The sequence below is a fragment of the Gopherus evgoodei genome, unplaced genomic scaffold (genome assembly GCF_007399415.2).
Source record: "Gopherus evgoodei ecotype Sinaloan lineage unplaced genomic scaffold, rGopEvg1_v1.p scaffold_200_arrow_ctg1, whole genome shotgun sequence".
In the NCBI taxonomy this organism is placed as follows: Eukaryota; Metazoa; Chordata; order Testudines; family Testudinidae; genus Gopherus; species Gopherus evgoodei.
The window spans coordinates 1-57,846 of record NW_022059863.1 but is presented as its reverse complement, the minus strand read 5'-3'; the positions used below and the strand labels follow the sequence as shown (position 1 = coordinate 57,846).

Genomic DNA, 57,846 nt, shown 5'->3' with positions numbered 1-57,846 from the left:
TGAACCGCCCTGGGTGTCACCGACACGGTGCCGCTGCCAGAGTCTGCAGAGAGCCTGAGCCGGTCGCTCGGAGAGGTGTGAACCGCCCTGGGTGTCACCAGCGCGGTGCCACTGCCAGAGTCTGCAGAGAGCCTGAGCCGGTCGCTCGGAGAGGTGTGAACCGCCCTGGGTGTCACCGACACGGCACCGCTGCCAGGGTCTGCAGAGAGCCTGAGCCGGTCGCTCTGAGAGGTGTGAACCGCCCTGGGTGTCACCGACACGGTGCCGCTGCCAGAGTCTGCAGAGAGCCTGTGCCGGTCGCTCGGAGATGTGTGAACCGCCCTGGGTGTCACCAGCGCGGTGCCGCTGCCAGAGTCTGCAGAGAGCCTGTGCCGGTCGCTCGGAGAGGTGTGAACCGCCCTGGGTGTCACTGGCGCGGTGCCGCTGCCAGGGTCTGCAGAGAGCCTGAGCCGGTCGCTCGGAGAGGCGTGAACTGCCCTGGGTGTCACCGACACGGCGCTGCTGCCAGGGTCTGCAGAGAGCCTGAGCCGGTCGCTCGGAGAGGTGTGAACTGCCCTGGGTGTCACCGGCGCGGTGCCGCTGCCAGGGTCTGCAGAGAGCCTGTGCCGGTCGCTCAGAGAGGTGTGAACTGCCCTGGGTGTCACCGACACGGTGCCGCTGCCAGAGTCTGCAGAGAGCCTGTGCCGGTCGCTCGGAGAGGTGTGAACTGCCCTGGGTGTCACCGACATGGTGCCGCTGCCAGGGTCTGCAGAGAGCCTGAGCTGGTCGCTCGGAGAGGTGTGAACTGCCCTGGGTGTCACCGACATGGTGCCGCTGCCAGAGTCTGCAGAGAGCCTGAGCCGGTCGCTCAGAGAGGTGTGACTGCCCTGGGTTGTCACCGGCGCGGTGCCGCTGCCAGAGTCTGCAGAGAGCCTGAGCCGGTCGCTCAGAGAGGTGTGAACTGCCCTGGGTGTCACCGACACGGTGCCGCTGCCAGAGTCTGCAGAGAACCTGAGCCGGTCGCTCGGAGAGGTGTGAACCGCCCTGGGTGTCACCGACACGGCGCCGCTGCCAGAGTCTGCAGAGAGCCTGAGCCCGTCGCTCGGAGAGGTGTGAACGCCCTGGGTGTCACAGACACGGTGCCGCTGCCAGGTCCTGCAGAGAGCCTGTGCCGGTCGCTCGGAGAGTGTGTGAACTGCACCTGGGTGTCACCGACACTGGTGCCAGCTGCCGAGAGTCTGCAGAGAGCCTGAGCCTGGTCGCTCGGAGAGGTGTGAACCTGCCCTGGGTGTCACCGACATCGGTGCCGCTGCCAGAGTCTGCAGAGAGCCTGAGCCGGTCCGCTCGGAGAGGTGTGAACTGCCCTGGGTGTCACCAGGCGCGGTGACGCTGCCAGAGTCTGCAGAGAGCCTGAGCCGGTCGCTCAGGAGAGGTGTGAACCGCCCTGGTGTCACCGGACGCGGTGCCAGCTGCCAGAGTCTGCAGAGAGCCTGAAGCCGGTCGCATCAGGAGAGGCGTGAACCGCCCTGGGTGTCACCGACACGGTGCCGCTGCCAGAGTCTGCAGAGGAGCCTGAGCCGGTTCCGCTGATCGGAAAGAGGTGTGAACCGCCCTGGGTGTCACCGACAACGGCTGCCGCTGCCAGAGTCTGCAGAGAGCCTGAGCCGGTCGCTCGGAGAGGTGTGAACTGCCCTGGGTGTCACCGACACGGTGCCGCTGCCAGAGTCTGCAGAGAGCCTGAGCCGGTCGCTCGGAGAGGTGTGAAACGCCCTGGGTGTCACCAGCGCGGTGACACTGCCAGAGTCTGCAGAGAGCCTGAGCCAGTCGCTCGGAGAGGTGTGAACCGCTCTGGGTGTCACCGACACGGTGCCACTGATAGAGTCTGTAGAGAGCCTGTGCCGGTCGCTCGGAGAGGTGTGAACCGCCCTGGGTGTCACCAGCGCGGTGACACTGCCAGAGGTCTGCCAGAGAGCCTGAGCCGGTCGCTCGGAAAAGGTGTTGAACCGCCTGGGTTGGTCACCAAGCTCGGTGACACTGCCAGAGTCTGCAGAGAGCCTGAGCCAGTCGCTCGGAGAGGTGTGAACCGCCCTGGGTGTCACCGACACGGTGCCGCTGCCAGGGTCTGCAGAGAGCCTGAGCCGGTCGCTCGGAGAGGTGTGAACCGCCCTGGGTGTCACCGACACGGTGCCACTGATAGAGTCTGCAGAGAGCCTGAGCCGGTCGCTCGGAAAGGTGTGAACCGCCCTGGGTGTCACCGACACGGTGCCACTGATAGAGTCTGCAGAGAGCCTGAGCCGGTCGCTCGGAGAGGTGTGAACCGCCCTAAGTGTCACCGACACGGTGCCGCTGCCAGGGTCTGCAGAGAGCCTGAGCCGGTCGCTCGGAGAGGTGTGAACCGCCCTGGGTGTCACCGACACGGTGCCGCTGCCAGGGTCTGCAGAGAGCCTGAGCCAGTCGCTCGGAGAGGTGTGAACCGCCCTGGGTGTCACCGGCACGGTGACACTGCCAGGGTCTGCAGAGAGCCTGTGCCGGTCGCTCGGAGAGGTGTGAACCGCTCTGGGTGTCACCAGCGCGGTGACACTGCCAGAGTCTGCAGAGAACCTGAGCTGGTCACTCACTGAATAGCTGACATCCAGCACCATGGCTTGGGGGGCTACTCCGGGGGAGAGAGGCTGTGTGTGGGTCAGGGAGCAAGCAGCCCAACCCCCATTCCCCAGCTCAGAGGGTCTCCCATGGGGCGGGGGCAGGGGAGATGAATCCCCAGGCAGGGGCAGGCAGGTGAATTACCCCCCGCTGGGGTGGGGCAGGCGAATGCCTCAGCTCTGAAGGGTTAATGTCCAGGGAACCCCCAGAAGGAGATAAGGCAGGTGGGGACGGGGGGCGAACCCGCCCCACTCAGCCCCAAAGGTCAGAGCCGCCCGTGGGGCAGGAAATACAAAGAACCCAGCCTGACGTTGTGAGTCTAATACAATGAAAGGTGGGACGGGGTGGGAAAGAGTCGACGGAGCGGCCCGGCGGAGGACGGGTGGGAAGATCTGGAGATGACCAGGGCTCTAAACTCCAATTTTGGCAGACGGAGAAGGGGAGCTGTGCGCTCCGGGCGTGGGACGGCGGCCAACAAGGCTTGTCTGTCGCTAGAGCGTGGACTGGAAGATCGGAAAGGGAAGATTCACATTTCCGAGGATCCGTCCGTGAAACCGGCTTACGCTCTGCGTGTCTTGTGGTCACCTGGATCAGAACGGTTGGCCGGATACATTCCCCCGGGGAGTTCAGCCGATTGTTTTCCCAGGCCGAAAGGCTGCCGGAAACGTACCAAAACCCTGGGCCACGAGCCTGCCTCATCTCCCAGCTGCTTTGGGTTTCAAGAGGGGGAAACCTTAAAGCACGAGAATCGAGACCCCCCCGTCACCGGCTGGAGCCGCCCCGGAGATGGACATTGAATCTCGGGCCTGTTTCGGACAGGACTTTTGGCCACTACGAGCCCCTCTCTGCCGTGCCTGGACCTCAGGAGTTGAATTCGAGTCTGTCCGGAGATGGATCGTTTCTCCAACTCTCTCTCCGATCCCTTTAGGCTGGGTTGACACGAAGCGGCCGTCGCGGGGATTTGTTGGCCCCGGGGGTGCGGCTGGTCCTTTGGGGGGGGGAAGAACTTTGCTTAGATCCGACGGGAGGAGATGGTCAGGACGCAGCATCGCACCCGGCGGGTGTGTGGCCGGAGGCCTGGGGCCGGGCGCTTCGGGGGGAACCGCGGGGTGGGAACTGGGGTGACCAGGGAGCTGCGACAGGGGCTGTCCTGGGCCGGCTGGTAAATCGAAGTGTTGGAACAACCACCCGCGGTGGGGGGGTTCGTCTGCCCTCATTGAGTGACCTCAGCTGGCCCCCCCCGGGCAGCCCCGTCACACCTAGCGCCTAGCAACCCCCCCTGCCCCCATCGGGGCCGCTGCCCCTAAGAGGGGAAAACACCGTTATTCAGTCCCCACCCCCAAGCAAGCCAGACCCCCACCCTGGGGCCCGAATGGATGCTATCCAGAGCTCTGGGACTGGGGGGCTGGGAGCCAGGACTCCTGGGTTCCCTCCCCAGCTCTGGGAGGGGAGTAGGGGCTGGTGGTTAGAGCAGGGGGGGCTGGGAGCCAGGACTCCTGGGTTCTCTCCCCGGCTCTGGGAGGGGAGTGGGGGCTGGTGGTTAGAGCAGGGGGGGCTGGGAGCCAGGACTCCTGGGTTCTCCCCCTGGCTCTGGGAGGGGAATGGGGGCTGGTGGTTAGAGCAGGGGGGGCTGGGAGCCAGGACTCCTGGGTTCTTTCCCTGGCTCTGGGAGGGGAGTGGGGTCTAGTGCTTAGAGCAGGGGGCTGGAGCCAGGACTCCTGTGTTCGCTCCTGGCTCTGGGTGAGGAGTGGGGTCTAGTGGTTAGAGCACAGGGGGGCTGGGAGCCAGGACTCCTGGGTTCTCCCCCCGGCTCTGGGAGGGGAGTGGGGGCTGGTGGGTCAGAGCAGGGGGCTGGGAGCCCGGACTCCTGGGTTCTCCCCCCGGCTCGGGGGGGGGAGTGGGGGCTGGTGGGTCAGAGCAGGGGGGCTGGGAGCCAGGACTCCTGGGTTCTCCCCGGCTCTGGGAGGGGAGTGGGAGCTGGTGGGTTAGAGCAGGGGGGCTGGGAGCCAGGACTCCTGGGTTCCCTCCTCAGCTCTGGGAGGGGAGTGGGGGCTGGTGGGTCAGAGCAGGGGGCTGGGAGCCAGGACTCCTGGGTTCTCTCCCCGGCTCTGGGAGGGGCGTGGGGGCTGGTGGTCAGAGCAGGGGGCTGGGAGCCCGGACTCCTGGGTTCCGTTCACGGCTAGGCAGCCTTACGCAGACACCACTGGACGGTTTTTTCCTTCTCGGACATTTATTACGGGCCAATGTCCAGACGCCACATTCGCACCCCTGAAAATGAACGGACCCAGTTAACGAACCACGGAACGAGCTAGCGAGGGACACCGGGGGGAGGGGAACGGCACAATCCATGGGGGGCTGGGACGGGGGGGTCAGACCCTCTCCCCCCGCCAAAGGTGTTGTGAGCACAATGGTTGGAAACAGCGCGGGGTGGGGAGGGGGACCCCCAGGAAAGATCTCCATGGGGCCCCCAGCCCCGCCGCCAGGGGGCGCCGGCTGCATCAGGGGCACTTCCGCTCCACGCACTGCTTCCCGCCCTCCTCGTACTCCTGCTTGGAGATCCACATCTGCTGGAAGGTGCCCTGGGGAGAAGAGACCAGGATAGGACCCAGGAGTCCTGGCTCCCAGCCCCCACCCCCCTGCTCCAACCCACCAGCCCCCACTCCCCTCCCAGCACTGGGGAGAGAACCCAGGAGTCCTGGCTCCCAGCCCCCCCTGCTCTAACCACCAGCCCCCACTCCCCTCCCAGAGCCGGGGAGAGAACCCAGGAGTCCTGGCTCCCACCCCCCCTGCTCTGACCACCAGCCCCCACTCCCCTCCCAGAGCCGGGGAGAGAACCCAGGAGTCCTGGCTCCCAGCCCCACCCCCCACGCTGGGGAGAACCCAGGTGTCCTGCCCCCCGGGGGCACTCACCAGCGAGGCGAGGATGGACCCCCCAATCCAGGGGCTGAATCTCCGCTCCATGGTGCTGTTGGTGGCGATGAGTTTGAGGCGCATGCTCTGGGGGGGCACAGGGGGGGTGGGGAGAGGCCCCCGGCTGGCCAGTGCCCAGCGCACCCACAGGACTGGCCAGCAGGGGGCAGCACTGCACACACACAGATACACAAACCCCACAGCCCCCTCACAACCCTCTACACACACCCCACCAAACCCAACAGCAACCCCTCTAGACACACCCCACAGCCCCCGGCAACCCTCTACACACACCCCACCAAACCCAACAGCAACCCCTCTAGACACACCCCACAGCCCCTCACAACCCTCTACACACATCCCCAAACCCAACAGCAACCCCTCTAGACACACCCCACAACCCTCTACACACATCCCACCAAACCTCACAGCAACCCCTCTAGACACACCCCACAGCCCCCTGCAACCCTCTACACACCCCACCAAACCCCACAGCAACCCCTCTACACACCCCACCAAACCCCACAGCAACCCCTCTAGACACACCCCACAGCCCCTCACAACCCTCTACACACATCCCCAAACCCCACAGCAACCCCTCTAGACACACCCCACATCCCCTCACAACCCTCTACACACCCCACCAAACCCCACAGCAACCCCTCTAGACACACCCCACATCCCCTCACAACCCTCTACACACCCCACCAAACCCCACAGCAACCCCTCTAGACACACCCCACAGCCCCTCACAACCCTCTACACACTCCACCAAACCCCACAGCAACCCCTCTAGACACACCCCACATCCCCTCACAACCCTCTACACACACCCCACCAAACCCAACAGCGACCCCTCTAGACACACCCCACAGCCCCCTGCAACCCTCTACACACCCCACCAAACCCAACAGCAACCCCTCTACACACCCCACCAAACCCCACAGCAACCCCTCTAGACACACCCCACAGCCCCTCACAACCCTCTACACACACCCTCCACAGCCCTCTCCACACATAGACACAACCCCCACAGCCCCCGGCAACCCCTCTCCACACACACACACACACACACACACACACACACACCAACCCCAACAACTCCTCGACACACACACACCCCACAGCAACCCCTCCACACCCCACCACCACCCCCCAGCAACCCCTCGACACACACACAGCATAACCGCCAACAACCTTCTACACCCACAACCCCTCTACAGACACACACACCCCAACAACCCCTTGATACACCCCACCAGCAACCCCTCCACACACACACACACGCGCACACACCAACCCCCCTACACACACACCAACCCCCAGCAACTCCTTGACACACACACACCCCACAGCAACCCCTCAACACCCCCCCACAACCCCTACACACACACACACACACACACACACTCACGGGCGGTGTTTTCTGCGACAGCTCCCGGTTCAGCCGGTCGGTGAAGCCCTGGAGCAGGGTGTTGCCCCCGGTCACAATGACGCTGCCGTAGAGACCCTGGGAGTCCCGGGGAGAGGGTTAGTCCCGGGCCCCCCTGCCCTGGTGTCTCCCCCCACAGGCCCCCCTCCCCTGGTGTCCCACCCCCCTTGCCCCCCCGGCGTCTCCCCACGGGCCCATCTCCCCCAGTGTCTCCCCCACGGGCCCATCTCCCCCGGCGTCCCGCCTGCTGACCACGTGCCCCTCCCCACAGGCCCAGCCACGTGACTCCAGTTGCAGGGGGTCCCAGCCCCACACCCCACAGGGCAGGGGGAACCGAGGGGGGGCACGCACCGGCCTGATGTCGATATCACACATGCCGATGCTGGTGGTCACCACGTGGCCGACGCCCAGCATGGTGTTCCCGGAAAGGCCCTGGAGTCGGGGAGACAATGGGGGGGACGTTAATGGGGGGCTCTTCTGCCCTCTGCCTTGCTCAATATCCACCACCATCTCCCCCCAACTCCCTGACCCACCCTGGACAAGAAGCCCCCCTGGGGAAACTGAGGCAGGGGGTGATTAAAAAAGGCAGGTGTTCTGGGAATGGGGGGCTGGTGGTTAGAGCAGGGGGGCTGGGGGCCAGGACTCCTGGGTTCTCTCCCCGGCTCTGGGAGGGGAGTGGGGGCTGGTGGGTTAGAGCAGGGGGGCTGGGAGCCAGGACTCCTGGGTTCTCTCCCCAGCTCTGGGAGGGGAGTGGGGGCTGGTGGGTTAGAGCAGGGGGGCTGGGAGCCAGGACTCCTGGGTTCTCTCCCCGGCTCTGGGAGGGGAGTGGGGGCTGGTGGGTTAGAGTAGGGGGGCTGGGAGCCAGGACTCCTGGGTTCTCTCCCCGGCTCTGGGAGGGGAGTGGGGGCTGGTGGGTCAGAGCAGGGGGGCTGGGAGCCAGGACTCCTGGGTTCTCTCCCCGGCTCTGGGAGGAGGGGACTCACCTTGACGTTGGAGGGGTCGAACAGCCCCTCGGGGATGCGCAGCCGCTCAGCCCCATAGTCCGTGTTGTAGCCGTTGGGCATCTCGTAGTGCACGGTGGGCATCTGGGCGGCCACCCTGCGGGGGGGGGCAGAGAGGGGATAGTGACCCCACTGCTTCCCCTACGGCCCCACCCTGACAGACCCCCCCCAAGCTGAGAGCCCAGTCCCCCTCCTGGCAAAGCGCAGCCCCCGCCCTCCTCCCACCACAGAGCCAGGGGCTGCCCCCGCCCGGGTCCTGCCCCCACCCAGCACTCACTGCTCGTCATACGGCGAGTCGGAGACCTGTAGCACCGAGGCCTGGAAATCCTGGATCACCTCCTGGGGGAACGGGAGGATATATGGGTCACTGATTGGAGGAGAGAACCCAGGAGTCCTGGCTCCCAGCCCACCCTGCTCTAACCCATCAGCCCCCACTGCCCTCCCAGAGCCGGGGGGGAGAACCAAGGAGTCCTGGCTCCCAGCCCCCCTGCTCTAACCACCAGGCCCCACTCCCCTCCCAGAGCCGGGGAGAGAACCCAGGAGTCCTGGCTCCCAGCCCCCCCTGCTCTGACCCACCAGCCCCCATTCCCCTCCCGGAGCCAGGGAGAGAACCCAGGAGTCCTGGCTCCCAGCCCCTCCTGCTCTAACCACCAGCCCCCACTCCCCTCCCAGAGCCGGGGGGAGAACCCAGGCGTCCAGCCCCCTCCCAGCTCACATTGCAGGTGTAGTTGTGCCAGGATTTGGAGACCTGGGGCAGCTTCTCCTTCTTCTTCCAGTTGGGGGGGGCCCCCTCACGCACGGGGTCCTGCGCGGAGGCAGAAAGATGGGACAGGGGGGAGCTGTGAATCTTTCCCCTCCCGGAGCCTCCCACCTCCCACTGATCCCCCCAACCCCTCCGCCCATCAACCCCCCCCCGGATTCCTGTTTTCCCCCCAGCCCGGCTGCCCCCATGAGAGACCCCCCCACACCGCACCTTGGCAGCGATCATGTAGGGGGGCACGATCTCGATGTTCATCTCTTGGAAGAGCTCCCGGCACTGCATGGAGATGAAATCCCCGGCCAGCGGCGACTTCACGATCCCTGGAACCCCCCCAGAGCGGGGCATGAACCCAGGAGTCCTGGCTCCCAGCCCCCCCTGCTCTAACCCACCAGCCCCCACTCCCCTCCCAGAGCCGGGGAGAGAACCCAGGAGTCCTGGCTCCCAGCCCCCCTGCTCTAACCAACAGCCCCCACTCCCCTCCCAGAGCCGGGGAGAGAACCCAGGAGTCCTGGCTCCCAGCCCCCCCTGCTCTGACCCACCAGCCCCCACTCCCCTCCCAGAGACAGGGAGAGAACCCAGGAGTCCTGGCTCCCAGCCCCCTCTGCTCTAACCCACCAGCCTCCACTCCCCTCCCAGAGCCGGGGAGAGAACCCAGGAGTCCCGGCTCCCAGCCCCCTCTGCTCTAACCCCCCAGCCCCCACTCCCCTCCCAGAGCCGGGGAGAGAACCCAGGAGTCCAGGCTCCCAGCCCCCCTGCTCTAACCCACCAGCCCCCACTCCCCTCCCAGAGCCGGGGAGAGAACCCAGGAGTCCTGGCTCCCAGCCCCCCCTGCTCTAACCACCAGTCCCCACTGCCCTCCCAGAGCTGGGGAGAGAACCCAGGAGTCCTGGCTCCCAGCCCCCCCTGCTCTGACCCACCAGCCCCCACTCCCCTCCCAGAGCCGGGGAAGGACCCAGGCGTCCGGGCGGTGCCCACCTTGCTGCAGGATGTAGCCGTCGTGCACGGGGATGGCCGTGGTGTGGGTGGCCCCGCTGTCGAGCACCAGCCCCGTGCTGCGGCCGTTGGCAAAGCTGGGGGGCGTGGGGGGGTCAAGGGGAAGACGGTCCCTGGGGTCAGTGGAACTCCCTGCCACTGGAGCGGGCGCCCGCCTCGTAGCCGCTGTCGGCCCCGCTCTCTGCGCCCCTCTCTGTGCCCTACATGTGCCCCCCACAGCGCCCATGGTGCCTGCTGCCAAACCCCGTGCCAGAATCCCCCCATCTTCCTCCCAGCCCCTCAGATCTCCCCTATAGCCCCCCCAGTCCCTGCCCAGCTCCCCGCATTGCAGCCCCCCACATGTCTTCTCCAGCCTGCCAGCCCCATCCCAGCCCCCCACATTGCCGGCACTCCCACCTCCAGCCCCCCAGATCCTTCCCAGCCCCCCCACGTCCTCGCCAGTCCTCCAGCCCCCCGGATCCCGCCGCCAGCCCCCCACTCGCCCCCCGGATACGCGGTGAGGACGGCGGTCTTGCAGAGGAAGAAGGCCGGAATGGCGTAATGCTCGAACATCAGCTCGGTCAGCTTCTCCCGCTTGGCCCGGGTGTTCCACTGCGGGGAGAGAGCGGCAGTGGGGCGCTGGGGGGCAGGCCGGGGGGTCGGGGGGCAGGGGGTGGATCGCGGAGATTTGACAGCACGGGGGGGGGCGATGTGATGTTGGGGTGCAGGGGCTGGATCAGGGGTGATGTTGGGGTGCAGGTGGTGGATTGGGGTGATTTTACAGCGGAGGGGTGATGATCAATGATGTTGGGGTGCAGGGGCTGGATCAGGGGTGATGTTAGGGCACAGGGGGTGGATTGGGGTGATTTTACAGCGGAGGGGTGATGATCAATGGTGTTGGGGTGCAGGGGCTGGATCAGGGGTGATGTTGGGGCGCTGGGGGTGGATTGGGGTGATTTTACAGCGGAGGGGTGATGTGATGTTGGGGTGCAGGGGCTGGATCAGGGGTGATGTTGGGGTGCAGGGGGTGGATTGGGGTGATTTTACAGTGGAGGGTTGATGTGATGTTGGGGTGCAGGAGGTGGATCAGGGGTGATATTGGGGTGCAGGGGGTGGATTGGGGTGATTTTACAGCGGAGGGGTGATGATCAATGATGTTGGGGTGCAGGGGCTGGATCAGGGGTGATATTGGGGTGCAGGGGGTGGATTGGGGTGATTTTACAGTGGAGGGGTGATGTGATGTTGGGGTGCAGGGGTGGATCGGGGTGATGTTGGGGCGCTGGGGGTGGATTGGGGTGATTTTACAGCGGAGGGGTGATGTGATGTTGGGGTGCAGGGGGTGGATCAGGGGTGATGTTGGGGTGCAGGGGGTGGATTGGGGTGATTTTACAGTGGAGGGGTGATGTGATGTTGGGGTGCAGGGGGTGGATCACGGGTGATGTTGGGGTTCAGGGGGTGGACTGGGGTGATTTTACAGCGGAGGGGTGATGTGATGTTGGGGTGCAGGGGCTGGATCAGGGGTGATGTGGGAGTGCAGGGGGTGGATTGGGGTGATTTTTACAGCAGAGGGGTGATGTGATGTTGGGGTGCAGGGGGTGGATCAGGGGTGATGTCGGGGCGCAGGGGGTGGATCGCGGTGATTTGACAGCGTGAGGGGGTGATGTGATGTTGGGGTGCAGGGGTGGATCAGGGGTGATATTGGGGTGCAGGGGGTGGATTGGGGTGATTTTACAGCAGAGGTGTGATGTGATGTTGGGGTGCAGGGGGTGGATCACGAGTGATGTCGGGGCACAGGGGGTGGATTGGGGTGATTTTACAGCGGAGGGGTGATGTGATGTTGGGGTGCAGGGGGTGGATCAGGGGTGATGTTGGGGTGCAGGGGGTGGATTGGGGTGATTTTACAGTGGAGGGGTGATGTGATGTTGGGGTGCAGGGGGTGGATCACGGGTGATGTTGGGGTTCAGGGGGTGGACTGGGGTGATTTTACAGCGGAGGGGTGATGTGATGTTGGGGTGCAGGGGCTGGATCAGGGGTGATGTGGGAGTGCAGGGGGTGGATTGGGGTGATTTTTACAGCAGAGGGGTGATGTGATGTTGGGGTGCAGGGGGTGGATCAGGGGTGATGTCGGGGCGCAGGGGGTGGATCGCGGTGATTTGACAGCGTGAGGGGGTGATGTGATGTTGGGGTGCAGGGGTGGATCAGGGGTGATGTTAGGGCACAGGGGGTGGATTGCGGTGATTTGACAGCCTGTGGGGGTGATGTGATGTTGGGGTGCAGGGGTGGATCAGGGGTGATGTTAGGGCACAGGGGGTGGATTGCGGTGATTTGACAGCCTGTGGGGGTGATGTGATGTTGGGGTGCAGGGGTGGATCAGGGGTGATGGGGCGCAGGGGGTGGATCGCGGAGATTTGACAGCGTGAGGGGGGTGACGCGATGTCAGGGGGTACGGGGGGGACCTACCGGCGCCTCGGACATGAGCACGGGGTGCAGGCCGGGCTCCGACTTGACGTGTTTCCCGTAGGTGTGGTCCAGGATGGCCTGGAAACAGTCCCAGTCCTCGACTGGGGGGACAGCGGCGTGGGGGGGTGAGGGAATGACACGGGGGGAGGGAGAGATATGGGGGGGGCTCAGTTAAGGTGGCACCAACCCGCTTCCCTCCAGCCCCCCTGCACCACGTGGGGTCGCCCATGGGGGTGGGGAAGCCACTGGGGGATGCCCTTGGCAGGGGGTACAAAAGCCGCAGAGGGGCAGGGTGAGGCAGGGGAGGAAGCGAGGAGCTGTGGCAGAGGGGTAACGAGGGGCCTGTGGTGGGGGGGGTGCAGGGACCGTGGCGGGGGGGCCGTGGCAGGGGCATAGTGGGGGCCCATGGCAGGGGGGACCACGGCAGGGTCAGGAGGGCAGCGGGGTCCCGTGGCAGGGGGGACCACGGCAGGGGGATAGCGAGGGCCTGTGGCGGGGGGCCATGGCAGGGGGGTAGTGGGAGCCCGTGGCAGGGAGGTAGCATGGTCCTGTGGCGGGGGGGGCATTTTGGGGGGGGCGTGGCAGGAAGACCCGTGGCAGTGGGGACCGTGGTGGGGGGTAGCAGGGTCCCATGGCAGGAGGGTCCATGACGGGGGGGTCCATGGCAGGGTGGGTAGCAGGGTCCCGTGGCGGGGGGGCTCGTGGCAGGAAGACTCATCGTGGGGGGGTAGCGAGGGCCTGTGGCAGTAAGACTCATGGTGGGGGTCCCCGTGGCAGGAACACCCATGGTGGGGGAGGTAGCGAGGGCCTGTGGCAGTAAGACTCATGGTGGGGGTCCCCGTGGCAGGAAGACCCATGGTGGGGGAGGTACGAGGGCCTGTGGCAGGAAGACTCATGGTGGGGGTCCCCGTGGCAGGAAGACCCATGGTGGGGGAGGTAGCGAGGGCCTGTGGCAGGAAGACTCATGGTGGGGGTCCCCGTGGCAGGAAGCCCCATGGCGGGGGCAGGCCATGGCAGGGACAGGCCATGGCAGGGGATAGCGAGGGCCTGTGGCAGGGCGTGCCCATGGCAGGAAGCCCCATGGCAGGAAGCCCTGTGGTGAGGGCGTAGCAAGGACCCGTGGCAGGAAGCCCCGTGGCAGGAAGCCCTGTGCCGGGGGGGGGGTAGAAAGGGCCCATGGCAGGGGGGCCCATGGCAGGGAGCCCCGTGGCAGGAAGCCCCGTGGCAGGGGCAGGCCGTGGCAGGGGTGGGCCGTGGCAGGGGGTAGCGAGGGTCCGTGGCAGGGGGGGCCTGTGGCAGGAAGCCCCATGGCAGGAAGCCCTGTGGTGAGGGCGTAGCAAGGACCCGTGGCAGGAAGCCCCGTGGCAGGAGGGCCATGGCGTAGGGGTAGTGAGGGCCCGTGGCAGTGGGGCTTGTGGCAGGAAGCCCCGTGGTGAGGGGGTAGCGAGGGCCTGTGGCAGGAAGCTCCGTGGCAGGAAGCCCCATGGCAGGGGGGTAGTGAGGGCCCGTGGCAGGAAGCCCTGTGGCAGGAAACCCCGTGGTGGGGGGAAAGCGAGGGCCCGTGGAAGGGGGGCCCGTGGCAGGAAACCCCATGGTGGGGGGAAAGCGAGGGCCCGTGGAAGGGGGGCCCGTGGCAGGAAACCCCATGGTGGGGGGAAAGCGAGGGCCCGTGGAAGGGGGGCCATGGCAGGAAGCCCCGTGGCAGGAAACCCCGTGGTGGGGGGAAAGTGAGGGCCCGTGGCAGGAAGCCCCGTGGCAGGAAACCCCATGGTGGGGGGGTAGCCAAGGGCCCATGGCAGGGGGGCCCATGGCAGGAAGCCCCGAGGAGGGGGGGTAGCGAGGGCCCGTGGCACGAAGCCCCGTGGCAGGAAGTCCCCTTGGGGGGGGTAACGAGGGCCCATGGCAGCAAGGCCCATGGCAGCAAGGCCCGTGGTGGGTGGTAGCGAGGGCCCGTGGCAGGGGGGCCCGTGGCAGGAAACCCCGTGGTGGGGGGGGTAGCAAGGGCCCATGGCAGGGGGGCCCGTGGCAGGGGGGCCCGTGGCAGGAAACCCCGTGGTGGGGGGGTAGCAAGGGCCCATGGCAGGGGGGCCCATGGCAGGGGGGCCCGTGGCAGGAAGCCCCGTGGCAGGGCCCTGGGGGCAGCCCCTCACTCATGCCGTTCTTGAGGGGCGACAGGACGTCCGTGTTCTCCCGTGGGACGTGCAGCGAGTTGGTGTCGATGTAATAAACCTTCCCCGGCTTCTTCTCCTTGTCCCCGTCCAGCTCCAGCGCCGCCTCCTCGGGGGCCAGCAGCCCCACCGTGGTGGGGAAATCCGCCTGCGGGGGGGGGCAGGGTGAGCCACAGGCTTGGCCCCTCGGGGGGCGTCGCCTCCCACCCGGCCCCAGGGCAGGGACTGGCTGGCTCAGGGGGGCAGGGAATGGGGCAGGGGCCTGTCCCCTCTAGGGCGAGCCAGCTTCCATCCAGCCTCAAGGCCGGTTGGGGGGGTGTTTCCAGGGCCCCAACGGGGAGGCTGAGGACGTACCTTGGGGCAGTCTTCTCCGGCGTAGCCAGCTCGGACTGAGAACGAGCCGATGTCAAAGACGAGCGCCCCCACCTCATCTGGGATAGACAGAGAGAGAGACACTCAGCACCCGCCACTGATGCGCCCACCTCTGGGGCGGGGCGGCCGGTTACCCAGGGACCCCTCGCCTGGCGCTGAGGTGCGGCCACCTCTAGGGCAGGGCAGCCAGTTACCCAGGGACAACTCGCCAGGCGCTGAGATGCAGCCACCTCTGGGGCGGGGCAGCCAGTTACCCAGGAACCCCTCGCCTGGCGCTGAGATGTGCCCACCTCTGGGGCGGGGCGGCCGGTTACCCAGGGACCCCTTGCCCGGCGCTGAGATGCAGCCACCTCTGGGGCGGGATGGCTGGTTACCCAGGGACCCCTCACCCGGCGCTGAGACGCGCCCACCTCTGGGGCGGGGTGGCCGGTTACCCAGGGACCCCTCGCCCGGCGCTGAGATGCGGCCACCTCTGGGGCGGGGCGGCCGGTTACCCAGGGACCCCTCGCCTGGTGCTGAGATGCGGCCACCTCTGGGGCGGGGCGGCCGGTTACCCAGGGACCCCTCGCCCGGTGCTGTGATGCGCCCACCTCTGGGGTGGGGTGGCCGGTTACCCAGGGACCCCTCGCCTGGCGCTGAGATGCAGCCACCTCTGGGGTGGGGTGGCCGGTTACCCAGGGACCCCTCGCCTGGCGCTGAGATGCAGCCACCTCTGGGGCAGGGCGGCCGGTTACCGAGGGACCCGTCGCCCGGTGCTGTGATGCGCCCACCTCTGGGGCGGGGGGGCTGGAAAGAGAATCCCAGCTCAAGCGGACAAGATCTGGGGCCGGGGGGGGGGGAACCGGCCCGGACGCCTGGGTTCACGCTCCGAGAACCGGGGTAGGGCGCCCCCTTGCTGACCCCCCCTCCCTGCAGCAGGGCGCCCCCTGGGGGCTGCGGGCCGCCACTGTGATCCCTGCGCAGACATAAAAGGGGGGGGACATTAAAGGGGGCCCCTTACCTCCTCCATAGACCCCCCCACTCATCCTGGCTCCGCTGCGCCCCCTGCCCCAGCGGCGGGAGGGTCCCGGTGTAGGGGCGGCTGGGGGTGGGGGAGGGGCGATTCAGCACCCAGGCGGCTGGACAGCGACCGTGGATGGGGGGGGGGATCTGCAGAGAGAGGGGTGGGGCGGGGCGCTTACATCCCAGCCAATGAGGAGCTGCCCCCCTTCCCCAGGTAGCCCCTGATTGGTCAATCGCCCAGACAATAAGTGACAATCTGAGGCTTCCTTAAAGGGGCAGGGAAGGACAGGGCGGCGGGGGGAGGTGATTAGTCTCGGGGGTTGGATTTTGGTAGGGCGGGGGTCGGTTCTCCGGCAACAATCGCCCCCTACCCATAGGTTCACCCCTTCCCTCCCAGAGCCAGAGGGAGAACCCAGGAGTCCTGGCTCCCAGCCCCCCCTGCTCTAACCACCAGCCCCCACTCCCCTCCCAGACCCGGGGAGAGAACCCAGGAGTCCTGGCTCCCAGCCCCCCCTGCTCTGACCCACCAGCCCCACTCCCCTCCCAGAGCCGGGGAGAGAACCCAGGAGTCCTGGCTCCTGGCTCCCAGCCCCCCTGCTCTGACCCACCAGCACCCACTCCCCTCCCCGAGCCAGGGGGAGAACCCAGGAGTCCTGGCTCCCAGCCCCCGCTGCTCTGACCCACCAGCTCCCACTCCCCTCCCAGAGCCGGGGAGAGAACCCAGGAGTCCTGGCTCCCAGCCCCCCTGCTCTAACCCCCCAGCCCCCACTCCCCTCCCCGAGCCGGGGAGAGAACCCAGGAGTCCTGGCTCCCAGCCCCCCTGCTCTAACCCCCCAGCCCCCACTCCCCTCCCAGAGCCGGGGAGAGAACCCAGGAGTCCTGGCTCCTGGCTCCCAGCCCCCCTGCTCTGACCCACCAGCCCCCACTCCCCTCCCAGTGCCGGGGAGAGAACCCAGGAGTCCTGGCTCCCAACCCCCCCCTGCTCTGACCTGCAGACCCCACTATCTATTCATTAACTGTTACTCGGGCTACCACTCAAAATAATATTATCTAAACATCCCTCCCTGCACCCCCTCTATCCTCCCATCCCTTTCCCCTACACCCAAGCTATCTATCCCCCGAGTCTCTTATCTCCCTCCTTCATACCTGTCTCCCTATTCAGTCCCCCGCAATTCCACACCCCAGATTATTTCAAACAAGGAAAATCCAAAATTCCCCTAGACTGGGGCCAGATACTGAGCTGGGGTGTGTAGGAGTTTAACAGCAGAAGCCAGGACTCCTGGGTTCCATCCCCGGCTCTGGGAGGGCAGTGGGGGCTGGTGGGTTAGAGCAGGTGGGCTGGGAGCCAGGACTCCTGGGTTCTCTCCCCGGCTCTAGGAGGGGAGTGGGGGCTGGTGGGTCAGAGCAGGGGGGGCTGGGAGCCAGGACTCCTGGGTTCTCTCCCCGGCTCTGGGAGGGGAGTGGGGCTGGTGGGTCAGAGCAGGGGGGCTGGGAGCCAGGACTCCTGGGTTCTCTCCCCGGCTCTGGGAGGGGAGGGGAGGGGGGGCTGGTGGGTTAGAGCAGGGGGGCTGGGAGCCCGGACTCCTGGGTTCTCTCCCCGGCTCTGGGCGGGGAGTGGGGGCTGGTGGGTTAGAGCAGGGGGGGCTGGGAGCCCGGACTCCTGGGTTCTCTCCCCGGCTCTGGGAGGGGAGTGGGGGCTGGTGGGTTAGAGCGGGGGGCTGGGAGCCAGGACTCCTGGGTTCTCTCCCCAGCTCTGGGAGGGGAGTGGGGGCTGGTGGGTCAGAGCAGGGGGGGCTGGGAGCCAGGACTCCTGGGTTCTCTCCCCAGCACTGGGAGGGGAGTGGGGGCTGGTGGTTAGAGCAGGGGGGCTGGGAGCCAGGACTCCTGGGTTCTCTCCCTGGCTGGGGGGGGGGGGGCAGTGTGTGGCTGGGATAGGCACATTTCAGACACTTGGTACAGCCCAGCTCTTCCTGCCGGTTTAGATGGTTTAGTCGCAGCCCACGCTCTCCCCCTTCGCAATTGGTACAACCCACGTTAGTATGTGTAAGGGTTGGTATTTCCCATCCCTACCCCTCCGCCTTGGTCTCAACCTCTATTCCCCCCCACTGCACGTCTGCAAGATGGTCTCTTCCTCCCCCCCAGGAAAAGAGACCTCTCCATGCCACAGTCCCCACCCGTGGGTGAGATAATCCTCCCCTGCCCCCCCAGAAAGGGAGTTGGTATATCCCATCCCTAGTCCCCGCCCACACCGCCCTATGTGGGAGGTCTCAACCTGTTACCTCGGAGAGTTGGTATCTGCTACTGTCTACCCTCTTAGGGCAGTGGTATTACCCCGCACATCCCATAACTGAAATGGTTTCTGCTATTCCTACGGACACACCTCTCATTGTAAATGGTCTCCCCCTTCTCCCGGGGAATGAGTTGGTATCTGCTATCACACGCCCCGCCCCCTAATTACATAGCATGTCACCCCCCCCTCAGCCCAAGAAGTGAGTTGGTATCTCCCACCACAAGCTCTCCCCCCTGTCCCTATTGGTATCTCCCATGGCAAGCTCCATCCTCCATGGGAGACGGTGTCACCCTGCCCCCCGGCAGTGAGTTGGTATCTCCCGTCGGAATCCTGGGCCGCAGGTCTAGGAAGTGACTTGGTATCGCCCGGCGCCAGGCCCGGATGGTATCGCCCTAGCCCCCCTCCCCCCCGTGGGCCGCGCACTTGGTCTCTCCCGAGCTCTGGGGCGCGGTCGGCGGCAGCCGCATCACCGGGGCGGGCGGATCCCTCCGCCGCTGAGTCCCGGTCGCGCGCAGCGGCCCAGGCCGGATCCTTCCGCCCCGGGGAGCGGCCCGGAAACGAGTCCCCGGGCCCGGAACGAGGCTGCGCCTGGCAGTGGGGGGGCCCGGACGCCTGGGTCCCGGGCTCGTGCTGACCCCGCCCCCGCAGGTCCCGGCGCGGCCATGAGCGAACTGGAGCAGCTGCGGCAGGAGGCGGAGCAGCTGCGCGCCCAGATCCGGGTGAGCCCCCCCCCTGGGGGACCCAGGCGTCCGGGAGCCCCACCCCCCCCGGGGACCCAGGCGTCCGGGAGCCCCTCCCCCACACCTCCCCCACCCCCGGGGACCCAGGCGTCCGGGAGCCCCTTCCCTCCCCCCCCGGGGACCCAGGCGTCCGGGAGCCCCACCCCCTCCTCTCCCCCCCCGGGACCCAGGCGTCCGGGAGCCCCTCCCCCACCCCAACCCCCCCGGGGACCCAGGCGTCCGGCAGCCCCTCCCCCCTCGCCCCCCCCGGGGACCCAGGCGTCCGGGAGCCCCTCCCCCCCCCGGGGACCCAGGCGTCCGGGAGCCCCCCCCCACCCCCATCTCCCCCGGGGACCCAGGCGTCCGGGAGCCCCACCCCCACCCCAACCCCCGGGACCCAGGCGTCCGGGAGACCCCGCCCCCGCTCACCCCCCCCCGGGGACCCAGGCGTCCGGGAGACCCCGCCCCCTGCTCATCCTCCCCCTCCGGGGACCCAGGCGTCCGGGGGGCCCCGCCCCCTGCTCATCCCCCCCCGCCGGGGACCCAGGCGTCCGGGAGCCCCTCCCCCACCTCCTCCACCCCCGCCGGGGACCCAGGCGTCCGGGAGCCCCTCCCCCACCTCCTCCCCCCCCGCCGGGGACCCAGGCGTCCGGGAGCCCCTCCCCCACCTCCTCCCCCCCCCCCGGGGACCCAGGCGTCCGGGAGCCCCTCCCCCACCTCCTCCCCCCCGCCGGGGACCCAGGCGTCCGGGAGCCCCTCCCCCATCTCCTCCCCCCCCCGCCGGGGACCCAGGCGTCCGGGCGCCATTCCCCCCCCACACCCCCCCCCGCCGGGGACCCAGGCGACCGGGCTCTACCCCCTCCCCCCCCCCCGCCCCGGACCCAGGCGTCCGGGGAGCCCCTCCCCCCCCCCGCCCCCGGGGACCCAGGCGTCCGGGGAGCCCCTCCCCCCCCGGGGAACCCAGGCGTCCGAGCACCCCCACTTCCCCCCTGCACGGGAAACCAGGATTCCTGGGTTCTCTCCCCGGCTCTGGGAGGGGAGTGGGGGCTGGTGGTTAGAGCAGGGGGGCTGGGAGCCAGGACTCCTGGGTTCTCTCCCCGGCTCTGGGAGGGGAGTGGGGGCTGGTGGGTCAGAGCAGGGGGGCTGGGAGCCAGGACTCCTGGGTTCTCTCCCTGGCTCTGGGAGGGGAGTGGGGGCTGGTGGGTTAGAGCAGGGGGGTTGGGAGCCAGGACTCCTGGGTTCTCTCCCCGGCTCTGGGAGGGGAGTGGGGGCTGGTGGGTTAGAGCAGGGGGGGCTGGGAGCCAGGACTCCTGGGTTCTCTCCCCGGCTCTGGGAGAGGAGTGGGGGCTGGTGGTTAGAGCAGGGGGGCTGGGAGCCAGGACTCCTGGGTTCTCTCCCTGGCTCTGGGTGGGGAGTGGGGGCTGGTGGGTCAGAGCAGGGGGGCTGGGAGCCAGGACTCCTGGGTTCTCTCCCCGGCTCTGGGAGGGGAGTGGGGGCTGGTGGGTCAGAGCAGGCGGGGCTGGGAGCCAGGACTCCTGGGTTCTCTCCCCGGCTCTGGGAGGGGAGTTGGGGCTGGTGGGTTAGAGCAGGGGGCTGGGAGCCAGGACTCCTGGGTTCTCTCCCCAGCTCTGGGAGGGGGTGGGGGCTGGTGGGTTAGAGCAGGGGGGGCTGGGAGCCAGGACTCCTGGGTTCTCTCCCCGGCTCTGGGAGGGGAGTGGGGGCTGGTGGGTTAGAGCAGGGGGGGCTGGGAGCCAGGACTCCTGGGTTCTCCCCCGGCTCTGGGAGGGGAGTGGGGGCTGGTGGGTTAGAGCAGGGGGGGAAGGGAGCCAGGACTCCTGGGTTCTCTCCCCGGCTCTGGGAGGGGAGTGGGGGCTGGTGGTTAGAGCAGGGGGGCTGGGAGCCAGGACTCCTGGGTTCTCTCCCCGGCTCTGGGAGGGGAGTGGGGGCTGGTGGGTTAGAGCAGGGGGGGAAGGGAGCCAGGACTCCTGGGTTCTCTCCCCGGCTCTGGGAGGGGAGTGGGGGCTGGTGGTTAGAGCAGGGGGGGCTGGGAGCCAGGACTCCTGGGTTCTCTCCCCGGCTCTGGGAGGGGAGTGGGGGCTGGAGGGTCAGAGCAGGGGGGCTGGGAGCCAGGACTCCTGGGTTCTCTCCCCGGCTCTGGGAGGGGAGTGGGGGCTGGTGGGTTAGAGCAGGGGGGCTGGGAGCCAGGACTCCTGGGTTCTCTCCCCAGCTCTGGGAGGGGGTGGGGGCTGGTGGGTCAGAGCAGGGGGGCTGGGAGCCAGGACTCCTGGGTTCTCTCCCCAGCTCTGGGAGGGGGTGGGGGCTGGTGGGTCAGAGCAGGGGGGGCTGGGAGCCAGGACTCCTGGGTTCTCTCCCCGGCTCTGGGAGGGGAGTGGGGACTGGTGGGTCAGAGCAGGGGGGCTGGGAGCCAGGACTCCTGGGTTCTCTCCCCAGCTCTGGGAGGGGAGTGGGGGCTGGTGGGTTAGATTGGGCGGTGCTGGGAGCCAGGACTCCTGGGTTCTTGGGGGGGGTTGGACTGTTCAGATTTTCACCCCATTCCCCCCCCTCCCCAGGACGCGCGGAAATCATGCGGCGACTCCACCCTGAGCCAGGTGAGCGATGCTGGGCCCTGCCCTGCCCCCCCTTGCTGAGTCTCTCTCGGCCCCTCCCCTGCCCGTCCCCCCGACCCCTCACCGCTTTGCCCCTCCCCAGATCACCGCCGCGATGGACCCCGTGGGGCGCATCCAGATGCGGACGCGACGCACCTTGCGAGGCCACCTGGCGAAAATCTACGCCATGCACTGGGGCACCGACTCCAGGTGAGAGCTCCCCCGGGCCGAGATGCGCCCACCTCTGGGGCGGGAGGGCTGGTTACCCAGGGACCCCTCACCCCGCACTGAAATGCAGCCAGCTCTGGGGCGGGGCGGCCAGTTACCCAGAGACCCCTCACCCGGGCCAAGATGTGCCCATCTCTGGGGCGGGGCGGCCAGTTACCCAGGGACCCCTTGTCTGGCGCTGAGATGCAGCCACCTCTGGGGCGGGGCGGCGGGTTACCCAGGGACCCCTCGCCCAGCGCTGACATGCAGCCACCTCTGGCATGGGGGGGCCGGTTACATGGGGATCCGGCACCAAGATACGCTCACCTCCCCGGTGGAGAGCCCCCCCCCGCTGAGCTTCCACCCTGCAGCACAGCGCCACCTCTGGTGCTAGCCTGGAGCAGTGGGGCCAGCCTGCTTGGGGGGCACATGCCCCTGGACCAAGCTGCGCTCACAGGGGCTCTCTCCCCCCCCAGGCTGCTGGTCAGCGCCTCGCAGGACGGGAAACTGATCATCTGGGACAGTTACACCACGAATAAGGTGAGGGCAGCAGGTGGGATACCGGGGGTGGGGGGGAATACCGGGGCAGATGGGGTCCGGGGGGGGGCAATCGTTTATTCACTGGCATGGCGCCTCCTGCTGGCTGGTGTCTCTCCTGCCTCAGGCCCCTGTGTCCCTCCCACACCCCGGTGCCCCTTATCTTGGGGTGCTGCCCCCGGCCGTACCCCCACACTCCGGGTCTCTCCTCCCAGGGGAACCCCCACCCTCCATCCCCCCGTTGCCTCAGTGTCTGCAGCCAGTCGTCATCCAGCCCTCTTTCTCTGGGGCAGATGCAGCCTGGATTGGCCCCTTGTCACTGGCAAGGGGGTCGCACCAGCTGCCACCACCTCTCCCCAGGCTGCCCCCGCACCTCTGGGGCCTTTACCAAGGCCTCGGCCTGGGGACTCGCCAGGCCAGCGGTCTCGGGACCCCGAGCTTCCCGGCAGCCCAGCCCAGCCCTTCCCGAGCCCATGCTGGAGGGAGTCTGAGCCAGCTGCTCCCTGGGCCCTTATAGCAGGGCCGGGCGTGGCCTGACTGGGGCGTGGCCGCTTCCCCCAATCAGCCTGGCCTTCCTCCACCAGAACCGGGTAACTGCCTGCTACACTGGGGCAGATGGGCCCGGGGAGAGGTGGCAGGGTGGATACCGGGGTTGATGGGCCTGGGGAGAGGCGGCAGGCTGGATACCGGGGAAGATGGGCCCGGGGGGGGGAGGCGGGAGGCTGGATATCGGGGCAGATGGGCCTGAGGAGAGGCGGCAGGGTGGATACCGGGGTTGATGGGCCCGGGGGGGGAGGCGGGAGGCTGGATACCGGGGCAGATGGGCCCGGGGGGGGAGGCGGCAGGCTGGATACCGGGGCAGATGGGCCCGGGGGGGGAGGCGGCAGGCTGGATACCGGGGCAGATGGGCCCGGGGGGGGAGGCGGCAGGCTGGATACCGGGGCAGATGGGCCCCGGGGGGAGGGGGGAGGCTGGATACCGGGGCAGATGGGCCCCGGGGGGAGGGGGGAGGCTGGATACCAGGGCAGATGGGCCCACCTTTCCCTCCCCCCAGGTCCACGCCATCCCGCTGCGCTCCTCCTGGGTCATGACCTGCGCCTATGCCCCGTCGGGGAACTACGTGGCCTGCGGGGGCCTGGACAACATCTGCTCCATCTACAGCCTGAAGACCCGGGAGGGGAACGTGCGCGTGAGCCGGGAGCTGCCGGGCCACACGGGTGAGTGCTGGGGAGGGGTGGTGGGTGGGGGATGGGGTGGAGCCAGGACACCTGGGTTCTCTCCCCAGCTAATCGGCATCTTGCCCTTCTCCCTCGCAAGGTTACCTCTCCTGCTGCCGCTTCCTCGATGACAATCAGATCATCACCAGCTCAGGGGACACCACCTGGTGAGTCCCCCCCCATCTCCAGGCCTTGCGCTCTGGGCGTCCCGGGATCTGCTCCCCAGGGGGCCAGCGGGGATGGGGCTGGAGGGTGGGCTTGGCAGGCCAGGGTGCAGCCAGCTGGTGGGGTGGGGTTGGTTGGCAGGGCTAGTGGCGGAGTCAGCAGACAGGGGCGAAGCCAGTGGGCTGGGGTGGGGTTGAGGGGCGGGGCTAAGGGCGGAGCCAGGGGTAGGGTTGCCAGGTAGGGGCGGGGCCAACAGGTGGGAGTGGCAGGGCTGGGGAGAGCCAGCTGGGGGAGTTGGTGGGAAGGGCTGAGGGGGGGGGGGGCGAAGTCAATGGGCCAGGGGTGGGGTTGGTGGGTGGAGCCAGAGGAGCAGGGGTGGGGTTGCCAGGTAGGGGCGGGGCCAGCGGGCCAGGGGTGGGGTTGGTGGGTGGAGCCAGCAGGCTAAGAGTAGGGTAGGTGGCCAGGGCTGGGGGGGAGCCAGCTGGCGGGAGTGGGGTTGGTGGGCAGGGCTGGGGGCGGAGCCAGTGAGTTAGGGGTCACGTTGCCAGGTGGGGGCGGAGCCAGCTGGCAGGGGTGGGGTTGGGGGGCAGGGCTGGGGGCGGAGCCAGCTGGCAGGGGTGGGGTTGGGGGCGGAGCCAGTGAGCCAGGGGTCACGTTGCCAGGTGGGGGTGGATCCAGCTGGCAGGGCTGGGGTTGGGGGCCAGGGCTGGGGGCGGAGCCAGCTGGCAGGGCTGGGGTTGGTGGGCAGGGCTGGGGGTGGAGCCAGCTGGCAGGGCTGGGGTTGGTGAGCAGGGCTGGGGGCGGAGCCAGCTGGCAGGGGTGGGGTTGGTGGGCAGGGCTGGGGGTGGAGCCAGCTGGCAGGGCTGGGGTTGGTGGGCAGGGCTGGGGGTGGAGCCAGCTGGCAGGGCTGGGGTTGGTGGGCAGGGCTGGGGGCGGAGCCAGCTGGCAGGGGTGGGGTTGGTGGGCAGGGCTGGGGGTGGAGCCAGCTGGCAGGGCTGGGGTTGGTGGGCAGGGCTGGGGGCGGAGCCAGCTGGCAGGGGTGGGGTTGGTGGGTAGGGCTGGGGACGGAGCCAGCTGGCAGGGCTGGGGTTGGGGGCCAGGGCTGGGGGCGGAGCCAGCTGGCAGGGCTGGGGGTGGTGGGCAGGGCTGGGGGCGGAGCCAGCAGTGTCCCAGCCTCTCCCCCCCCCCCCAGTGCGCTATGGGACATCGAGACGGGGCAGCAGACGACGACTTTCGGGGGCCACAGCGGGGACGTGATGAGTCTCTCGCTGGCCCCCGACGCCCGGAGCTTCGTGTCCGGCGCCTGCGACGCCTCCATCAAGCTGTGGGACGTACGGGACAGTATGTGCCGGCAAACGTTCACCGGGCACGAGTCGGACATCAACGCCGTGTGTGTGAGTGCCCCGGGGCCCCCCGAAACCGCCGTGGGGCCCCCCGAAACCGCCGTGGGGCCCCCCGAAACCGCCGTGGGGCCCCCCGAAACCGCCGTGGGGCCCCCGGATCCCCCTCACCCACACACAGACGTTCGTCAGACATCAACGCCACGTGTGAGAGTGCCCCAGGGCCCCCCGAAACCGCCATGGGGCCCCTGATCCCCCCCCCAGGATCCCCGATTCGCCTCACCCACACACAGATGTTTATCGGGCATGAGTTGGACATCAGCGCCCCCCCGGACCCCCGATATACCCTTCACCTTCCCTCGGAATAAGTGCGTGTGAGTGACCCCATCCCCCCCAACCTCCCCGTATGCCCCAGTTTCACATAACCGCCCCCTCAGCACCCCCCATGTGGCACGGACAACCCCCTGCCCCCAAAAAACTGACCCGCAACTTAGAAATCCCACCAAATTCCGGGGAGGGGCTGGGAGCCAGGACTCCTGGGTTCTCTCCCCGGCGCTGGGAGGGGAGTGGGGGCTGGTGGGTTAGAGCAGGGGGGCTGGGAGCCAGGACTCCTGGGTTCTCTCCCTGGCTCTGGGAGGGGAGTGGGGGCTGGTGGTTAGAGCAGGGGGGCTGGGAGCCAGGACTCCTGGGTTCTCTCCCCGGCTCTGGGAGGGGAGTGGGGGCTGGTGGTTAGAGCAGGGGGTGCTGGGAGCCAGGACTCCTGGGTTCTCTCCCCGGCTCTGGGAGGGGAGTGGGGGCTGGTGGGTTAGAGCAGGGGGGTTGGGAGCCAGGACTCCTGGGTTCTCTCCCTGGTTCTGGGAGGGGAGTAGGGGCTGGTGGTTAGAGCAGGGGGGCTGGGAGCCTGGACTCCTGGGTTCTCTCCCCGGCTCTGGGAGGGGAGTGGGGGCTGGTGGTTAGAGCAGGAGGGCTGGGAGCCAGGACTCCTGGGTTCTCTCCCTGGCTCTGGGAGGGGAGTGGGGGCTGGTGGTTAGAGCAGGGGGGCTGGGAGCCAGGACTCCTGGGTTCTCTCCCCGGCGCTGGGAGGGGGGTCAGAGCAGGGGGGTTGGGAGCCCGAACGCCTGGGTTCCCTGATGCCCTGCTCCCTGCCCAGTTCTTCCCCAACGGGAACGCCTTCACCACGGGCTCGGACGACGCCACCTGCCGGCTCTTCGACCTGCGCGCCGACCAGGAGCTCATGATGTATTCGCACGACAACATCATCTGCGGCATCACCTCGGTGGCGTTCTCCAAGAGCGGGCGCCTCCTGCTGGCCGGCTACGACGACTTCAACTGCAACATCTGGGACGCCATGAAAGGCGACCGCGCAGGTCAGCCTGGACGCCTGGGTTCTCTCCCCGGGTCGGGGAGGGGAGTGGGGTCTGGTGGGTCAGAGCAGGGGGGGCTGGGAGCCAGGACTCCTGGGTTCTCTCCCCGGGTCGGGGAGGGGAGTGGGGGCTGGTGGGTCAGAGCAGGGGGGGCTGGGAGCCAGGACTCCTGGGTTCTCTCCCCGGGTCGGGGAGGGGAGTGGGGGCTGGTGGGTCAGAGCAGGAGGGGCTGGGAGCCAGGACTCCTGGGTTCTTTTCGCGGCTCTGGGAGGGGAGTGGGGGCTGGTGGGTCAGAGCAGTGGGGGCTGGGAGCCAGGACTCCTGGGTTCTCTTCATGGCTCTGGTGGGGGAGTGGGGGCTGGGAGCCAGGACTCCTGGGTTCTCTCCCCAGCTCTGGTGGGGGAGTGGGGGCTGGTGGTTAGAGCAGGGGGGGCTGGGAGCCAGGACGCCTGGGTTCTGTCCCTGTCCCTGGCTCTGGGAGGGGAGTGGAGTGGGGGCTGCTGGCTTAGAGCAGGGGGGCTGGGAGCCAGGACTCCTGGGTTCTCTCCCCGGCTCTGGGAGGGGAGTGGGGGCTGCTGGCTTAGAGCAGGGGGGCTGGGAGCCAGGACTCCTGGGTTCTCTCCCCGGCTCTGGGAGGGGAGTGGGGGCTGCTGGCTTAGAGCAGGGGGTGCTGGGAGCCAGGACTCCTGGGTTCTCTCCCCAGCTGTGAGAGGGGAGTGGGGGCTGGTGGGTCAGAGCAGGGGGGCTGGGAGCCAGGACTCCTGGGTTCTCTCCCCAGCTCTGGGAGGGGAGTTGGGGCTGGTGGGTTACAGCAGGGGGGCTGGGAGCCAGGACTCCTGGGTTCTCTCCCCAGCTCTGGGAGGGGAGTAGGGGCTAGTGGTTAGAGCAGTGAGCTGGGAGCTAGGACTCCTGGGTTTTCTCCCCCCGCTCTGGGAAGGGAGCGGGGGCCGAGGGGTTAGAGCAGCGGGGGGTGGGGCTGGGAACCAGGACACCTGGGTTCTCCCGGGCTGGCCTCACCCCGTCTCCTCCCGCAGGGGTCCTGGCCGGCCACGACAACCGCGTGAGCTGCCTGGGGGTGACGGACGACGGGATGGCCGTGGCCACTGGCTCCTGGGACAGCTTCCTAAAAATCTGGAACTAGCCCCCTGCTGCCCCACACCCTGGGGCGAGGCGGCCGCTGGCCCCACCCACAGCAGGGAGGGGGTGTGGCTTTACCTCCTGTCAGCCCCTCTTTGATGTCTGCCAATTATTGTTTGTTTTTCTTCTCCTGATTGAAAAGAATGAGAACTAGCCTCCTGAGGGGGTGGGGCCTGTGTCCATCAGTGACCTTTGACCTGGGGTGGGGCATGAGGTGATTGACAGCTGGGGCAGGGTCCTGTCTGCCCCCCAAAACCCCTCCCCCCAGGAAGGGAGGAGGAGTGGCTAATTGACCCCACCACAGTGTGTGGCTCCTCCTCTGGGGGGTGCACCCCCAGGCTCCTGTTGCCCCCACCACCCGCCTGAGTGGGGCCAGGGGGAGATCGGCTTCATTGGGGGGCCCCTGTGGGGAGGTGGGATGTGGGGTGTATGGTCCTGACTCTGAGGCAAAGCCAGACACGGGGGGAGCGGGCGCGGCTCCTGTCCTGCCCTCCCCCCCCCCCCCCCGGGCTTCTCTCTCACCCCCTGCTGGGGGTCATCCTGCTCGCCGGGTGGGGGGAGGGACGTTTCTTCGCTGGGGTGTTGGTAACCAGCTCCCAGCACCATGTCAAACTATAAATGACCAAAACCAACCACCTGCCTCCCTGTTTTTACTGGGGGGGGTTATAGTGGGTGGGGAGGGGGGAGCCAGGACTCCTGGGTTCTCTCCCCGGCTCTGGGAGGGGAGTGGGGGCTGGGGGGTTAGAGCAGGGGGGCTGGGAGCCAGGACTCCTGGGTTCTCTCCCCGGCTCTGGGAGGGGAGTGGGGGCTGCTGGCTTAGAGCAGGGGGTGCTGGGAGCCAGGACTCCTGGGTTCTCTCCCTGGCTCTGAGAGGGGAGTGGGGGCTGGTGGGTCAGAGCAGGGGGGGCTGGGAGCCAGGACTCCTGGGTTCTCTCCCCAGCTCTGGGAGGGGAGTTGGGGCTGGTGGGTTAGAGCAGGGGGGCTGGGAGCCAGGACTCCTGGGTTCTCTCCCCAGCTCTGGGAGGGGAGTAGGGGCTAGTGGTTAGAGCAGTGAGCTGGGAGCTAGGACTCCTGGGTTTTCTCCCCCCGCTCTGGGAAGGGAGCGGGGGCCGAGGGGTTAGAGCAGCGGGGGGTGGGGCTGGGAACCAGGACACCTGGGTTCTCCCGGGCTGGCCTCACCCCGTCTCCTCCCGCAGGGGTCCTGGCCGGCCACGACAACCGCGTGAGCTGCCTGGGGGTGACGGACGACGGGATGGCCGTGGCCACTGGCTCCTGGGACAGCTTCCTAAAAATCTGGAACTAGCCCCCTGCTGCCCCACACCCTGGGGCGTGGCTGCCGCTGGCCCCACCCACAGCAGGGAGGGGGTGTGGCTTTACCTCCTGTCAGCCCCTCTTTGATGTCTGCCAATTATTGTTTGTTTTTCTTCTCCTGATTGAAAAGAATGAGAACTAGCCTCCTGAGGGGGTGGGGCCTGTGTCCGGCAGTGACCTTTGACCTGGGGCAGGGTCCTGTCTGCCCCCCAAAACCCCTCCCCCCAGGAAGGGAGGAGGAGTGGCTAATTGACCCCCCCACAGTGTGTGGCTGCTCCTCTGGGGGGTGCACCCCCAGGCTCCTGTTGCCCCCACCACCCGCCTGAGTGGGGCCAGGGGGAGATCGGGTTCATTCGGGGGCCCCTGTGGGGAGGTGGGATGTGGGGTGTATGGTCCTGACTCTGAGGCAAAGCCAGACACGGGGGGAGCGGGGGCGGCTCCTGTCCTGCCCTCTCCCTCCCTCCCCCCCCCGGGCTTCTCTCTCACCCCCTGCTGGGGGTCATCCTGCTCACCGGGCGGGGGGAGGGACGTTTCTTCGCTGGGGTGTTGGTAACCGGCTCCCAGCACCATGTCAAACTATAAATGACCAAAACCAACCACCTGCCTCCCTGTTTTTACTGGGGGGGTTATAGTGGGTGGGGCTGGCAGCCAGGACTCCTGGGTTCTCTCCCTGGCGCTGGGGGCCAGAACTCCTGGGTTCTCTCCCTGGCGCTGGGAGGGGAGGGGGGCTGGTGGGTTAGAGCAGGGGGGGCTGGGAGCCAGGACTCCTGGGTTCTCTCCCCGGCTCTGGGAGGGGAGAACAACTATGGGGTTAAAGGCCCCTAGGCACCAGGTGCCCCCTCCCCCGGGGGGGTGAATACACTATGGGGTGGGGTTGCCCGTCAGTACAGGTGGCTGGAGGCTCAATGTCCGGTTGGCTGCAGTAACTGGCCTCTGCCCCCAGGGGGTGAGCCGAGGAACCTCTTCCAGCGTGGGGGTGCCCCCACTGGGGGGGCTTCAAAAGGGCAGCCCCCCCACACACACACACACAGAGCAGAGATCCAGCAGCATCTGGATTTATGTGGGGAAGGCCTCACCTCCCCCACAACCCCCACCCCTTGGCCCTGGGGAAAGAACCCAGGAGTCCTGACCCAGTGTCCCCCCCCCCCCCCCCCCACACACCCCAGTCAAGTCTGGCCACTCCCCTGCTACAAAATTGCATTCAGGGATCAGCTGGTGGGGGGGGTGGCTTTGTGCCCCCCAGGTCCTTGATGCTGGGGGGGGGCAATTACACTGTGCTACCCCTGCTTGCCCAAACCCAGTGGTAATCTGTGCCCCCTTTCTCACTGACGGGGGGGGAGGGGGGTTTTAAAAACCCGAGTCCTGGGACTCAGACCTCGGAGAAAGTAGGAGGCTGATGCTGTGGCAGTCGCCTTTAGCAAGTGGGGAAACTGAGGCAGCCCCCCCCTTCCTGCTTTGGGGCATGGGGACCTCGCTCCCTTAAATACCGACAAGGTTGGTGCAGTGTAAACAGATGCTCATGCTGCCACTGGGGGGTGCCAGGAAGCCCCACGCTTCAAGGTGGCAGTTCCCCCTCCCTCCACCAACTGGGCAAAGGCCCCCCCCATGCCTTTTTGTGGGGAGTTACCCCCCCCCCCACCAGTGGATCCAGCAGAGAGATGGCAGGAGAAAGACACTGGCTCTCGCAGGGGCAGGGGCAGGAAATATCTACAAACTTTAATTCCACGCAGGCAAGAGACACACAATGAACGGGGGGGGGTGTTCCTCCCCCCAGCTGCCCCCCGCCGGGTGGCATGAGAAAGCGCCTGAGGCTGGCGTGGGCTGGGGCCGCCCCCAAGGCGGGTGGCAAGCGATTGAGTCCAGTTCGTTATTGCTAGAGAGGAAACCCACATCCAGCCCGGCGGCTAACCGACCCCCAGGGCTAATACTGCCCCGGCCCTGGGCTCAGGTTCCCTTTTCTTCGCGGGGGGGGGGGGGACGACAACCAATACAAAGATAAGGCAAATACTGCAGGAAACGCCCCCCGCGGTGGATAATAAACGTCCTTCCCGGGGCCGGTCTCCACCGTGGGCCAGAAGAGACTTTGGTTTGGCCCGGCCCCTGTACAGTCCGATCGCTCTGGTGGGGGGAGGAGGGGGCTGGGTGTAAACGCCCCCCCCCCGCCCCAGTCGATAGTGGGGAGAAGCGAACCAGGGAGACAGCCCTTAGCTGGAAAGGTCCGAGAGCGCCGAATCACCGAATACATTCTTGTGGCAAATTCAAACACGAACAGTGGCTCCTGGTCGCCCCCCACCTGAGCCGGGTCTGTGGGGGCGGCCCGGGATTGAGGTGAGCCGGCTGCTGGAGATCCCGGGGCTCCGGATTGTCCCCCACTCACCGAGAGTCCCAAAGGGGGGGATCCCAGCCTGATCCGGGAAGCCGTCAGCTCATTGGTTCCCGCGGGAACCTCGCTGGCCCGGGACGCCGGACCCTCGCCCACGGGTGGAGACTCCATGGCCCCCACTGGCACCACGGGGTTTCTGTGACACAGCAAACGGGCGGGGGGTAAATCCTTCGGCGGCCTATTGCACGCTGACCGCACGGAGGCCGCTACAGGCCAATACTGACTGACAGGGGAGTAGGGTGAGAAACAGATCAGGTCACATCCAAATCCTGTGTCCTTTGATCCATTGACTGGGCGAAGGGAGGGGAGACCCCCCCTGTCGCCACTAACACAGTAACCATGGAACCTCACAGTATCTGTTGTAGGGCCTACCAAAACAAAAGAGGTCCCTGACCCAAAAAAACAACCCCCACCTTCAACATAAAAAGAAAAAAACAAGTGTCTTTGCCATTTGGTCGATTGAAAAAATTCATAAACCACAAACGTTTAAAAAACAAACGGAAACCCAACGGGTTGGGGGCGGGTTAACCCCCAAAGCTGCACTGGTTTGGAAAAACAATAAAAATCAAAGTACAACAATCTTGGGGGGGGAAGAACACACGCGAGAAACCATGGTCCGGCTGTTCGGCGTGACGCCTTCCACACGGCGCGGTTCCTGGCTTGCCACAGCCGGGGAAAAGCTTTGTGTCGTCTCGCGTGAAGGCCGGGGGAACCCTCTCCCCTCCGGCACCGTGTCTTCCAACGGGATAACTTGCCGGGGGGGGAGGAGGGGGGAATAAACTAAAAACGTCTCCTCCTCGGGAAGATTTCGACTCGGAAAGGTACCCTGTGTAGTGGCTACCGTCCCGTGAGACACAAACGCCCCAGAGACGGTCTGTAAACAAAGGAACAACAGATCCATACGCGCAATTAAAAAAAAAAATATTCAAGCCCAAATTAAAAAAAAACCGAAAACAAACGAACGACGTCTCCCTCGCCTCCAACATCTGTACAGCTGCATTTGAGAGCGAAATCGCTCACCTCTGCGGGTGGGGATCGGTCACAGGAAATTCAACGGTTTCTCGGTTTTTAAAAAATCTCTCTCTCTCTCTCGAGAGCGTGACTGGAGCTTTACTGACTTGGGGCCACGCCGCAGCCCGAGCCGGGGTGCCAGGAGGGGCTGGCCCATTTCGTCTTTCCAATTCTTGTCCAAAGATACATTCAGAAATGGGGGAGGGGTCGAGGCCCCCCACCCACCGCACACACAAAAATGCTCCTCCGTCCAAAAAAATAAACGAAACTAAAAAAACCCAACCGCCCCCCACAGGGCCATTGCGATGGGGGGCGCACATCTAACGGGGCGGGGGAAAGGCAAAATGAATGAGATGCCCAGAGCTTAAAATAAAAAAGGGCCTCTCAACCCCCCCCCCACAAAAAAACCCAAACACGTGCAGAAGAAATCATCTTCCTATCAGCTGGGCAGCATCACCGCTGGGTGGAGAGCAGGCTGGTCATTCACAGGAGGCTGGCTTCATGGGGCGGAGCTTGTGGGGAAAAATCCAGCCGGGAGGCGGAGCTTGTTACAGGGAGTTTGCAGGGCCTGGAAGCTTGCAGGAAGCCAGCTGAGACATCTGATCAGACTGTAACAGGGGAGCTCCGAGGCGTCCGAGCGGCCGGTGACAGGGGAGCTCCGAGGCGTCCGAGCGGCCGGTGACAGGGGAGCTCCGAGGCGTTGGGGAGCTCCGAGTCGTGGGGGAGCTCCGAGACGTCTGAGCGGCCGGTGACAGGGGAGCTCCGAGTCGTGGGGGAGCTCCGAGGCGTCCGAGCGGCCAGTGACAGGGGAGCTCTGGAGACGTCCGAGCGACCGGTGACAGGGGAGCTCCGAGGCGTGGGGGAGCTCCGAGTCGTGGGGGAGCTCCGAGGCGTCCGAGCGGCCGGTGACTGGGGAGCTCCGAGGCGTCTGAGCGGCCGGTGACTGGGGAGCTCCGAGGCGTCTGAGCGGCCGGTGACTGGGGAGCTCCGAGGCGTGGGGGAGCTCCGAGGCGTCCGAGCGGCCGGTGACTGGGGAGCTCTGGAGACATCCGAGCGACCGGTGACAGGGGAGCTCCGAGGCGTCTGAGCGGCCGGTGACGGGGGAGCTCCGAGGCATTGGGGAGCTCTGAGACGTGGGGGAGCTCCGAGGCTGAGCGGCCGGTGACGGGGGAGCTCCGAGGCGTGGGGGAGCTCCGAGGCGTCCGAACGGCCGGTGACGGGGGAGCTCGGCCGGGGGACAGGAACTAGCAGGAAGCCAGGAGAGCTCTGCAGGTTAGAAGCTCTCCCTGAGCCAGGTGAGTAGTCGGAGCTCGCAGGAGCCGGCGGGAAGATCGCCTGGCTCCGGCGACCGCAGTCAGCCGCCGTGGTTAGCGTTACTCCTCCCAAGCCAGCTGTGCTGCTGCCGGGCACCACCAGGGAAGGGGAAGTCAGCTGTTTCACGGTTGTGCAACTTTCAAAAAACAACAACAACAAAAAAACCAAACCCAAACACGCAACGTCTCTCTTCCAAAAAAGAGAAAAACAAACCTGGCCTCTTGGCGAGAGCAAGTCTCCTGTGTGGAGTTCAGTATCTAGCGCTATTTACAGCCGGCTCCGCCGCGCGACACAGAACCGGGCCGGCTCACGGAAAGCGGGCCGGGCGATAAGTGCATTTCTTCAAGTTTTGCTATTTTTGTGTGGTTTTTTGTTTTTTTTTTTAATGAAATCTTCTTTTCTCCCCTTTGCAAATTTTCACGTCTCTCCTCGTCCCCATGTGAAAATAACAGTGTTTCCTAGAGCGATTTTTTTTTTAAAGTTTCTTTATAAAAATTTCCTCCAGAATCACCAAAAAAAATCCTTTTTTTTTCCTTTTTTTTTTTTAATGAGTTCTTTGTAAAAAGTCTCGATAAAGTGCATCAGCGGGTTGCATTTTAAGGTGCTTCGTGTGTTCGAGAAAGAAGTGCTCACACATACTCCTCTTCTGAAGGCGGGTCGCCGGCGCCCCGATCTGAGCGCATGCGCCACCCTGTCCCCCCCCCGCCAGCCCCGGTGCCCCCCGCTCGCCGGGGGGGGGGGGCAGAGGAAAGGGGAGGGCCCAGCACGGCCGCCTCATCCTTTCGCAGTGCACATTCAGGTAAGACTGAATCGGTTAAGAAGGCAGCAGAGTTCCTATTGCTACGAGACTTCAGTAGTCTTCAATGCTTTCCACCTCGCCTGCCGGGCCGTGCAGCGAATAGCCTGGGGGCAGAGCGGGGCACAAAGGGTTAATCGGCTACACGCCCCCTTTCCCACTCTAACCCACCAGCCCCCACTCCTCTCAAACCCAGAGGGAGAACCCAGGAGTCCTGGCTCCCACCTCACTCCCCTCCCAGAGCCGGAAAGAGAACCCAGGAGTCCTGGCTCCCTGCTCTAACCCAGCAGCCCCCACTCCCCTCCAAGAGCCGGGAAGAGAACCCAGGAGTCCTGGCTCCCAGCCCCCCCCCCCGCTCTAACCCAGCAGCCCCCACTCCCCTCCGAGAACCGGGGAGAGAACCCAGGAGTCCTGGCTCCCAGCCCCCCCCTGCTCTGACCCACCAGCCCCCACTCCCCTCCCAGAGCCGGGAAGAGAACCCAGGAGTCCTGGCTCCCAGCCCCCCCCCACTCTAACCCAGCAGTCCCCCATCCCCCCCTCCTGGCGCTGGGGAGAGAATTCAGGAGTCCTGGCTCCCAGCACCCCCTGCTCTAACCCAGCAGCCCCCCCTCCCCCCCTCCCGGCGCTGGGGAGAGAACCCAGGCGTCCGGGCCCCCCATACCCAGGATGCTGGGGTCAGCGTGGAGCATGACCGGTCTCCTCTTGATCTTCACTGGCTGGCTGCCCTCAAAGGGCGGCTGTTTGGTGCCGTGGTTGGCCGGGAACGGGGAGGGCAGGTTGCCGGAGCTGAGCCATGAGGCTTCCTGGTGGGAAGGGGGGAGGGATTAGCATGGAGCCCCGCCCCTTGGCAAGCCCCGCCCCCCAGGCGGCACGGGGAGAGCGCCCCCTACCTGCTGCTGCTGGCGCTGCTGGCTGGCTTTCTGCTTGGCGCGCCGCTCCAGGAACTGCTTGGCAAACTCTTTGGCTTCCACCGTGTCGCCCAGGTAGGAGCGGATGAAGTCGTGAACATCGTACGGGGACTCCATCTCCTTCAGGAACGCCACCACTGTGGGGACTGCAGGCGAGGGGGGGGGTCAAGGAGGGCCAGCCCCCTTCGCCCTCCGTCTGCCCCAAGCACCCACCCACCAACAAGGCTTGAGAGCGGCGGAAAGCGAGGCACAATGTGGGGGAAACCGAGGCACAAACAAGAGCCGGGGACCCAGCCCTGGGGCTCCCAGCCCCTCCCCCTTTCCCCCCGGGGCGCAGGAGTACCGTCGAGGTTGCTGGAGCTGTTCAGGACGTGCAGCATCTGCTCGCACCACTGCGTGAAGCCATCCTGGGGCTTGTGGATCCCCTGCAGCAGTTTGAGCAGCTTCTCCTCCTCGTCCGTCTTCTTCCGGCTCTGCCGGCCCGGCCCCCCGTAGCTGTCCCTGTGCCAGGGGGCAGAGAATCAGAGAGAGCCACGAGCCCTCGCTCCCGCCCCACATCCCCTGCCAGCCCAGCCAAGCTGGTGCCCCTCACTCCCGCCCCACATCCCCTGCCAGCCCAGCCCTGCCGGTGCTCCCCACTCCCGACCCACATCCCCTGCCAGCCCAGCCCTGCCGGTGCTCCTCACTCCCGACCCACAGCCCCTGCCCCCCGGTCCTGCTGCTGCCCCTCACTCCCGCCCCGTAGGCTCACCCAAGGGAGGGGCTGCTGCGGCTGCTCTTCAGCCCCAGGCTCCTCAGGTTCTTGCCGCTCTCGTCCCACAGGCTGTTCTTCTCATGGCCCCACAGCAGGCTGGAGTCGGCGCCCCACTGCGAGGGGCTGCTCATGCCGAGCCCCCCGTGCTGGGAAGGAAAAGCCAGGTCAGCACCACTGGGGGTGAGAGGCAGCCACCTCTGGGGGACAGAGGGACCCCTCGCCTGGTTCTGAGATGCAGCCACCTCTGGGGCGAGGCAGCTGGTTACCCAGCGAATGGTTCAGGGACACTACTCCTGCGTGGGGCTGGCACTGCGACTGGAGGGGGGGGAGGGACCTCCCCAGATGATGGGGGGGTTGGGACCAGGGTGGGGGGCAGGGCAGAGCAGGGGACTGGCCTGCTGGTTGGCAGGACCAGGGCAGACTATAGGGATGGGTGAAGGTTGAGGATGGGGCCAGTGGAGATCATGGGGGTGTAGCCTGGACAGGGGCGGGGCCACGACAGGGGCAGGGCTACGGGAGATCATGGGGGCAGGCCCAGGCTGGGGGCAGGCCCAGGGGTAATCATGGGGCGGGGCCACAGCAGACTATGGGGGTGGGACCTGGGGATACTATGGGGGTGGGAATCATGGGGCCGGGGCCAAGCTGTGGGTGGGGCCAGGGCAGACTATGGGGGTAAGGCCTGGGGATACCATGGGGGCAGGCCCAGGCACAGGGCAGGCCCAGGCTGGGGGATACCATGGGGGCGGGCCCAGGCACAGGGCGGGGCCAGGCTGGGGGATACCACGGGGGCGGGCCCAGGCTGGGGGCAGATCTGGGGGAACCGGGCGGGGCCAGGGGTAATCATGGGGCGGGGCCACAGCAGACTATGGGGGTGGGACCTGGGGATACTATGGGGGTGGGAATCATGGGGCCGGGGCCAAGCTGTGGGTGGGGCCAGGGCAGACTATGGGGGCAAGGCCTGGGGATACCATGGGGGCAGGCCCAGGCACAGAGCAGGCCCAGGCTGGGGGATACCATGGGGGCGGGCCCAGGCACAGGGCGGGGCCAGGCTGGGGGATACCACGGGGGCGGGGCCAGGCACAGGGCGGGGCCAGGTTGGGGGATACCATGGGGGCAGGCCAAGGCACAGGGCAGGCCCAGGCTGGGGGATACCATGGGGGCAGGCCCAGGCACAGGGCGGGGGCAGGCTGGGGGATACCACGGGGGCAGGCCCAGGCTGGGGGCAGATCTGGGGGAACCGGGCGGGGCCAGGCGGGGGTCAGGGCCGCTCACCACTCTCTGCTGCGCCCGCTGCTGCTTCTGCAGCTGCCGCTCGCTCTCCTGCAGCTCCAGCAGGGCCTTCATGCCCCCGGGGGCCTTGGCCAGCCCCCCCCAGGGCGCCGCGCTCTGCGCCTGGCTCTGCTGCAGCAGCTTCAGCACCAGCTCCTGCTGCCGGCACTGCGGGGGGCAGGGGGGTTACCGGGGGACTGCCGGCCCAGCCCCCACCCAGCCCAGGGCCGCACCCGCGGAGCCGCGGTTCCCAACCCTCAGCTGCCCCCAGAAGGACGAAGTGGGGATCTGGGGGGGGGGGGGGGCGGGGGGCTATGGCCCCCTTCAGACACCCAGGATCTTCACCTTCCATGAGAGCCCCACAATCCCTCTGGGGAGCACATCAGGGCCCCTAAAACTCAGGGGTAAACTGAGGCCCAAAGGCGCAGTAAAGGAGAAAGAACCCAGGAGTCCTGGCTCCCAGCCCCCCTGCTCTAACCCACCAGCCCCCACTCCCCTCCCAGAGCCGGGGTGAGAACCCAGGAGTCCTGGCTCCCAGCCCCCCTGCTCTGACCCACCAGCACCCACTCCCCTCCCAGAGCCGGGGAGAGAACCCAGGAGTCCTGGCTCCCAACCCCCCCACTCCGACCCACCAGCCCCCACTCCCCTCCCAGAGCTGGGGAGAGAACCCAGGAGTCCTGGCTCCCAGCCCCCCCACTCCGACCCACCAGCCCCCACTCCCCTCCCAGAGCCGGGGAGAGAACCCAGGAGTCCTGGCTCCCAGCCCCCCCTGCTCTAACCACCAGCCCCCACTCCCCTCCCAGAGCCGGGGAGAGAACCCAGGAGTCCTGGCTCCCAGCCCCCCCTGCTCTAACCACCAGCCCCCACTCCCCTCCCAGAGCCGGGGAGAGAACCCAGGAGTCCTGGCTCCCAGCCCCCCCTGCTCTAACCACTAGCCCCCACTCCCCTCCCAGAGCCAGGGAGAGAACCCAGGAGTCCTGGCTCCCAGCTCCCCTGCTCTGACCCACCAGCCCCCACTGCCCTCCCAGAGCCGGGGAGAGAACCCAGGAGTCCTGGCTCCCAGCCCCCCCTGCTCTAACCCACCAGCCCCCACTCCCCTCCCAGAGCCGGGGAGAGAACCCAGGAGTCCTGGCTCCCAGCCCCCCCTGCTCTGACCCACCAGCCCCCACTCCCCTCCCAGAGCCGGGGAGAGAACCCAGGAGTCCTGGCTCCCAGCCCCCCCTGCTCTAACCACCAGCCCCCACTCCCCTCCCAGAGCTGGGGAGAGAACCCAGGAGTCCTGGCTCCCAGCCCCCCCTGCTCTAACCACCAGCCCCCACTCCCCTCCCAGAGCCAGGGAGAGAACCCAGGAGTCCTGGCTCCCAGCCCCCCCTGCTGTAACCACCGGGCCCCCCCCGAGCCGGGGAGGGAACCCAGGGCAGGGCAGGAGTCCCGGGTGGGGGTCCGTGGGGCACAGGGGGTGTTGACCTGTTTGCGCCGATACAGCTCCTCCTCCTCGCGCCGCTTCTGCTCCTCCTGGCGCCGCTTCTCTTCGCGCCGCTTGCGTTCCTCCTCCTCCCTCTTCGCCCTGAGTTCCGCGTCGCGGCGCTCCTGGAGCTGCGGCACCGGCGGGGGGCAGGGCGCGTCAGGGGGGGTCCCAGGCAGGCAGAAAGTGTCCCCCCCGGCCACCCACCCAGCTGCCAGGGACTCAGGTAGTGCCAAGATCTCATGTAGCCCCTCTGACAAACGGTGGCCAGGCCCCCTGCTGTAACCCCCAGCCCCCACTCCCCTCCCAGAGCCGGGGAGAGAACCCAGGAGTCCTGGCTCCCAGCCCCCACTCCCCTCCCAGAGCCGGGGAGAGAACCCAGGAGTCCTGGCTCCCAGCCCCCACTCCCCTCCCAGAGCCGGGGAGAGAACCCAGGAGTCCTGGCTCCCAGCCCCCCCTGCTCTAACCACCAGCCCCCACTCCCCTCCCAGAGCCAGGGGGAGAACCCAGCAGTCCTGGCTCCCAGCTCCCCCTGCTCCAACCCACCAGCCCCCACTCCCCTCAGAGCCGGGGAGAGAACCCAGGAGTCCTGGCTCCCAGCTCCCCCTGCTCCAACCCACCAGCCCCCACTCCCCTCCCAGAGCCGGGAAGAGAACCCAGGAGTCCTGGCTGCCAGCCGCCCTGCTCTAACCCACCAGCCCCCACTCCCCTCCCAGAGCCGGGGAGAGAACCCAGGAGTCCTGGCTCCCAGCCCCCACTCCCCTCCCAGAGCCGGGGAGAGAACCCAGGAGTCCTGGCTCCCAGCCCCCACTCCCCTCCCAGAGCCGGGGAGAGAACCCAGGAGTCCTGGCTCCCAGCCCCCCCTGCTCTAACCACCAGCCCCCACTCCCCTCCCAGAGCCAGGGAGAGAACCCAGCAGTCCTGGCTCCCAGCTCCCCCTGCTCCAACCCACCAGCCCCCACTCCCCTCCCAGAGCCAGGGGGAGAACCCAGCAGTCCTGGCTCCCAGCTCCCCCTGCTCCAACCCACCAGCCCCCACTCCCCTCAGAGCCGGGGAGAGAACCCAGGAGTCCTGGCTCCCAGCTCCCCCTGCTCCAACCCACCAGCCCCCACTCCCCTCCCAGAGCCGGGAAGAGAACCCAGGAGTCCTGGCTCCCAGCCCCCCCTGCTCTGACCACCAGCCCCCACTCCCCTCCCAGCGCTGGGGAGAGAACCCAGGAGTCCTGGCTCCCAGCCCCCCCTGCTCTAACCACCAGTCCCCACTCCCCTCCCAGAGCTGGGAGAGAACCCAGGAGTCCTGGCTCCCAGCCCCCCTGCTCTGACCCACCAGCCCCCACTCCCCTCCCAGAGCCAGGGAGAGAACCCAGGAGTCCTGGCTCCCAGCCCCCCCTGCTCTGACCACCAGCCCCCACTCCCCTCCCAAAGCCGGGGAGAGAACCCAGGAGTCCTGGCTCCCAGCCCCCCTGCTCTAACCCACCAGCCCCCACTCCCCTCCCAGAGCCGGGGAGAGAACCCAGGAGTCCTGGCTCCCAGCCCCCTGCTCTGACCCCCCAGCCCCCACTCCCCTCCCAGAGCCGGGGAGAGAACCCAGGAGTCCTGGCTCCCAGCCCCCCCTGCTCTGACCCCCCAGCCCCCACTCCCCTCCCAGAGCCGGGGAGAGAACCCAGGAGTCCTGGCTCCCAGCCCCCCTGCTCTGACCCCCCAGCCCCCACTCCCCTCCCAGCACCCGGGACAGAACCCAGGCGTCCGGGCTCCGACACTCACTTTCTGTTGCAGTTGCAGTTGTTCTAAGATTGGACCCTGAGTTGAAGAATTAATTGGTAAATCCCATAGACTGGCCTCACCGCCTGCGGGAGAGACTGGAGCGTCAGGCCCGGCGCGGCGCCCCCCCTTGGGCCTCCCTGGCGCCACATTGCCCCCCCCCGGTGTCACGGGCCCCCCCTTACCTGCAGGCTGTGAGGCTGAGGTATGCGCGTCCCACAGGGACCCTGTGTCTGGCACGGACATGGAGCGGTTCATCGCCGGGATCAGGTTCTGCTCCCCGGCTCTGCAAGGCAAGGGGGTGCCCCGCTCAGCGCCACGCTGATCCCCCCACAGCGACCCCCGGGGGAGAGAGAGCCTCAGCCACCCCCTGGGGCTGTCCTGTGGGGGTATGGCAGCTACCAGAGCCAGGGAGAGAACCCGCGACTCCGGGCACCCAGCCCCCACTCCCCTCCTGGAGCCAGGGAGAACCCAGGGGTCCTGGCTCCAGCCCCCCCTGCTCTGACCCACCAGCCCCCACTCCCCTCCCAGAGCCAGGGAGAGACCCCAGGAGTCCTGGCTCCCAGCCCCCCTGCTCTAACCCACCAGCCCCCACTCCCCTCCCAGAGCCAGGGGGAGAACCCAGGGATCCTGGCTCCCAACCCCCCTGCTCCAACCCACCAGCCCCCACTCCCCTCCCAGAGCCAGGGAGAGAACCCAGGAGTCCTGGCTCCCAGCCCCCACTGCTCTAACCACCAGCCCCCACTCCCCTCCCAGAGCCAGGGAGAGACCCCAGGAGTCCTGGCTCCCAGCCCCCCTGCTCTAACCCACCAGCCCCCACTCCTCTCCCAGAGCTGGGGAGAGAACCCAGGAGTCCTGGCTCCCAGCCCCCCCTGCTCTAACCTACCAGCCCCACTCCCCTCCCAGAGCCGGGGAGAGAACCCAGGGGTCCTGGCTCCAACCCCCCCTGCTCTGACCCACCAGCCCCCAGTCCCCTCCCAGAGCCGGGGAGAGAACCCAGGAGTCCTGGCTCCCAGCCCCCCTGCTCTAACCCACCAGCCCCCACTCCCCTCCCAGAGCCGGGGAGAGAACCCAGGAGTCCTGGCCAGTCGGACTCTGTGCATGCCCCCACTCCGCCCCAGACGGCAGCAGGAGAGAGGGATGAATCAGAGTGTGGAGAGCTGGGGGCTGGCCGGGGGGTGTGGGGGGCCGGGGGGCTCACCTGGGTTTCAGAGCCTGCAGCTGCTGCAGGAAAGCCGTGAGCTGCTGCTGGGTCAGGTCCCCGGCCGCCAGCTTCTGCTGGAGCGCGCACTGGGCGAACTGCGGCCTGGGGGGAGAGCGACGGGGAATTGCTGCGGGACCCCCATGCCCGCCCCACCCCGGGGTCCCCCAGTGCACCCTGCCCCATGCCCGCCCCACCCCGGGATCCCCCAGTGCACCCTGCCCCATGCACCCTGCCCCGTGCCCGCCCCACCCCGGGGTCCCTCAGTGCACCCTGCCCCGTGCCCCCAATGCCCTGCCCAGGGATCCTCCGTGCCCACCCGACCCCGGAGCCCTGTGCTCATCCCAACCCAGGCACCCACCATGCCCCCCCGTGCCCCCGCCCGCCCTAGACCCTCCATGCCCATCCTGCCCCTGGCCCCCCAGGGCCCACACCCCCCACCTGGGGCCCCCCGTGCCACCCAACCCCCTGCCTGTGGACTCCCCGCACCGGACCTGTACCCCCTGCCCCCCCCATGGCCTCCCCTGCCCAGGGACCCACAGCGCCCCCCATGCCCAGCCTGAGGGGGTGAAGTGACCAGAGTCAGACGCGCGCCCCAGGCCCGGCCCGAGGCGGGGGGGAGTGACGAGGATCAGACCCGCGCCCCACGCCCGGCCCGAGAGGGGGGTGGAGTGACGGGGATCAGACCCGCGCCCCACGCCCGGCCCGAGAGGGGGGTGGAGTAACGGGGATCAGACCCGCGCCCCACGCCGGCCCGAGGGAAGGAAGTGACGGGGATCAGACCCGCGCCCCACGCCGGCCCGAGGGGAAGAAGTGACGGGGATCAGACCCGCGCCCCACGCCGGCCCGAGGGGGGGAAGTGACGGGGATCAGACCCGCGCCCCACGCCGGCCCGAGGGAAGGAAGTGACGGGGATCAGACCCGCGCCCCACGCCGGCCCGAGGGGGGGAAGTGACGGGGATCAGACCCGCGCCCCACGCCGGCCCGAGGGAAGGAAGTGACGGGGATCAGACCCACGCCCCACGCTGGCCCGAGGGAAGGAAGTGACGGGGATCAGACCCACGCCCCACGCCGGCCCGAGGGAAGGAAGTGACGGGGATCAGACCCGCGCCCCACGCCGGCCCGAGGGGGGGAAGTGACGGGGATCAGACCCGCGCCCCACGCCGGCCCGAGGGGGGGAAGTGACGGGGATCAGACCCGCGCCCCACGCCGGCCCGAGGGGGGGAAGTGACGGGGATCAGACCCGCGCCCCACGCCGGCCCGAGGGGGGGGAAGTGACGAGGATCAGACCCGCGCCCCACGCCGGCCCGAGGGGGGGGAAAGTGACGGGGATCAGACCCGCGCCCCACGCCGGCCCGAGGGGGGGGGAAGTGACGAGGATCAGACCCGCGCCCCACGCCGGCCCGAGGGAAGGAAGTGACGGGGATCAGACCCGCGCCCCACGCCCGGCCCGAGTGGGGGGGAAAGTGACGGGGATCAGACCCGTGCCCCACGCCGGCCCGAGGGAAGGAAGTGACGGGGATCAGACCCACGCCCCATGCCGGCCCGAGGGAAGGAAGTGACGGGGATCAGACCCGCGCCCCACGCCGGCCCGAGGGAAGGAAGTGACGGGGATCAGACCCGCGCCCCACGCCCGGCCCGAGGGGGGGGGGGGGTGACGGGGATCAGACCCGCGCCCCATGCCCGGCCCGAGGGGGGGGGGGGTGACGAGGATCAGACCCGCGCCCCACGCCGGCCCGAGGGAAGGAAGTGACGGGGATCAGACCCGCGCCCCACGCCCAGCCCGAGGGGGGGGGAAAGTGACGGGGATCAGACCCGCACCCCACGCCAGCCCGAGGGAAGGAAGTGACGGGGATCAGACCCACGCCCCACGCCGGCCCGAGGGAAGGAAGTGACGAGGATCAGACCCGCGCCCCACGCCGGCCCGAGGGAAGGAAGTGACGAGGATCAGACCCGCGCCCCACGCCGGCCCGAGGGAAGGAAGTGACGGGGATCAGACCCGCGCCCCACGCCGGCCCGAGGGAAGGAAGTGACGGGGATCAGACCCGCGCCCCACGCCCGGCCCGAGGGGGGGGGGGGAGTGACAGGGATCAGACCCGTGCCCCACGCCGGCCCGAGGGGGGGAAGTGACAAAGATCAGACCCGCACCCCATGCCGGCCCCCCCATGCCCCCCCATGGTGCTCAGACTGTACCTGTCGGGCAGGTACCTGTTGATGAGCTGCAGGAACTGCTGATGCTGGAGCTGCTGGTAGAGGGCGGCAGCTGCCAGCTCCTGCTGCTTCTTCAGCCGCTCCTGGTCCAGGTTCCCCTGGGGGGCAAGTGGCAGAGACAGGCTGTGGGGCTCCCCACGGGGAGCGGTGCCAATTTCAGACACGGGGGGAGGGGGGCTGTGACTCCGGGACCTCTCGCTTCCACCTCCGGCCGCTAACGAAGGACTGTGGGGGGCCCCCAAAGGGATACCGGGACCCTGTCGGCCTTCGCTGGGGAGGCAGGCTGGGGATTGGGTTCACATGGCACCAGTCGCTCCCAATCTGCCCGGGAACAGAACCGATTCGGGTTCCCCCCGGGGCTGGGGCGAGCAGTCACTGGACGGGGCGAGCGAGCGTCGAGCGCGGCAGGCCAGGCTTTCGGGGCGCTGGGGGGTCCCCCTGGCGGGGGTCTCAGCTCACCAGCAGTGGGGGTGGCGACGGGCCCGGCGCGAAAGGCACTCTTCCCCACATCTTGATCACCTCGCCCAGCGGCTGGAAGCCCTCGTCGCAGCCGCGCTTCACCAGCAGCGACATGGTGAAATAGCCGGCCTGGAACCACTCCGCCATCTCCTGCGTGGTGAAGGGCCCTGTGGGGCAGCCACAGACACGCGTGTTCACGCAGGGACCCCGCGTCCGGCGCTGGGACGCAGTCACCTCTGGGGTGGGGCGGCCGGTGACACGGGGACCCCTCGCCTGGCGCTGAGATGCGCCCACCTCTGGGGCGGGGCAGCCGGTGACACGGGGACCCCTCGCCCGGCGCTGAGATGCGCCCACCTCTGGGGCGGGGCGGCCGGTTACCCAGGGACCCCTCGCCCGGCGCTGAGATGCAGCCACCTCTGGGGCGGGGCGGCCGGTTACCCAGGGACCCCTCGCCCGGCGCTGAGATGCGCCCACCTCTGGGGCGGGGCGGCCGGTTACCCGGGGACCCTTCGCCCGGCGCTGAGATGCAGCCACCTCTGGGGTGGGGCGGCCGGTTACCCGGGGACCCCTCGCCCGGCGCTGAGATGCGCCCACCTCTGGGGTGGGGCGGCCGGTTACCCGGGGACCCCTCGCCCGGCGCTGAGATGCGCCCACCTCTGGGGTGGGGCGGCCGGTTACCCGGGGACCCTTCGCCCGGCGCTGAGATGCGCCCACCTCTGGGGTGGGGCGCCAGTTAGCCAGGGACCCCTCGCCCGGCGCTGAGATGCAGCCACCTCTGGGGCGGGGCGGCCGGTTACCCGGGGACCCCTCGCCCGGCGCTGAGATGCAGCCACCTCTGGGGCGTGGCAGCCGGTTAAGAGAAGCACTGTGAGGTGCGTGGTGGGGTCAGACAGGAAGTACCAAGCCCAGGAATCAGGGGTCGAGCTGCCCCACAGAATCAAGAAGGGGATGGGGGGCAAATCTTGCAGCTCCGGGGACAGGAACCCCAGAGGCCCAAGGACTCTCTGCCGTGACCCCCCTACTCCCCATTGGCCCCACACCTTGGATCTCCCCCTGGGGGTCCTTGTAGAACCACTTCATGGCGGCCTCGTGGGAGAGGGGCAGGGCGGCGGCTGTGTTGCGCGGCTCCTGGATGGCCTGGGTGAAGCGCTCCTCGTCCATGGAGCTCTCCTGGAGCGAGGCCACCATCTTCTCTGCTTCCTGGAGGGGCAACCGAGGTGAGACCAGGCCCGGGCCCCCCAAATCCGGGGCCACAGCACATGGCTGTGCTGCTTCCACATTGAGCAGAGGCCAGGAGTGGGGGGCAGAGAACCCAGGCGTCCTGGATCCCAGCTCCCCCCCTGCTCTCACCCAGCAGCCCCCACTCCCCTCCCAGAGCTGGGGAGAGAACCCAGGAGTCCTGGCTCCCAGCCCCCCTGCTCTGACCCAGCAGCCCCCACTCCCCTCCCAGAGCCGGGGAGAGAACCCAGGCGTCCTGGCTCCCAGCCCCCCTGCTCTGACCCAGCAGCCCCCACTGCCTTCCCAGCGCCGGGGACAGAACCCAGGAGTCCGGGCTCCCCTGCTCACCTGCTGAAGATGTTTCATCCCGTCGTCGTCCTCGGCGTCTCCAATGGAGAATTCAGTAGCAGCATTGGTGGTGGAGGAAGGGGAGGAGAGGGTGGAGACCGCACCCGTGCTGAGCTGAGACGGGAGGCTCAGGATGCCTGGGTCCCCTGGAGAAGGAGGGAGGGGGTCAGTACATGAATTCATTAACCCTTCCCCCACCCCGTCGGGGCTCAGATCCCCCTGCCCCCCCCCCATAATGCCACCCCTGCCTTGGTAGCCTTTCTGACGGTTGTGGGAGCTGTCCTTCCGGGCTCTCCGCAGATACAGCTAGTCGGACAGACGTTAGTAGCTTTCAGAGGGAACACCCTTCATTAGTGATTGTTCCGGCTCTCAGCAGACTCAGGCAGCGCTCAGCTCTAGAGAAGGTAGGTGGATGGTTTCTGCTGAGGTCAGTATGAGGGGGCTGGCCCATCAGTAGGGTTCAGAGTGAACGCCCCGTTGAGTGGTGCAGGGATCGTCTGTGCCAGGCTCTCCGCCCACTTCCAAAAGGGGCAACGAAGACACTAGCGGTGACAATGTCTGGCTCTGGAGAGAGCAATGCATCCTGGGATGGGGGAGACAACCACCAGCCCACCCCCCCGCGGGGGCAGGAACATACCAAGTCTAACAGGCTCAGGCCACGGGAGGGGGACCCCGCCCCCCCGCCCCCGCCAGCTTGGTACCTTCCCCAGCAGGCTTCGGCTCCTTGTCGCAGGGGCCGAGGGGCGCGGCGGGCTCTGAGCCCCCCAGGGGGGCGCTCTCACATTCACTAGCGGCAGTGGCAACAGTAGCAGCAAAAGGGGGGCCCGAGAGCCAGGGGGCGCCGGGCGGGGAACATCGCTTCTCCTCCGGGGCCATCGAGGGATCCTTCCAGGCCTCTGCAGAGAGAGAGAGAGAGAACACGGGTTACCATCCGGGGGGCTGCCCCGATCCCCCCACTCAGGGTCAGTGCTGTCCCCCCAAGCCCCCTGCCCGTCTCACCTTTCTCGGGGGCCTCCTTCGAGCCGGGCTCGGCGGCGTCCTTCCCTTCCGACCTCTCATCATCTTCCTGCAGCGGATGGAAGTCGAACACCTGCTCCTCAGGGATTGGCTCCTTGGGGCTCTTCTGTCAGAGAGGAGGAGGGGCTTGGGGGTCAGAGGTCAAGCCAGGACCCCCAAGTACATGGAGGGATTGGGGGAGACGCATCCCACTCCAGATCATGTGAATCCAACCAGTCTGCCCACTCCCCGGCCCAGCCGACACCAGGAACTACGCCAGGGGACAGGACTGGGAGCCAGGACTCCTGGGTTCTCTCCCCGGCTCTGGGAGGGGAGTGGGGGCTGGTGGGTCAGCGCAGGGGGGCTGGGAGCCAGGACTCCTGGGTTCTCTCCCCAGCTCTGGGAGGGCAGTGGGGGCTGGTGGCTCAGAGCGGGGGGGGACTGGGAGCCAGGACTCCTGGGTTCTCTCCCTGGCTCTGGGAGGGCAGTGGGGGCTGGTGGCTCAGAGCGGGGGGGGACTGGGAGCCAGGACTCCTGGGTTCTCTCCCTGGCTCTGGGAGGGGAGTGGGGGCTGGTGGTTAGAGCAGGAGGGGCTGGGAGCCAGGACTCCTGGGTTCTCTCCCTGGCTCCGGGAGGGGAGTGGGGGCTGGAGGGTCAGAGCAGGGGGGGGCTGGGAGCCAGGACTCCTGGGTTCTCTCCCCGGCTCTGGGAGGGGGGGCTGGTGGGTCAGAGCAGGGGGGGGCTGGGAGCCAGGACTCCTGGGTTCTCTCCCCAGCTCTGGGAGGGCAGTGGGGGCTGGTGGTTAGAGCAGGGGGGATGGGAGCCAGGACTCCTGGGTTCTCTCCCCGGCTCTGGGAGGGGAGTGGGGACTGGTGGGTCAGAGCGGGGGGGGCTGGGAGCCAGGACTCCTGGGTTCTCTCCCCGGCTCTGGGAGGGGAGTGAGGGCTGGTGGTTAGAGCGGGGGGGGCTGGGAGCCAGGACTCCTGGGTTCTCTCCCCGCCCGGGGAGCGGGTACCTTGAGGGGCATGAAGGCGCCGGAGGAGTCGAAGGTGCCCATCTCCTCGTCCTCGTCGTCCATGCACCACTCGGGCAGCCCGTCCTTGTCGTCCTCGAAGCTGTCGCTGCCCCGGTGCCGCCGCCCGCCCCGCTCCTCCTCCCGCTCCCGGAAGTCAAAGTCGAACTTGCGGCGCCGGCCCTCAGGGTGCTCCCGCCAGCCGGCCGAGCGGGGCGCGCCATCTGGGGGGGAGGGTGCACGCTGAGCGGGGGGGCCCCACTGCTGCCCCACCACTGGGGGGATCTAGGCTGCCGTGAGGGGTGCTCCCCACCCACAAACTCAGAACAGGGACGGTACCTGCCCATGCCCCGCCGCCTATGGGCCCTCCTACCACCCCGCCATGGGGAGTGCCCCCCACAGGCCCCACCCCCAGCCTGCCCTCCTATGGCCCCTCCTGCCATCCCGCCATGGGGAGGGTCCCCCACAGGCCCCACCCCCAGCCTGCCCTCCTATGGCCCCTCCTACCACCCCACCACAGGGAGGGTCCCCCACAGGCCCCACCCCCAGCCTGCCCTCCTATGGGCCCTCCTACCACCCCACCACGGGGAGGGTCCCCCACAGGCCCCACCCCCAGCCTCTCCTATGGCCCCTCCTACCACCCCACCACGGGGAGGGTCCCCCACAGGCCCCAGCCCCAGCCTGCCCTCCTATGGGCCCTCCTACCACCCCACCACCAGGAGGGTCCCCCACAGGCCCCACCCCCAGCCTCTCCTATGGCCCCTCCTACCACCCCACCACGGGGAGGGTCCCCCACAGGCCCCAGCCCCAGCCTGCCCTCCTATGGGCCCTCCTACCACCCCACCACCAGGAGGGTCCCCCACAGGCCCCAGCCCCAGCCTGCCCTCCTATGGGCCCTCCTACCACCCCACCACCAGGAGGGTCCCCCACAGGCCCCGCCTCCAGCCTGCCCTCCTATGGGCCCTCCTACCACCCCACCACCAGGAGGGTCCCCCACAGGCCCCGCCTCCAGCCTCTCCTATGGCCCCTCCTACCACCCCACCACGGGGAGGGTCCCCCACAGGCCCCGCCTCCAGCCTGCCCTCCTATGGGCCCTCCTACCACCCCACCACGGGGACGGTCCCCCACAGGCCCCGCCTCCAGCCTGCCCTCCTATGGGCCCTCCTACCACCCCACCACGGGGAGGGTCCCCCACAGGCCCCACCCCCAGCCTGCCCTCCTATGGGCCCTCCTACCACCCCGCCATGGGGAGTGCCCCCCACAGGCCCCACCCCCAGCCTGCCCTCCTATGGCCCCTCCTGCCACCCCACCACGGGGAGGGTCCCCCACAGGCCCCGCCTCCAGCCTGCCCTCCTATGGCCTGTCCTACCACCCCACCATGGGGAGGGTCCCCCACAGGCCCCACCCCCAGCCTGCCCTCCTATGGCCCCTCCTACCACCCCGCCATGGGGAGGGTCCCCCACAGGCCCCAGCCCCAGCCTGCCCTCCTATGGCCCCTCCTGCCACCCCACCACCAGGAGGGTCCCCCACAGGCCCCGCCTCCAGCCTGCCCTCCTATGGCCCCCTCCTACCACCCCACCACGGGGAGGGTCCCCCACAGGCCCCACCCCCAGCCTGCCCTCCTATGGCCCCTCCTGCCACCCCACCACCGGGAGGGTCCCCCACAGGCCCCACCCCCAGCCTGCCCTCCTATGACCCGTCCTACCACCCCACCACCGGGAGGGTCCCCCACAGGCCCCGCCTCCAGCCTGCCCTCCTATGGCCCCCTCCTACCACCCCACCACGGGGAGGGTCCCCCACAGGCCCCGCCTCCAGCCTGCCCTCCTATGGCCCCCTCCTAACACCCCACCACAGGGAGGGTCCCCCACAGGCCCCACCCCCAGCCTGCCCTCCTATGGCCCCTCCTGCCACCCCACCACCGGGAGGGTCCCCCACAGGCCCCACCCCCAGCCTGCCCTCCTATGGCCCCACCTACCACCCCACCACAGGGGGGGTCCCCCACAGGCCCCGCCTCCAGCCTGCCCCCCTATGGGCCCTCCTACCACCCCACCACGGGGAGGGTCCCCCACAGGCCCCACCCGCAGCCTGCCCTCCTATGGCCCCTCCTACCACCCCACCACTGGGGGGGTCACCCACTGGCCCCACCCCCAGCCTGCCCTCCTATGGCCCGTCCTACCACCCCGCCATGGGGAGGGTCACCCACTGGCCCTGCCTCCAGCCTGCCCTCCTATGGCCCCACCTACCACCCCACCATGGGGAGGGTCACCCACTGGCCCCACCTCCAGCCTGCCCTCCTATGGCCCCTCCTACCACCCCACCACTGGGGGGGTCACCCACTGGCCCCACCCCCAGCCTGCCCTCCTATGGCCCGTCCTACCACCCCGCCATGGGGAGGGTCACCCACTGGCCCTGCCTCCAGCCTGCCCTCCTATGGCCCCACCTACCACCCCACCATGGGGAGGGTCCCCCACAGGCCCCGCCTCCAGCCTGCCCTCCTATGGCCCCCTCCTACCACCCCACCACGGGGAGGGTCCCCCACAGGCCCCGCCTCCAGCCTGCCCTCCTATGGCCCCCTCCTAACACCCCACCACAGGGAGGGTCCCCCACAGGCCCCACCCCCAGCCTGCCCTCCTATGGCCCCTCCTGCCACCCCACCACCGGGAGGGTCCCCCACAGGCCCCACCCCCAGCCTGCCCTCCTATGGCCCCACCTACCACCCCACCACAGGGGGGGTCCCCCACAGGCCCCGCCTCCAGCCTGCCCCCCTATGGGCCCTCCTACCACCCCACCACGGGGAGGGTCCCCCACAGGCCCCACCCGCAGCCTGCCCTCCTATGGCCCCTCCTACCACCCCACCACTGGGGGGGTCACCCACTGGCCCCACCCCCAGCCTGCCCTCCTATGGCCCGTCCTACCACCCCGCCATGGGGAGGGTCACCCACTGGCCCTGCCTCCAGCCTGCCCTCCTATGGCCCCACCTACCACCCCACCATGGGGAGGGTCACCCACTGGCCCCACCTCCAGCCTGCCCTCCTATGGCCTGTCCTACCACCCCACCATGGGGAGGGTCCCCCACAGGCCTCACCCCCAGCCTGCCCTCCTATGGCCCGTCCTACCACCCCACCACGGGGAGGGTCCCCCACAGGCCCCGCCTCCAGCCTGCCCTCCTATGGCCTGTCCTACCACCCCACTATGGGGAGGGTCCCCCACAGGCCCCACCCCCAGCCTGCCCTCCTATGGCCCCACCTGCCACCCCGCCATGGGGAGGGTCACCCACTGGCCCTGCCTCCAGCTTGCCCTCCTATGGCCCCACCTACCACCCCACCATGGGGAGGGTCCCCCACAGGCCTCACCCCCAGCCTGCCCTCCTATGGCCCCTCCTACCACCCCACCACGGGGAGGGTCCCCCACAGGCCCCACCCCCAGCCTCTCCTATGGCCCCTCCTACCACCCCGCCATGGGGAGGGTCCCCCACAGGCCCCACCCCAGCCTCTCCTACCACCCCATCATGGGGAGGGTCCCCTGACAGGCCCCTCCCCCAGCCTGTCCTATGGCCCCATCTACCACGCCACCATGGGGAGGTCCCCCACAGGCCCTGCCCACAATCCCCATAGCCCCCACCACCACCACCCATGGGGGGCCTCACCTGGGCTGGCCGACCGCCAGCGCTCGCTCTCACGCCGGGCCCCACTGAGCCGCCAGCTGCCCCCTGCAGCCGCCCCGGTGGGGGTGGGGCCGGCGCCCCCGCCCCCCTCCTCTTCCTCCTCCTGCTCCTCCCGAAGCGTCCGCCAGTTGTCGCTGTCCGAGCGGGCGTACTCCTTGCGGGGGGGCGGGGCCCCTTCCTCGAAGGGAGCCCGGGCTGCGGGGGAGAGGCGATCAGTGGGGGGCTGGGTCACATGTCCCCCCCCCCATCCCCTAGCAGAGCACCTGGAAGAAGGGTAGCTCCTGGGGGGGGGGCAGAGCCCCTGCTCCCTCAAGGTGTCAGTGTTCCCAGTAAACGGTTGCCCCCAATTCTTGGGCATGACTATGGAGACCCCCCCTCCAGTCCTAGGGTCCCCCAGGGTGTCCCCCTGTTACAGCCCCCACCCCCCATCTCTCCCCACAGGACCCAGGAACCACCTACTTCCATCCCGCCGGGTCGGCTTCTCGAACCGCCGCTCACCCCTGCCAGAGAGAGAAGGGGAGAGGTCAGAGCCTGGCCCCCTAGTCCAGGGCCTCCCCAGCCCACACCCTGCACCCCGCTCACCTGTCGTCCCAGCTCTGGCTGCGGTGGATCTCCCGGGCCCCGCGCCCGAACGCCCCCTCTGGCTCCTCCGGACTTCTTTGGTAAAACCCGCTCTCGCCTCGGCCCCGGCCTGGGGAAATGAGTGCTGAGACCCCAGCCTGAAAACAGGGGGCTGCCCTGCCCCCCTCCCAGGATCCCGCCTGCCGGGAGGGGGAGAGCCAGGAACAGCCCCTCCCCATTCACCCACCTGTGCCCCTACCCCACCGGTCCCCATTCACCCCTCGAGGCAAGGCCCCCCCTTATCGGTTCCTATTATCCCCGTGTCCCCATCCCCCACCCACCACATCCTGGTGCCCCGGACCCCAAATCTTCCCCTAGATACCTCGGCTCCGGGTACTGCCTCTCCCCCGGGAGACTCCAGCAGGAGCGGCTCCACCTCCTTTTCCCATCAGCCTCAGCACCGCCACGCTGTTCACCGACATGGAGAAATTCCTCTGGAACAGAGCCGAGGGGTTAGGACACAGACATCGCTAGATCCTGCCCCAGATTGGGGCTGGTACCCCCTAGAGGGGACAGGCCCCTGCCCCATTCCCCACCCATGGAGCCAGCCAGTCCCTGCCCTGGGGCCGGGTGGGAGCCGGCACCCCCTAGAGGGGGCAGGCCCCTGCCCCATTCCCTGCCCCCTGAGCCAGCCAGTCCCTGCCCTGGGGCCGGGTGGGAGCTGGCACCCCCTAGAGGGGACAGGCCCCTGCCCCATTCCCTGCCCCCTGAGCCAGCCAGTCCCTGCCCTGGGGCCGGGTGGGAGCTGGCACCCCCTAGAGGGGACAGACCCCTGCCCCATTCCCTGCCCCCTGAGCCAGCCAGTCCCTGCCCTGGGGCCGGGTGGGAGCCGGCACCCCCTAGAGGGGGCAGGCCCCTGCCCCATTCCCTGCCCCTGAGCCAGCCAGTCCCTGCCCTGGGGCCGGGTGGCAGCCGGCACCCCCTAGAGGGGGCAGGCCCCTGCCCCATTCCCTGCCCCCTGAGCCAGCCAGTCCCTGCCCTGGGGCCGGGTGGGAGCTGGCGCCCCCTAGAGGGGACAGACCCCTGCCCCATTCCCTGCCCCCTGAGCCAGCCAGTCCCTGCCCTGGGGCCGGGTGGGAGCTGGCGCCCCCTAGAGGGGACAGGCCCCTGCCCCATTTCCCGCCCCCTGAGCCAGCCAGTCCCTGCCCTGGGGCTGGATCTGGGCTGGTGCCCCCTGAGGGAAGAGACCCCATGCCCCATCCCCAGGACTGCCCCTGGGATCTCAGCCATAAGGGGGTGCTTTGTCTTTGCACACTCCCCCGCTCTCTGTTGGGGGGGTGGGTCTGTGCAGCTCCTGGCACAAGCAGTGGGGGTCCCCAAGGTGCCCCCCCCGCCCCACTACCTGCTCCTCCTCCGTTAGCGGGACCAGGGCCAGCGGCTGCAGCGGCTCTTCCTGGAGAATGGCAGCAAATTCCTTATCCTGGAGCTCCTCCGGGACCTGGGCGGGGGCAGACAGAGCAGCTGGGGGGAGCGGATGGGAGCGAACTTCCCCCGCCCCCCCAAGACACAGGGCTTCCACCTGGGGCACGCACGCCCCTGCGAACCATGAAAGGGGACCCCAGAATCACACCAGGGGCTCCCACTCCGTGGGTGATCTGAACTCGCACCCCAACAGCCCTCATCCCGACACATTCCAGGCCACCCCGTTGGGCAGCCGTAACTCCGCCCCCTGGTCACCTGACATTCCATGGGCCCTGGTCTATTCTGGGGCACCCCATTGGGCAGCCGTAACCCCGCCCCCTGGTCACCTGACATTCCATGGGCCCTGGTCTATTCTGGGGCACCCCATTAGGCAGCCGTAACTCCGCCCCCTGGTCACCTGACATTCCATGGGCCCTGGTCTATTCTGGGGCACCCCATTGGGCAGCCGTAACCCCGCCCCCTGGTCACCTGACATTCCATGGGCCCTGGTCTATTCTGGGGCACCCAATTAGGCAGCCGTAACCCCGCCCCCGGTCACCTGACATTCCATGGGCCCTGGTCTATTCTGGGCCACCCCATTGGGCAGCCGTAACCCTGCCCCCTGGTCACCTGACATTCCATGGGCCCTGGTCTATTCTGGGCCACCCCATTGGGCAGCCGTAACCCCGCCCCCTGGTCACCTGACATTCCATGGGCCCTGGTCTATTCTGGGCCACCCCATTGGGCAGCCGTAACCCCGCCCCCTGGTCACCTGACATTCCATGGGCCCTGGTCTATTCTGGGGCACCCCATTGGGCAGCCGTAACCCCGCCCCCTGGTCACCTGACATTCCATGAGCCCTGGTCTATTCTGGGGCACCCCATTGGGCAGCTGTAACCCCGCCCCCTGGTCACCTGACATTCCATGGGCCCTGGTCTATTCTGGGGCACCCCATTGGGCAGCCGTAACCCCGCCCCCTGGTCACCTGACATTCCATGAGCCCTGTGCATGCACAAAATTTATGTCCCCCACAGATTTCTTTGATTCCCCGCAGAAAAACGACTTTGACGGGAAAGCAAAGGGAAGCCACAAGAGTGGTCATGTGACCCCCACTGCAGTATGTTTCGGGTGCCCAGGGCAGGCAGCAGAGAGGCAAATCACTGTGGGGCAGGAGGCGGGACGGGGACCCGGCTGGTGGCTCCTACCCTGCGCCAGCTCAGCTCCTAGGCCTGACTTCCTCTTTCCCTGCACAGCATCCGGGGCCGAGTCAGAGCCACCCCAGACTTCTCCCCCGTCTGCAGGAAGCTCTGCAAACTCCCCACCCTCTACTTCCTGCCCCCATCGCTCCTCAGCTGCAGGGGAAGGGATCCCTGAACAGGGAGCTGCTCCCCCATCCGCCCAACCCCAAAGCATCCAGACCCTCTTGGCGAGCCTCACCACCCCCTGCACTCAGAACCTCCCCCTGCACCTGGACTCCCCACTAAGCCCCACACACACACTCAGCCCCAACCACCTTCACCTGAACCCCCCTGCAGAGCCCCATTACCACTGCACCCAGAACCCCCAACAAGCCCCTGTGCATCCAGATCCCCCGCTGAGCCGCCTGCAGCCAGACAGCCCCACAAAGAACCCTCTCAACCCCCATGCATCCCGCCCCCACCCGCTTGGATCCTGCCTTTCCACACCTGACACAGAGAGGCAGGGCCTCGGGGTGTTTCTGGGGCTGGGCCGTTCCTTGCGCTGTGTCAGGGTCAGGTGTAGCCTCACCGCCAAGTCCGTGTCCCGGAGGGGTGGGGGGAGAGCTGCAGGGGGATCTCCCACCTCTGTGCAGCCAGACTTTTTAAATATTGTGCGTAGAATTTTCCTTTTTTGGGGCGTACAATTATTAACTTTTTGGGTGCAGAATGCACTCTGCAGCACCCCATTGGGCACTCTTATTCCGCCCCCACGGCAAGGACACACACGCACCTTGTTCTCTTTGATATAAAGTGCTAGCATCTCTTCTCTGCCGTAGCGATAGTCCGCGAGCTTGTACTTTGGCATGGCAGGAGAGGGCGGGGGGGAGGCCACGCTCCCCCCACTGGACAGCGCGCGGAGCCTGGGGGGCAGGACAGACGAAGAGTCAGTGATGGGGCCAGGCTCTGTGAACACAGGGCCACATACACAGAGGGAGGCCGCGAGGGCATCTGGCCAGCTAGGAGCCTTCAAGGGGGGCTTCGGGGTTAAGTTAGAATGAGTTAGAGCCGGGGGGCTGGGAGCCAGGACTCCTGGGTTCTCTCCCCAGCTCTGGGAGGGGAGTGGGGGCTGGTGGTCAGAGCAGGGGGGGCTGGGAGCCAGGACTCCTGGGTTCTCCCCGGCTCTGGGAGGGGAGTGGGGCTGGTGGGTTAGAGCAGGGGGGTCTGGGAGCCAGGACTCCTGAGTTCTCTCCCAGTTTGGGGAGAGGAGACTAGTAGCTGCATTATCACCTTCTTTGCCTCAAAGTTATGGGCCAACCGGTGTTTGTGGATCTCTGAGGATCCCCCACCCCCAGATCCCCCATTCTCTGGGCCCTGCCCCCCAGCTCCTGCCACCCCCAGCTCCCCGCACTCACCATTCCGGTCCAAAATTGAGCGTCTCGGCGGCCATCGCCCTCTGCGTGTGCGTTGGGTTTAGCTTCTGTTGTCCTATGACCTGGACGGCGAGGAAGGAAACAGGGCAATGAAAGGTGAGGCGCCCCCATCCCGTCGCTCTGGGCTCCCTGTCCCTCCCGTCATGACCTCTCACAGCCCCCTACACCCTTTCCTTACCTGCTGGCTACAGCCCCACGCCCCTCACCGTGGGAAGCTCGGCCCACGGCACCAAACCTGCAGCCAAGAGACAGAACCCGAGGGGCGCAGGGTTAGGATCAAAGACTGTCCCCCCCTCCCTGGGCCTTCCCAGTGCAGATCAGCTGTGGGTGGGGGCTCAGAAGGGGTGAGCTCCACCCCAAGGGGTAAAGGTAATGGAGGGACTGTCGGCCACCCCTATTGGCCCCCCAAAACACCAGTCCATTTCACACATCTATCATTACTTAAGGGATAAATAATTCTAGCCCAAGGTTACCCCCTAAATCCTCCATATGCCTCCCCCAGGAACCAGCTGCACAGTCTAGGCGATTGAGGGGGGTGGGGGGGAGGGCACTGGCAGCCCAGATGCCTGGGTTCTCTCCCCAGCTCTGGGATGGGAGTGGGGGCTGGGAGGCAGGACTCCTGGGTTCTCTCCACAGCCATCAGTGTGTACTCTCCCCCCACACCCGAAGCGTTTCTCACCCAGATGGCAGCGGCTTGCGGGTCCGAGCGTGCTGGGGGATATCCGAGGGTAGGGGGATCTGCGGGCGCCCGCCTGTCCGGGTCGCTAGCGGAGCACGGGTGCTGATGCGGCTGCTGGGCCTTTCTCCCCCCACGACAGAGTCAGAAGCCGGATTCACATTGGGAAGAGCTGCTGGGGAAAGAGAGGGGGAGCATTAGTCCACATGGTGACGGATTTGGCGGGGGAACTGACTTTAGTGCCCAGTACCCTGCAGAGCATGGCCTCCAGCACCTGGGTTGGAGGCAATTCTCCAGTCAGCAGTATAGGGTATAGGACACACAGGGGAGCAATTCCCATCACAACCACTGGAAGGCACAGGAACATAGAGCTTCCATGGCACTGTCCTTTCGGCAGGAAGTAAGGCAAAGGGACTTTCCCCATCATCACCAATGGCTGGAGAGAGAACCCAGGAGTCCTGACCCTCCCCAACCCCCTCCCCCCACTCTAACCCAGCAGACCTCAAACCAGAGCTGGGACTAGAAGCCAGGACTCCTGATTCTCAGCACTGGCATCAGCATGTGGCAGGGAGTTCCACAGGCTCTTTGGGACCAGAATGGCACCTGAAGCCTCCCCCGGTGCCATCAGAGACCCAGCTGGGCCTGGGCCAGAAGGGCTGCAGCCCAGTCAGTCCAGCCTGGGGAGGGGGGAAGTGGGGGGAGGGAAGGTTGCATAACATTCATGTCAAGATTGTCAGAAACCACAAAGGGCAAAGCAGCCAATCGTCTGGCAGGGCCGCCACCGCTGAGAGCTAACGGGCAAATGCCAAACCGTGGGGCGTTTAGACCCTCCCAGAGCCAGGGAGAGAACCCAGGAGTCCTGACTCCCAGCCCCCCCCTGCTGTAACCCACCAGCCCCCATTCTCCTCCCAGCGCCAGGGAGAGAACCCAGGAGTCCTGGCTCCCAGCCCCGCCTGCCCTAACCACCAGCCCCCTCTCCCCTTCCAGAGCTGGGGAGAGAACCCAGGAGTCCTGGCTCCCCCCGCCCGCCCCCACTCCAACCATTACAGTTCACTCCACAACTCACAAACATCAGTTTCCAACCCTTCGGCCAAGGCCTTTCAGAGGCAAAGCCCTCGGAGCGAGAACCTGACAGGAAACTGCTGCATCATTTCGAACCAGGGCGTCCCTCCAACTGCA

At 67.7% G+C, this 57,846-nt stretch overlaps 3 protein-coding genes and 1 long non-coding RNA gene across 6 annotated transcripts; 1 reads left to right on the top strand and 3 right to left on the bottom strand.

The window, feature by feature from the left end:
* Window positions 1–5,058: 5,058 nt before the first annotated feature.
* Window positions 5,059–15,825, bottom strand: LOC115640095 (actin-like protein 6B). Its single transcript, XM_030542961.1, has 14 exons — window positions 15,698–15,825; window positions 14,680–14,756; window positions 14,308–14,473; window positions 12,158–12,258; window positions 10,212–10,309; window positions 9,701–9,795; window positions 8,939–9,045; window positions 8,681–8,770; window positions 8,243–8,304; window positions 7,948–8,062; window positions 7,316–7,396; window positions 6,947–7,042; window positions 5,533–5,619; window positions 5,059–5,201 (listed from the first exon to the last, which is right to left on the bottom strand). The coding sequence occupies exons 1-14, from the start codon at window positions 15,720–15,722 to the stop codon at window positions 5,121–5,123; spliced, it is 1,281 nt and encodes a 426-aa protein (XP_030398821.1). The 5' UTR covers window positions 15,723–15,825; the 3' UTR covers window positions 5,059–5,120.
* A 2,436-nt stretch (window positions 15,826–18,261) lies between these two features.
* GNB2 (G protein subunit beta 2) lies at window positions 18,262–27,914 on the top strand. The gene is made up of 9 exons (XM_030542960.1): window positions 18,262–18,708; window positions 21,279–21,317; window positions 21,418–21,524; window positions 21,998–22,061; window positions 23,113–23,275; window positions 23,376–23,442; window positions 24,633–24,834; window positions 25,931–26,147; window positions 27,179–27,914. The coding sequence occupies exons 1-9, from the start codon at window positions 18,652–18,654 to the stop codon at window positions 27,283–27,285; spliced, it is 1,023 nt and encodes a 340-aa protein (XP_030398820.1). The 5' UTR covers window positions 18,262–18,651; the 3' UTR covers window positions 27,286–27,914.
* Window positions 27,397–29,214, bottom strand: LOC115640094. The gene is made up of 2 exons (XR_003997808.1): window positions 28,778–29,214; window positions 27,397–27,506 (listed from the first exon to the last, which is right to left on the bottom strand). It is a non-coding gene; the product is annotated as an uncharacterized LOC115640094 (long non-coding RNA).
* Window positions 29,215–33,641: 4,427 nt separating this feature from the next.
* Window positions 33,642–57,153, bottom strand: GIGYF1 (GRB10 interacting GYF protein 1). 3 transcript variants are annotated; one of them, XM_030542958.1, is made up of 26 exons: window positions 56,671–57,153; window positions 56,170–56,226; window positions 55,974–56,053; window positions 55,352–55,481; window positions 53,325–53,420; window positions 52,305–52,416; window positions 51,944–52,052; window positions 51,821–51,861; window positions 51,344–51,556; window positions 47,701–47,921; window positions 46,689–46,812; window positions 46,391–46,585; window positions 45,690–45,835; window positions 45,164–45,323; window positions 44,124–44,290; window positions 43,647–43,762; window positions 41,454–41,558; window positions 40,438–40,538; window positions 40,256–40,338; window positions 38,495–38,623; window positions 37,031–37,195; window positions 35,756–35,904; window positions 35,348–35,499; window positions 34,987–35,150; window positions 34,758–34,899; window positions 33,642–34,203 (listed from the first exon to the last, which is right to left on the bottom strand). In XM_030542958.1, exons 3-26 carry the CDS (start codon window positions 56,006–56,008, stop codon window positions 34,151–34,153), a joined length of 3,108 nt encoding a protein of 1,035 aa, XP_030398818.1. In that variant the 5' UTR covers window positions 56,009–56,053; window positions 56,170–56,226; window positions 56,671–57,153; the 3' UTR covers window positions 33,642–34,150. The 3 variants fall into 3 exon arrangements, with proteins under 3 accessions (XP_030398818.1, XP_030398817.1, XP_030398819.1); XM_030542957.1 differs by having other exon boundaries at window positions 35,348–35,505; window positions 56,671–57,152; XM_030542959.1 differs by having other exon boundaries at window positions 35,348–35,505; window positions 43,662–43,762; window positions 56,671–57,152.
* Between the last annotated feature and the right edge of the window lie 693 nt (window positions 57,154–57,846).

Coding starts and splice junctions, on each gene's coding strand:
- GNB2 (XM_030542960.1), top strand. CDS start 18,652: ATGAGCGAACTGGAGCAGCTGCGGCAGGAGGCGGAGCAGCTGCGCGCC. Junction 18,709..21,278: donor AGCTGCGCGCCCAGATCCGG/GTGAGCCCCCCC, acceptor CCCCCTCCCCAG/GACGCGCGGAAATCATGCGG. Junction 21,525..21,997: donor CACTGGGGCACCGACTCCAG/GTGAGAGCTCCC, acceptor CTCCCCCCCCAG/GCTGCTGGTCAGCGCCTCGC.
- LOC115640095 (XM_030542961.1), bottom strand. CDS start 15,722: ATGAGTGGGGGGGTCTATGGAGGAG. Junction 14,474..14,679: donor CCGGAGAAGACTGCCCCAAG/GTACGTCCTCAG, acceptor CCCCCCCCGCAG/GCGGATTTCCCCACCACGGT. Junction 8,305..8,680: donor GGCACAACTACACCTGCAAT/GTGAGCTGGGAG, acceptor CCGTTCCCCCAG/GAGGTGATCCAGGATTTCCA.
- GIGYF1 (XM_030542957.1), bottom strand. CDS start 56,008: ATGGCCGCCGAGACGCTCAATTTTGGACCGGAATG. Junction 44,291..45,163: donor CCCCCAGGGGGAGATCCAAG/GTGTGGGGCCAA, acceptor GCTGCCCCACAG/GGCCCTTCACCACGCAGGAG. Junction 40,339..40,437: donor CTCAGCCTCACAGCCTGCAG/GTAAGGGGGGGC, acceptor TCTCTCCCGCAG/GCGGTGAGGCCAGTCTATGG.